Below are 72089 nucleotides of genomic sequence, written 5' to 3'. Positions count from 1 at the left end.
ATAGATAATAGATTAAAACTATCCATACTGTGAATTTAAAAATATTTATTTTAAAAGATAATATGACACATTTATCCACCATATAAATTCAATTATATATGTCTCTAATGTAGTCCTCTGACACATTCTTGACATTCCAGATTTTTTTAATTCTTCCTTTCTACAAACTAAACTATTAAATTTCAAAATAACAAAAACAAGGACAAGTCTACAATTACAACTGCATATAATACTAATAAAACATAACCTACTGTGGTTGCCAAAGTTCCAAGCCTGTATACTGAATAGTCAAACAATTAAACTATTGCTTTATCTAACAACACCTATAAATTCATCCAAAAAACTAGCTAAAAGCTACAGTGACTTACAAATCATTAATATAATATTGTATATAGGTCAAGATAATAAGAGACTATTAATTTAATTAAACATTTTGCCATTTAAAACTATCCCCCATTTCTACATATAAGTTTAATAATCCTCTGTTATCAATCATGGACATTAAATGATCTAATAAATAGTATACTGCATACCTATTTATATAATAGCAGTATAAATTACCCATTTATTAGTCCTAAATTATTCACTCATTCAAAATTGTTATAACTGTATCTGTAAATTAAGAAGTATAACACAGTGGGACCTGAAGAGACAAAAATATCTGTAAACTTACAGGTCACAGGTAATCTTATCATACTAAACTATTATACAAAAGAGAGATCAATGTACATATATATTTATCATGCCAAAAGACACACATATATTTTATAGCTCTAACAAAAAGCTCTGAATTAGTTTTTAAAATGAAAGTGTCTATATTTCAAATTTCTGTAATACTCTTGCATCACATATCAAAATATTTTTAAAAAGTTAGCTTATTAAACTACTTCATAAAAATAAGCACATCACTGACGTTGAAGAGAATGTCTTACTATTTCTATGGAGTAAAAAAGAAGAATTGCAGTCTATATTGCATTCAGAAGTTATAAAGTGTTCAATTTAAATCCCAATTCTCCTTTCACGGATTCAAACATATTGAAAAATCTGATTTACTTTCTATCAAACTGAATGGACAAATTCAGCAATAAAACACTTACATTTCAACTTTGACTTATGAAATGAATTATTTCAGGTAGTCTTAGTGACTCTAATAACATTCAACATGTAAAAAGCTTCAAGGTTCATATGACCAAGCTTCAAATTCCAGCTTTCATATTCTTTTGAAATATTGTATATGATTTTAATGTAAAGTATATGAGATCTTGTACATTCACATTTCTGTCATATGTAGGTATATGCAATAGACATGTTTCTTAAAAGCAGTTTGTTACGTAATACATTTTTGACTTATTTTCCCACTAGTATTCTACCTTATTCTACATATCTTGTATTTCTATTATCTCCAATCAAAGAGCTATTTAATCATCAGTTCTCTATTAAATATTATATTATGTGTACATATTTCTTAACTTACTGATACTACTCTTGTATTAATTTTACAGAGCAGATATTACATTCATTGTGTATATCATATGTTATAACATTACTATAGCTTTTGTCTTACCAATTCTTCATTTCTAAGAAAAGAAAAGAGGTGTTATTTTAAGTAGATTTCTCACATATATACTTGAGAAAAGAAAAAAAAGAAACTTTTTTTTCTTCTTTCACAGACATCAGTGATTAACTTTGACCTAGATTTTCTTCATCACAGTTCAAGGGGGAAATTTTAGCATTATGAAAAGAAGGAACATTCTTTTGTTCTCAAGCTTTCTCAATGTGTTTGTTGTTTCATAAATGACATGTGAAATGAATGTGTTACACACACTTTAACACTTCCAGTCAGCATATAACTTAGAGCTGATATTCATTGAACTTAGCAATGCACATAAGTGATGAATAAAAAAAATAAAAAATCTTAACTTGTGTAACTTTAAAGTTACCAATTCTATTGCTTATAATATAATCACATTTTCTTACAGAAAGGGTTTGTTTAACATTTAGAAATATGCCTATAGGCTTAGTTAAACAAAATATATTAAGTGTTTCACTGCAAATTAAGTAAAACAGTAAAACCTTAGATTCCTCATCATGAAAAATACTTTAGCTTAAAACACAAATACATACTTACATATGTTTTGAGGCTTAATGTCCAGTTCAAACCTTTTACTTAAAAGGCAAATCTATTGTTTCAGAAAATAATAATCCAGCAATCAGTGAATAAGAGTCATTTGCTTTTAGGTTTTTTAGTTTTAGAAACAGTTTTCCAAGAATTCAGCTCACTTTGTCTCTTCATATACATACTGTTCCACTCCATTTGTTTAGTATTAAGGATTTTATTGCTTTTAACAAAAGTGGATGCCTCTACCAGCGTGTTAAATATTTTGTTTTTTTTTCAGAAAGGAATGATTTAATCTTTGCAGGAAGTACCAATGTGGCTTTAATATTGTTCTTTTTAAGTTCCTTGATCAGTGGTGAACAGTATTTTCTTTTACTTGTTACTTTACTGGAATAGTCATTGTCAAATCTGACTACATCTTCATCTATTTTAATAGGTGTGCTGGACCATGCTGTTTTTAATATTTGCTCTTTTTCTAAGCTAGACATGAACTTAACTATAACTGAGTGTGGTGGTGAGTTTTCCTTCTTAGAAGGTCCTCTCAGGGATCTATGTTCTCTTTCAATTCCAAAAGATAAAGTTTCAGGTAGATTTAATGTTTTATGTAGCCAGGTAGTTAAGAAGTTTATTATATTGTCTCACTCAAACTTTTCAGGTATACCATAAATTCTAATGTTATTTTGTCTCAGTCTATTTTCTAAATCAGTGAGTTTTTCTATGAGCCAGGTTATTTTGTCTGACACTTACCTTGAGTTATTCTGCTTTCATGGTCATTCAAAGTGTCTTCTATACTGCTGATTTGTGCCCCTTCTTTTTTCATAATATCTTCAAAATGTTCCATCCTCTTTCCGGTCTATTCTTTGAAACATTGTAGTTTTGTATCCAGTTTGTCTATTTTAAGTAGTTTATCCTGTATACTAGATAATACTGACTGAATGTCTTCTTTAACACAAGAATCCTGAGTACCATTTCTTGAGTGACTCATGTTGAAGTCTCTTCTCTCTTAACCAAACAGCTTTAATTGTGACAGAAAATATATTGCTTTTTAAGAACTTGAAGCTATAAATCTTTTCAATGACTATTAATGAATAAAATCAGCTAGCAAGTATCTTTAAATTGTAATTTTTTGATTAAATTTTTTGTCAGAGAAAAGTTTTCAGTCACAGAGCCTTCACCAGTTACTGCTGCCAGGTAGTCACTCCCCCTTGTCTGGTAATCTGTTGTCTGCTGTATTTAGGTAACTATCATCAGTATTCTTCTTCCCCTAGTCACAGATATAATTAGGTGATGACTGCCTTTGGTGAATACTTCTAAAATGGCACAAGTGATAATTCAATAAAGGTGTTTGAAAAAAAAGACTGAATTACCATCTGCATATCTTCTTCTTCTTCGCCATCTATTCATTTACTTGAAAATTCCCCTTACATTTAAGCCCTTCCCCTTAGCCTCATTCTATGCTACATTTATACCAGGAAGAATATACAGGTAGATTGTCACCAAAAGAACTGGCTATCCCTCCATGTAAATGTCAAAGCTGGCTCCTAGCAGACAAACTTGACCAGTTCTGTTTATTCCATCATGCTTCTGCTCTACAAGTAAGTATATTCATTTTTACTTCTTGTTTTAATTTAACTTGGATATGCTTCTGATTTGCCTTTTGCAATCCCACTGTCAGTCTATATTGTATGATACATAGTATTTGGTTGCTTAATGCTTGTGTCTTGTTTGTGTCTTTCGGCTTTTCCTGGTTAGGGGTCGCCACAGCGGAACTCCGGTCCACTAATGATTGGCAGTAGAGTTTTACGTACTGGCTTGCCGGGCCTAACGCACAACCTTCAACGAAGGAACGCCCGTTCACATATGTCACCACACAGAAGATGCTCTAACTGAGAATCGAACAGGCAATGTCTAACTGTGATAATATGCTGTAATATTCTTAGCTACAATGTCTCATACAGACATCTCAGGTCTGCCTTTCTCTTGTATGTACCCTTGTTTATTTCAGGAAACTTTAAGGCACTATTGTTTTCCATGTTTTGGTGACATTTTCCTCCTGCTGTGTTGTTTTGTTATCAGGGCATTATGGAATTATCTGATGCTGGCGAATTTCTGCAACTGTATGAATGTATGTGACCGTTAATGGTCTGTGATGAAATGCCTATAAGCTGCAGTGTATGTCAATTATGTCACCTGCTGTTTGGACCATTTTGGGACAATCAAGACTTGGTAACTGTGGGCTTCTCATTTTGAGTTATGACAAATAATTTTACTAATAATCTTACTACTTAATATAAACAATTTAAATTCTATACTTGTCTGGAGTCCACCAGTCTGAATTAATTATGTTATACTGAGGATTTTAGCATCGTATATGTGGTTTGAACAGCCTTATCTAAATGTAAGAGGCTTGAATTTGGACTATTACTTATTCCTCATATCTACACATCAGATAGTGTTTAGCAGCTGTGGGGTTTGGGTTTGGGTTTGTGCTATTTATGAATTTGCCATTGATTACAGCTCATTGAGCAGGATTTTGATGAAGTTTTGCAGAGTACAGTTACACTGTGCTTCATACTGTGAAATAATAAATGAATTCATCTTCTTGCATTCATTCATTCATTCCTTCATCATTACTACACTTTATCCATTTCAGCACTAAATGGGGGTTGGAGCCTTTCCTGATAGTGAGTGGACTTCAAAAAAAAGATCAAAAGTAGTGAACCACAAACCAAGAATCCAAAAAAAAACATGCTGCAACATAATTCCACGAATGCACAACCCCAGGTCTTTATCAACAAAACTCAAGTTAAGCCCTTTTGCCTCTGTCAATGACAAACTTCCTCAGGACCACATATTCAGTGAGTAGGTGCACTTACATACCAAACAGTCACATGACTTAATAAAAACAATTAAGAATTTAAAAAACACATATACCATAGTTAAATACAGAAAATAAGTATCTGTGCATACATTTAAGCAAATGCAAATTACAGCTTAGCTGCATGCAGTTTAAATAAATTAATAAACAAAACACTTTCATTTAGTCCTGTTTTAACAGTAGCATCAGTTTTTAACAGCCGTAACAACTCAGCATACTCAAGCTTCTCACCCCAATGGCGACACTGAGGGTGTCTACAAACATTTCTAAAACCATAAATAACAATTCCTTAAAACCAGCACATGGCAATTGAATATTTGTGCAATATAATTTTTAAAACTGCTCTTTTAATACCATACAAATGTTCTGTAATATACTCTTGAAGGGTCCTTTTGATCTTTCATATATAAAAGCTCACGTATGTCTAAATCCTTTGTAGAATAATTAAAATAACCTTTATCTCTAAATCTGTAATCACCTAGTGTACGGACATCACTGTTTAATCTATGCTTACATATATTACAGGATTGGCATTTAAATGTACCTATTTCATTATGTGGGGCAAACACTTTTTTCTTATACAAGATTTTTTTTTAAATTAGGCCCCAGTTTACAAGTAAAAGATGGAGAACATACCACCATATGTTTTATAGACGGATCTGCCTGTAATAAAGATTAGATCTTCCTAGTAATGCCATTAATAATTCAGTAGTCATTGCTAATCGCTAATACCATATTCCTTTAAAAGTAACGTCTATTAGAATCAGTACTAGCAATATAATTTACTACTACTTACTGAACTGTGATAATAATATAGAGGGTTACTATCAGGTTTCCGATCATAACCATATTATTATGTGTTCAAGGCATGGATGCCAAGAAATCACCTCAGGAGCTTATTGCCGAATCTTGGCATCCATGTAGCGAGCACATAGTAACTTAGAACTGAATCTTGGCATCCATGTAGCGAGCACATAATAAATGGAAAGGATCAGTGAGCTCTGATCATAACTCTTTACAATACATGGGGTTTGTATTACTCTGTGTAATACCAGTTACAAAAGAAAAAGGCACAAAGTGTTTTACTAGCTTTGAAAGCCAGTAAAGCACTTACCAAGTGCTATTGCACAGACAGTGTGTACATATAATTGGAGGAAAGGGACAGTTTTTAAATACTGCCCTAATTAAATTACCTGTAGACTGATGTCTAAAAGGTTCCAAGGGTACAATATTAGGAAAGATATTCAAGGGTAGTTCAGAGAGAAGGAACATCCCTTGGGTGAGACCTTTTTGTAACAGTACTTAGTTGGTGTGTAACAATTGTTACATATCTCAGAAAATGCTGTTACAGTCAGGTCTTGCACAATAGATGAACTTTACAAGTTTATTTCTTTTTCTTCTTTTGGAGCATTATCATGACACTCCATGCATCACAACATTATTATATTTTAAATTAGTTTAATTATGTATTTCATTGAGCATAGAACTGGGATAAGCTCTTTCTAAAAACATCTTTTCAACTTTAAGTAATTAATTTAAAAATACATTTTCATTAGTAACCATATGAGTCAGTCTTACCTTGTGGTCCTTAACAAGCCATCTTTTCTGGTGGTAAGGATGACAGCTATTGTAATATAAGACGGAACTGGAATAAGTTGGTTTAAGATAAATATTAGATTGTAAAAGTTTATTATCATTATATAAAGTGATATCCAAATAATTTACACTTAAATAGTTAACATGAAAAGTATGTTTTTTTAAACAGTCATTGAATTAATATATGTAATAAACTCATCTATTAATTCACTAAGTCCCTTCCAAAAATACTGTGTCATCCAAAATATGTATGCAGTGTTTCCAGTACCTAGCATATACATTAAAATAAATTAAAGATATATGCTTTCTCTCAAAACCAAAGAACTCTACTGGAAAAAAATGGGGGCATATAATGCCCCCATGGCAACACCTGAATTTTGGTGATAGTTTTCGCCTTCAAAATAAATAAGTAAAATTGGTCTCAGAATATTTACAAGTGTAAACAGTTTTAATTTGCAATTCATTTGTTTTTTACATGGAAGAATGACCACTCTTGTAACAGCATTTTTATTAAAGTCCATGTCAGTCAAATCAAGTAATTGCTTGTTTCACTATTTTATCTTTTTTTCAATAGCATCATTGACAGACTATTAGTTGGATACACATATGATAAAGGGACACCACTTGTCATGCAAATCTCCTAGCAACTGCTTATAAGTTCAGTATTTGCCTGCAGTATTGAGTGGTTAGCTATTATTATTATTTTAGCCAAAGTTAATGCAATTTTACTGCTAGTGCCAAATCTGTAGCATTTAATTGTTAACAGTCTACATTTTCTAATTAAAATTATTCATTTTGCACCCAATCATGTCTGTTATGCTATTCTTTAAGAATGCTGACAACTGCAAGTCTGTTACTAGCTATTACATTTAAAGTCACAAAACATTGTCAGTTTCATTTGATGAAATGTTTGGTTAGTCTAATCACCGTTGCTAAGATCTATTAATTTTTCAGCATCAACAGTGCTGAAATCATTGGAAGGTTATGATAAGCAGTTAGTAGATAAGCAGAAACAGTCATGTTTGTTGTATCTGCACACATTTGTATTGTTTTCATGTACATGTTAAGTTTTAGGTGTTGAATATTTGCATGTATTGAAGCAAGGAATTACTCAGAGTAACATTAGGATTCTTCTCATATAGCTTTTGTGTCTCATCTGTCACATTTTTGGGATGTATGGTGTAGGTAGATGGTGGTTCTTTAGTCTCTATAGTCATCTCTCAACGGACCTTAGCCAGTGGTTATGTATTCAGGCAAGTAGCTGAGCACAAGGTGCATTAGTTTGGATGGTAAGCAGAATTTACTAGACTCTATTTTAGCAGGAGCTTTTCCTGGAATAACTTATTATGTTTTCATTCATCAGGCTTCAGGTCATGGCAAAAGAAATGAGATAGCTTGGTAAAAACTGCTTTGTTTAATTATAAATGTCTGTAAAACAGAAGCAAGTCTTAGGCAAAAAATAATGTATTACCAATCAAAGTGAGTTTCATGTTTGAGCTGGGTGGGGTTCATAGCTTTTTCACAAGTCTTTCCATGAATTTTTTATGTGGGCTCTGCTTTTTGGTAAAATTTAAAATCCCATGGCAAAGCAATCAACAACTTTAAATTATTTTACTGCACAGGTTTATCAACCCATTCTTTAATAAATTGTTCATTATATTTGTCCCTCAAGAAAGACCAAAGATTAGGGTTGATTGGCGCATTATAACTGAAGTTTTATATTTAATAAACTGTAAATTTCTGTTTAACATTTACAGGTCGATAAAATAAGTGCACTTATTTGAATACTTATAGTAGTATCATTTGTTGTAAAATGTATGGACATTTAACACTAACTGAACTTGCAAACAACAAATGTAATTAAACTTTTAAACTTTTGGTAATATCCACAAACATTTACAAAAAGCTCATATGGCAGTACATATTTTACAATTGTTGACAAACAATTCTGTATATGCTGAAGTACCACTGGAAGGAACAAAACATGCAAATCAATTATACTGTAATAAAGAATTTTTACACAGCAGGTGTTTTACCAAATAAGGAAGTAACTTTATCATTACACATTTTTTCTGCTGACTCTTCTTACTTGCTTAAGTAGGGTTTAAGCTTGTAACTTGACCTGCTCAAAATTACAAAGTAGCTAGAAATAATGGAGATGCGAGGAAACACTCTGAAGTATAGGAAGTAATTTGTTAGTATTTCAGGAGCTTCATTTCTTAGGCTACCTACTAGTACAACCTTTTGCTTACATTTTCTTCGATGATTTTAATTGCTAATGATATATTACCAAACTCATACAGAAAAGGTCAAGTATACTTGTATACTGTCTTGCATCCAAAAACATATCTCTCAACCTCTTAGCACAAGAAATCTAGAGAAAGCCTAAAATAATGGGGGGACAAATGCCCACAAATTGGGACAAATTTTTAAAGTTGCTCTTATAAACTTAGAACGTTGCTAGAATAACAGGATTTGTGTTAGCATGCATTTTCTGAAGGATTTAAAGTCTGAAACTCAACTATATGTCATTATTTAGTGACTTCAATCCAAAGTGATTTGCCAGGATATCACAAATTTTATGAGGAACAGACTAAAAACATGAGGCAAAAATCTGGGCATTTTGCAAAACTCTGAACAGTTGGGAGGTATGCCAAAAAATATTGTTCTTGTGAAAATGTACACACATGGATATGTATAAAACAACTAACGTATAATCACAGTTTAAAATTTCCCAGTAACAATTCCCCTAACTCATTTGAAAAGTACTGTGATTCACTAATGCATATTATTTACCACCCTATCCAAGAATATGTCCTCATACAGTTGTCCACAAAGTATTCAGCATTGAACTTCTCTGTTAAATTTGTGTTAACGCATTTTTGTTAGCTACCAAACAAACATGTTGAACATTTTTTATAATGTCTTTAATATGTTCACTTTTAAATAAGGTGCCACTGGTATTCTTGAACTTATACTCTCTGTCATTCATCAGTTCATATATTAGTAGTAGGCTAATTGCCTTTGTGTGCTATTTTAAGTCAAGCCAATTATGCAAGCCATATGAGAATCAAACCCTGCAGCTTATGCTTATAAAGTAAGTACTTTAACCATTATTCCAAACTCCCATCTGAGTTCATAGCCCTACTAATCAAGCAAGAAAAATCATTTGCTACTTTTCTCAAACAACATAACATATAATTCTTTATAAAGAAAACCATTTAGTTTAATAACTGACAGAAAAAAATAAATGCATACAAAACTGTATTCACATCTTTTTCCTCTCTGCAAAATATATAAATCAGTTAAAAATGTGTTCCCACAATCTACATAAAATTAATGAAATCTATTACAAAAGCTTATCAAGTGAAATGTATTAATACAGCACTGTACTAGAAACTTTAGAAGTATTATTCAATAGACAGCCAAGTCATTATGCATACTGAACAACTTAATTTTATTATGCCACATATTTGCAGTGTATTAAATCTTTACTAATGCATATAAAGGGTTTTATATGGTGTCATTTGCAGTGCCACTGGCTCAGCAGTTGTTTATTGCCTTTGGTGCTAGAAAATAAGAAAAAGTGGGTTCTGTTCCCACTCCATGAGACTAAATTACCCTTTTAAATTGCTGACACTGCATTGCACTGTTTAAGGGTACCACTGCCCTCCAGATGAGACATTTAACCAAAATTTAACCAAGATCCCATATGTTTGAGTTGGTGGTAACTCATGCAGATGTAAAAAATTCCATGGCACTTATTGAAAATTTTAGGGACTTTGTATTTATATACACCAAATATACAAAGCATTTTTGCATGTTCACACTTTTTTGCCATCTTTAAAGTTTAAAGTCACAAATTTAAAAAAGGAAAAAAATCTGCTAATTCCTCCAACCTTTTTACCACAACCAGAATCTTATTTTTTTCAAAACATCTGCCACTGTCCATTCTTTATTGAATAATACCTCACTTACTCTTTCATTCCATATTTCCCATACTGTTCAAAATATTCTATCTTTTCATTCTTTTCAGCATACCTTCCCCCATAGTTCTCATGAAAAGTAATATTCATATTAATGTCCTCTACCCTCCTTAAACCCATTAATATTTTCCTTAGCGGCAGCTTTTCTCACTTTACTTTCATGTTGACATATTAAAAACACATTACGCTATTTACTGCTCATATCTGTCCACAAAAAAATATAACCATTCTTTCATAGTTTTATAAATCATATGTCCCTTCACCAGTAACTTATTAACAGAGATGGTGCTGGTCCCTGAAGTAGCACCCATATACACTCAGGTCTTCAGCTAAACAGCAAAAAAATTCTTCAGTTTTGTAGAAATTTGTTTGATATTTTTCACCTTCTTAAAATCTACCCCATCCTCAGTTCTTCAAGTGAAGAGCAAACACACCATGCATATTAATAAGGAGTGCTGCCCGAGCTCCTAGGCTTACATGGAGAGTGTACAAGTGCAGGGGGTGTGTCTGAGAGCAGATGGTATTGGTAACATGTCATGCAGTAGGAAATGCAAAATGTGGAAGCTATCAACATCCCCAGGATACATATACACAGACACATATATGCAGATACAGATATATATATATATATATATATATATATATATATATATATATATATATATATATATACATATATATATATATGGACACTGTATGTGCCACCCATACAAATTACAATCATTGCCGGCAACGTATACCCACAGAGAGGTCATAGAAAAAACACCACGCACACAGGTTTGCAGAGATGAAAAACCTTTATTTGTGTACTATTACAGTTCTATTTGCCATGTCATATAGCTGTTCAGACACTGACATCCATATAAACAGAGTAATGCAACTGTGAAACAGTTATACTAATATAGTAGTCTGGAAAGGTTCACAACTTTTAATAAATTCCACACAACAAGTAACTTAAAGCGCTTTTCGTCTGCCAACAAAGCAGACTTCTTCTGAAGAAGTCTGCTTTGTTGGCAGATGAAAAGCACTTTAAGTTACTTGTTGTGTGGATTTTATTAAAAGTAGTGTGCGGACTCTACTGCGTTTGGGACTTGTCTTTTTGTTATTATCAGTTTTCTGTGCCTTGTTGTCATTTTTAACAAGGTTCACAACTGTTGCTGTCCAGGCCAAGGCCTTCAAATTGTACAATAGTAAAGACAGACTGGGTCACAGGATACCAAACAATCAACAATATGTAATGCAGGTGTATAGTTCAGAAGCCTCTGTCTACACTCTGTACAAAATCACTAGGTAGTAAAAACATAACAAGGCATAACTGACACCATCACAAGCACACTGACAAACAAAACAGTCTGTATGACAGGAGACAGTAGGCCTACATTAACCCAGTTTATGTGAGTAATGTAAATACAGGTGAAGTATATGGTACTGTACATCCAGATACCTTAAGGCAGTTCACCCCTGATATCTGCACATTTTGTAACAGCCTATATCATTTATGGTGCATTCCCCCCCAGACTCAATAATACAGGGCCATATACCACTGTTACATACACTGGCCTCTGGAGTGCATAAGGGCACACATGTATTGTGTAGGTGAAGCTCACACATATATGCCCCAGCCCTACCATATGTGTGGGGTATACAACAGCAGTGGACTGATGGCAGCAATGGCAGTGTGATATACACACAGCCCACTACAGAACAACTCCTGACAGCATGTCATATGTGCAAAGCTTGGTATGTAGGTGGAGGACAGAGGCTGGAAAACAGGCCCATATGGGGAAAACTGTTGCCATACACTAAGCAAGTTGCTGGTATCACAGGATAGTCTGCAACATACCCTTAGCCAGGGAATTGAGGTTAGAAACATAAATGGATGTAGCCATGTGCTGATAGCACTCAACACACACACTGCCAGTGAAATATCTGACACAGGACCTATGTGGTGGACAGACAAAACATGATAGGCACACTTTTGGCCACCAAGAGAATAGGCCCACAGTTGAGAGCTATGCAGACAGACTGCATTCCAAGGTAAACTAGTATGTACGCACACACCCTGTAACACCAATACTATACAAAGCATAACACAACTCTACTTACACTCTGTCTGTAGTTCTGGAACCTCCTACAAATATGTAGCTGGCTTGAGTGTGCCGGTTCCCCTGGAAGAGGTATTGCTACCGGCTGTCTGTAACACTAATGCCCACACACAGGAAGGATGTCCATCACACAGGAAAGGTAAAGGGACCATGCCCACATGATGTAGTGATTTATAGTAGGTGGTTGCCATGACAGTGGTAATTGGAAGTACTACACAGCAAGCTGCATGCAGTTAGCAAGTGTAGGACACTGATTGGTGCAGAGGCCATTACCTGATCAAGTGCATCACCTACTAAAGCCAGGCTGCAGTCTACCCCAAGCAGCTCAATCCATTCACTGGAGAGAGAGAGAGAGAGAGAAAGAGAGAGAGAGAGAGAGAGAGACAGAGACAGAGAAAGAGAGAGAAAGAAAGCAAGCAAGCAAGCAAAAGCAAAAGCAGAAAAAAAAACATACAGCTCAGCAAACTAACACCTAAAAACACAGGCATTTAGGCAGCTGTCATTCATAAATACATCATTCCCACAACAGGTATGTGAAGTATATGTACATGTATTAGAATGTAGTACCTGTTCCATCGTAATGTGATAGATGATGTGGAATGCGTTATATGTGCCATCAAGTGCTGTTGTGATGATGTTCAACTGAACAGCTGCTATGGACAATAGTGTTTGTCCCTGTGGGTTGTGGGCTATAGCTGTTAACTGTGCAGGTCAGCACTGACAGACAAGATGGTCTGTTGATGTTGACAGCTGTAAATCAGGCATCAGGCATTCACCAATGACAACAGTCCACATATCATCCCAGGTATGTGCTGCTGAAACACATAGGGGCTGTGAGAGGTACAGCTAACATAACTGGCACAGTACTACACATTCCACAATGGCTTGTACACCTGTGAGTTGTGGTGCACAGTACATGGCAGGGTGCAGAACAGGTGTACAGCAATACTGTGTACATTGGTGCAGTGGTATCCAAGGGAAGGGGCTTCACCTAGTCACAGCACATGCATCATACACATGTATACCACTGCTAACATGGATTGACTATAGCTGAACTGCATGCTGTTCTGTACCATATGTTCTCCATGTTGACAGATGGGTAATAGGAGGACTGTGTGTACGATCATTGTGCAACCTCAACTGTGCGTGTGTGTGTGTGTGTGTGTGTGTGTGTGTGTGTGTGTGTGTGTGTGTGTGTGTGTGTGTGTGTGTGTGTGTGTGTGTGTGTGCATCCTGGTGGTTAGTTAGTTTGCCTGCAGGGTCCCTCTGGTGAAGTGGTGGGAGGTTAAATGCATGTATGATGTGTGTGTGTGTATGTGTGTGTTCATGTGTGTGGCCATGTATGCACATGTGTGATTGCGGGGTGTTCATATGGCTGTACCCCCCCTTTGGGACAATGCAGCACATGAACAAGGAGTGCCACATTACACACCAGGAATACCTGTCATGTACTCACAGGAGAGCAAATAGTATAATATGGTCTGTAGCATGGAACAGGCATCCAAAGGGAAGGTAGACTCCAGGTACACACTTAATATTGCAGTCAGCAGAGAGGTCACTTACAACCCATGTTTGCAGCTCTACAGATGCAATGGGGAAGTGATAGTTAACACCAGGTAGTGTATCCAAATATTACAGCTGACACATGATGAGCTGACAGAGCAGCATATCTGGCATGTACTGAACATTACATACACATGACATACCAGTGGGAGCTATTATGGGGTACAACATAGTAGACCACTTACATATAGGGGCCATGTACATCATTATGGTCATACAGAGGGTGCATACCGAATGACAGCACTGAGGTCATGTAAATCCACTACACACAGGTCAGGCAGGCAATGTAGCAACAGGCCTTGTGTTGTGGCCAATTGTGTGGGCATTTAGAGGACTGTGATGTTAATGAGTGGTATCAATGTGTGTATGTTAACGAGCGTGATGCAGGATGGGGTAACACATGGACATATATGTGGGACTGTCTGTAAAGCCACGGACAGGTAGGTATTACGGAGATGTGTGTGTGTGTGTGTATGTGTGTGTGTGTGTGTGTGTGTGTGTGTGTGTGTGTGTGTGTGTGTGTGTGTGTGTGTGTGTGTGTGTGTGTGTGCTGTTAGGCAATGCTGTACAGGTTTTAAAGTGCGTTTATTGTTTTCCCCCACAGGTGGCGAGGTGGGTCCAGGTCCCTCCTGCATCCAATCTGATGTAGGTGTCCATACAGACACTGATGATGATGATGATGATGATGATAATGATGATAATGTTGAGGCACAGGTGGGATTGTCAGGGGCTGACACTGCACAAACATTTGACATCCCCCTATTAGCCACCTCACCCCCGCACACAGTTACAGTGCCTATACACATCCCATCACCAGTGACCATAGCAGAGGGACAGCTGACGTTCAGTGGCAGTGCACAGGAAAGTGTGGTAACCATGCCTACTGTGTCCAGTTGCAGTGGGTATAGCCGAATGTCCAGCAGGCTGCCACATAGGCGGATGTCCCAGGGTGCTCGAGGTAGGGCCACTGGACATCATGCCCCTGGCATAGGCGACATAGCTGCAACCAGCAGAAGCATGTTTCAGGCTGTAATGGTGGTGCAGGCATGTATTAAGCATTATACCAGACAGGGCCTTAGGCTGCAGAGGGCTGCTCTTGCATCTGTAAGTGACAAACTCCGTGAACTGTCGGGTGCCATCTGTGCTTCTAGCGAGTAAGCAGACAGACGACATGATGAGATGATGGCCCTCATCAGCCGTGGTGTGTCCATGCTTCAATGTGTGGTGGGGATGCAGCTTCTCCCGCATGGAGGTGGGCCAGCAACACCAACAGCTGGCAGTCAACGTGGGCATGCTAGGACACCAAGGGGCTCCCATAGTGGCAGTAGCAGCTCCGGCAGTGCAGGGGTTGTACTGTCCACACCATACCACAGCAGGCCAAGTGCACATGGGCCTGGCTAGTCCCAGGAGGAACGTGGTACCAGTGGACAAATGTCATCAGCAGGTGAGAGTAGCACTTCAATGCCTGCACCTATATGTGCCTGCAGAACCCCTGGCAGGCACAGTCCACGTGTCCATGGCTGGAGGCAGTGAACTGCACACCCTGCCAGGTATGGTCTGCAGCTGTGCATAAACACCTGTGTAGGACAGCCACAAGACAGAACTGTATGCATGCACACTATGTAAACACACCTAGGGCAACCTCAAACCTACACACACCACATCACCTCAGCCAGCTCCCCAGAGTACACCCCTCACCCACACACATTGTGTCAAATGTATGGCTCACCCTCGGCCTCTGGCAGACCATCACCCCACCCTGTGCATATGATGATACCTGTTCCCCATACCTGTCATCCATACCATCGATGCAGGCACAGGCTGATATGGTTCTGATGCACACAGTGACTGTACACCAGTGTACCACAGTCCTGCAGTGTAACATGTTGTAGGGAGTAGAGTGCGAGGTATATTTGGCAGGTAGTGTAGCCATCCAGTAATGATGCCTTCTAGCTGTTAGTAACACTGCTTGGTTGGGGTCTCTAAAATGATATGCAATTGTGTTGTAGGTGTACATGTGTCAGCATGAGGATGTCCTGTGCATATGATGATACCTGTCCCCCATCCCTATCATCCATACCATCGATGCAGGGACAGGCTGATATGGTTCTGATGCACATGGTGACTGTACACCAGTGCACCACAGTCCTGCAGTGTAACATGTTGTAGGGAGTAGTGTGAGGCATATTTGGCAGGTAGTGTAGCCATCCAGCAATTATGCCTTCTAGCTGTTAGTAACACTGCTTGGTTGAGGGTCTCTAAAGTGATATGCAATTGTGTTGTAGATGTACATGTGTCAGCACGAGGATGGTCTGCAGTCATATTGCACAATGGGGTATGTCACTGTGCTGACACCACAGCAGTGACATATCTGGGGTACAGTCAAACATATTTCACAGGTTGCCTGTGCCACATGGACAGGTGGCCCACTGAGGCGTGTATACCCGGCAACCTGATGTAGACCCATCCATATACATGCACATTGTTACTTGCCAACACTGGGACTAGACCCCTACCTAGCAATGTCGTGATACTGACTTGTGTGGCTTACATTGCACAAACACTGCCTTAACCACTCTGTATCCAACAGACCATGTTCTGCCCAGCAACAAAATGAACTGCTCTTGCAGGTCTTGAACTCAGGACCCTTTACACTGAATTCACAGCACTTAACCACTGCACCATGACCACTGTAGCGACAGCTGTTGTTTTACCAATATAGCTGCCATTACACATATTGAGTAGTATTGAACAATTGCCTTTACTTCCTAGATTGTGTAGTCCTTGTTATTAATATAACTATTGCATCACATATGTTGTTTTATCATAATGTACACATAGCAGATACATACGGTGGGATACATGATGGAGGGTATACACAACACATATCATAGGTATATAGATGTCTACATGTACATACACAGGTATGCACATACATATGTCTGTATACACATCTGTATAGTGCTACATATATATGGCCATGTGTACATCTCTTCGTATGTACGTATGTATACATATCTATACATATATGTATATGTATATGTACATATAGATATATGTGTATATAGCTATATATGTATGCACATCCTATGTGTACAGATATGCCTAGTTATGTTGGTATATATAGATATATATAACTATATGTGCATACATATCTATTCTGATATACCTACTACTGTCAATGTATCTATAGATATCCATACATATATGTGCATATGTATCACTATATGTATATGTGTAGACATATATTTCTCTGTATATGTATAAATATGGGTGTATATGTATATCTATGTACATTTACATACCCATCTATAAATGTTGATATGTATATGTGTAATCATATATATAGATATCTGGATAATTATATGTACAGATATTTTCGCCATATGTCCTGGACATGGAGTATAGCCCTACCCCAGCCCCTATAGCCCCAACTTCGTAGTGCAAGGGGATGTCAGGTATGTATAGCAGGTATATTAGTAGACTATTGCTACTGTAATTGGGATTGTCTTCACAGACATGGTGTGTGTGGGAGGTCACATCTGCTTTCCACATGTGTTCTATTGGCTACTAACAGACATACTAAGGACATCATAGTAAAGTACAACTGCTAGCACATAATGCCCCTGTGGACTGCAGCAGAGATATTGGCCAATATATGTGGACATTCTGAAACAGTCTATACAGTCCAGAGGTATACACAGAACCCCTTAGTGCAAAACATGTGTACCATGCATGACAATATGGATGTTAACAGCCATGTAGATGGGTATAACACATAAAGACTGCTATACATATGCCACCATAGGTTATGCATTTACACACCCCTGAATGGCCTGACACATAATAACTGTTGGTACAAGGGTGCCATGGTCACATACTACCCACTAGATATCGACATACATCTGTACAGCATTTCACTGCTCTGTCTGGCATACATGACTGTTAAGGGAGGCCCGGCAGCAGTATATCCAGCAAGTATCTGCACATGACATCTCATTGGGTAAGAACACTAAGCTGCTAGACATGTAACAATGCACTGTGCAGGCTACAGGCAGACTGGCTAAACACTGGCCTACATCTCCTATGGGGGAATGCACATGTACCTGCATATATAGCAGGCTTTCCAGGCATGTCACAGCATAGGTTAAGATACACCTGTGTGAAAGTGCATAACCACAACCAATGTGAACACAGCCACAGCCACATATGGTAAGCTAGCATAATATTACAGTATATGGACTCTCTGTACAACACCATCCTCATATGTGCCACTCACAGACTAACCCTACATATACTGGGCTGCTACACGGTTTGGTCTGCTGGCTGTCTGTGGTATGAAACATTTGTATGTATGGCCCTACAAACATGTAAGCCAATATGGTAACATACAGTGGAGCAGCATGTAACATCAGATAGTATGGGACCTATAACAATGACATCTACCACAGTCTGTACACATGATAAAGAACATATTAACAATACACACACTGTCGACATTCACCATAGGTACACAGACCTCAGTACTGTACAAACAACCACAGAATGTCCAGGTTATGTCATCAAATATAACCCCCTACTGTACATAACATGTGTAGCATTCTATCTCACTGGCTTGTTATCAGATATGATGACACTAATGATGGTGTACAGCACATATGCACCTCTTAATGCACGACATATGCACAAAGGTTGACAGAGTTGTGGCTGGAAGCACATACACAAGGCCAATATTGACATGTTGCTGTGATAACCTCATACATTTACTGTTGTAACAGGGTTTGTTGCAACATACGTCCTATGAGGGATATGAAGTCAGTAACTGTCACAGCTTTCACCATCTACAGACTGCAATCCTCACACTACCTTCTGCAGTTCACAGATACATGCTCTGTGGGTAACACATGAAACTAAGGGCACAACACACTGCCCAGTCTGCAGTTGACCCTACAGATGGGAATTCCTCATAAACATAGAACTGACATGGCAGGTATTAAAACATGTACGACAGCCATATCCACAGACACACTAATAAACCAACATTACTCCACATGCAGTATAGCAACACTTACAGTCTGTAGTCAGGTCAGGCACATCCCCCTCCTGTGTGTTGCCCTGTTTCCACAGTGTATGTTGTTAGAGTTAAATCCCCAATCCATCTGAGATGCTGTTTGCCAAACAACAGATTTAGTTCCTGCTCACAGTGAATGAAAAAAGCCAACACTAACATGATGTTCCTAGATATTGTATGTGTTTCCATGCAATTGGCTATGGGAATGATACCACAGTGGTTCCACATGCAATCAGCTAGGGGAGGGCTGCAATTCATGCAGAGTCCATCAGCTGATCATGTGCATCACTGAAAATACACATGCTGCTGCCTAAGCAAATCAGGTGTAGGTCCCCAAATCCACCAGAGAGGGAGTTAGAGAGGCAGATGGAGGCAAAGACACATCAGGAAGGGGAGGGAGTGTAAAACCTAAGCATGTTTGTGTCACACACCTACCAGCACAGAGCATCAAACCCCTGACAACTATGATGTGCGATCACATTTCTATGCAGTTATTGGATGTGCCACATAGGTTACATGTTGTGGAGCTCTCAGAACATATATGTGATGGTGAGTGACATCTGCAACAGGGACATGGTAGCTATATGGTAGGTGTAGTACATGTGCCTGTCCGTATGTACAATTGCCAGCAACAACACAGCCACATTCTCACAGAGACACACACACATTGACACACTTGGCAGGGCCAGGAATACAACCCATGACTAGTGAGATTGCCACAACACAATACTGTGCAAGTATCACATGCACCACAGGGGTCATAAAGAGGTGATATGGGCAAAGGGTATGGGGAGGTGTCTGACATCAGACAGCATGCTTCAGTATGCCAATGGGGGTTGTAGTGAGTGTGGATGTGATTATATGCATCATACAACACACACACAAACACACAGGGTGCCAGTACTGACATGCATGGGTGCATTTCTGCACGGGTGTTCAACTGTGCCAGATGGCTATACAAGGCTAGGTGATGGGTATACCTAGGCATCAGGCCACATGATGATGATCAGCATTGTGGCTCAGGGCCGTAGTTTCTGCAGTTGCCCACACAGGTGGGTATTGTATCCCCCATCCAGTCACCTGGGTGACTATTGTCTGTGGCCAATGCTGTGCATCACTTGCCATGTATGTGTTCCTTAGTCCATGATATAGACTGTGCTTGGGATATGCACACCTCCCACATGCATGTACAGTGACATGTGGAACTGTACCTGGGGTGTCTGGCCCATGTTGTGTACACAGATTATCAGCAGATGTGCCAGTCTTGGTGGCAGGATGACTGCAGGTTTACCCTGCACCTACATTGATAGCATGATAACGGCATTCCCTGGTGTCAGTGGCATCTGTCCATACATGGTATGTCTTTTGTGGGTCACATGTGATGATGGCACCACAGGTGTTGCAAGTGTCCAGTGGGGAACATGGGGAAGGTGCACTGTCTGCATGTACGTGCCTAATGGACAGAGTGCCATGCCCTCTGTAGCCCAACGCAATCACTCCATAGTTACTATCAGTGGCCAATATGCAATGTACTACCCACATATTGGCTGTTGCCTAGGCGTGTGTGTGTGTGTGTGTGTGTGTGTGTGTGTGTGTGTGTGTGTGTGTGTGCGTATGGGACATGGGTTGAGAGTGTGCTCTGGGTAATACTGGGGTTGCTAACTGTGATTGCCTTGTTGTCATATATGGGTATGGATTTGCACCTATTTCACATCTGTTATCCCTATATGGTGGACATTGTGATATATACTAGGACCACCATATAAGAAATTTGCAAACCCACTCCTTATTGGGCCCAGGTATTTCACACTCACACCCACCTCCATACAGGATACAAGTTACACATGCACACACACCTGTCACGTCTAGGAGTAGAACCCCTACCTGACAAGTTTATTACACTGCAGCACTACACAGCTATTGTACATGCCACAGAGATTATTGGAGTACCTCTTCCCCAAAGGTGTATATCACATTGTATGACATCAGCAGGATTGGCAAAGTAGGACATTCAACTTGTAGTGAGTGCAGCTAGGCTAAAATGTATTGCTTCCTACACAGACAGTGACACACACACAAAACATCCACAACTGACATGTGTGGGTATAGAACCCCCTAACAGAGGTCTACATCACACTAAAGCATTGAGCTGTTGTAGGATGCACCACATGGATTACTAGCAAGTGCCTTCCCCAAAGGTGTATTTCACAATGAATGACATCAGCAGGATTGCCAAAGTAGGGAGTGTGACTGTCCTAAAAAGCATCGCTCTCTATACAGACAGAGTCAGACAAACACACACTTGCCATGTCTGGGATTAGAACAGCTATTTCATTAATTTATCACACTACAGCAGCATGCAGTTACAGGACAAGCTACAGAAATTAATGGGCTACATCCTTCCCAGAGGTGTATTTCTAGGTGGATGACATCAGCAGCCTTGCCAAAGATGAGTATTTGAATTGTAGGGAGTATGACTACCCTAAAAAGCATTGTTCTCTACCCAGACAGACACACACACAAACACACTTGCCATGTCTGGGATTAGAACAGCTACCTAATTAATTTATCACACTACAGCAATATGCAGTTACAGGATGCACTATAGAGATTACTGGTCTACATTTTTCCTAGAGGTGTATTTCTAGGTGGATGACATCAGCAGCCTTGCCAAAGATGAGTATTTGAATTGTAGGGAGTGTGACTACCCTTAAAAGCATTGCTCTCTACCCGGACAGACAGACACACACAAACACAGTTGCAATGGTTGGGAAATGAACTCCTACCTAACTATTTTATCACACTACAGCAGCACAATGTTATGGCATGCGCCACGGAGATGAATGGGCTCCAGTTCTCCCAAGGGTGTATTTCACAGTGGATGACCTCAGCAAGTAGGGCTATGGGGAGGGCAGTGTGTGTGCATGAGCCATAACCCATTCATCTAGAGGTTGACACGCCACATGTGGGCACACACAGGGTCATATTTTACAGGTGCTTGTATACAGCTGCTAGAGGGCTACTTCCTTGTACAGTCATGTTTCACAGCTGGCACGTACACCAATAGTCTGTAATGCTGACAGATACTGGTGGCTAGTATCTGCAGTGAGTGACATCTAAACCTCATATGTTTGGGGCCCTTTGGCTGTGTGCTGGGTGGGACAGGCCTGGATGACTCCTTGTCACAGTCACCCTCTTCCACACATTTATATACGTCTACCTTTGGCTTATTATAGTGTGTTGTCCTCACATATATGTCTGTATTCCTATCTGCTGTGTGTGCAAGGCATGCGTGGTGCATACTGACGAGTGTCTGCACTAACTGCAACTGCCAGATATGTCTGGTCCACTGCTGTTTGCAGACATGGCCTTCATGTGTTGAAGTGTGTGTGCATGCCCAGTATGGCCTTCTGTATTTAATGTGTGGATCGAGTCCAGATAGTTTGTACTGCAGTGCTGACCTTTGTGTTGTACACCGACAGGTGGCATGCTGTTTCTGCAGGGTATCCATCAAGCATTTGGCATTGACTGTTCCTACATTTCTGCATAGGATGGGGGGGGGTGCTCAGCCAACTATTTCTACATTTCTACACAGGATGGGGGGCATACCTGACTGTTATTACATTACTACATGGGGGGCACATGTGTCTATTTCTACATTTCTACACAGGGTTGGAGGGGCACACCTGACTGTTATTATATTCCTACTAGGGTGGGGGGCTCACCTGACTATTTCAATGTTTCTACAAGGGTTGGGGGGCACACCTGACTGCTATTACATTACTACATAAGGTGGGGGGCTCACCTAACTATTTCTACATTTCTACACAGGATGGGGGGCACACCTGACTGTTATTACATTACTACATGGGGGGCACACCTGACTGTTATTACATTACTATGTAGGATGTCGGGGGGGGGCACATGTGACACTTGTACACATTTGCTATGACTGTACTGGTATGTCAGATACTCCATTTCATTCTGTATTGTTAACTATCATGCTGACTAGAGGCATACCAGTGTACTACAAATCATGGCTTTGGTTGCCCTACATATTATTTTCTGACTTCCTACCTTTCAGAACTAACATCCCACTGCCTGCCCTGCTGTAGTCTGTCTGTGTAGGCCTGAGGGGTAGGTTACCCATAGACATCATTCAGGAGCCATGGCACAGGCTCTGTTTGGGTTTGTCTACACCTGTCCTGCTGGCTGAGACTGTTGTTGGGTATGTGAATCACCCTGACTGGCATGTGTGGGTCATATGGACACACATGTCACTCAGCACATTTCCTGCAGTGGGTTTTGTCACCCTGTGTAGTACTGGCTACTATGGTGACTCCAATATGTGTTACAGATGTCATGGAGCCACTATGGGTGTCTACTGTCTGCTGCCATAACATTCAGCCACCCAATTCCCATGCATGCTCACATCCATACCATAGATACAGGTAATGACACATTCTATTCCATTCGGCAATTGGTAGGTTGATTATCTTACCTTGAGGGTGTGCCAGACTTGCAGATGGTGCTGGAGGGCTGCCTATGTCGGATGCACATAGTACAGTCCCTATACATGATTGAGCCCAGGTAGTGTCATGTTTGGCATTCCCTTTTACTGAATGTGCGAGTCAGAGAGAGGTGTCATTCCCTGGGTCCCTACTGTGTCAGTGTATGTGCTATGTGTTGTCTCTGTGCCGCAGCCTCGGCATACTGGGCATGCCTCCATCTGCCTACTGGGGCAGGCTCAGGTTGTTCCTCCTCTGAGTCACTCTGAGCCTGTGCAGGCCTTGGCATTGGTGGGGGGCTGTTTGGCCTTGCCCCATGCTGTTCCTGCTGCAGCTGTTTCCACAGGATCATATTGTGTAGCATAGCACATACCATAACATTTTGGGTACATGTAGCTGGTGAGTACTGCAAGGCTCCACCAGATGTGTCCAGACACCGGAACCATGACCTGAGCATCCCAAACACATGCTTTATTATAAGTCTGGTCTGTTAATGTGCCTCATTATGGCGTTCTTGTTCAGGTGTGTGTGCATTTCTGATGGGTGTCATCAGCCATGGCTTCAGTGTGTAACCAGCATCCCCCACTAGGTGACCGTAGGGGATATCCCCAATGGCAAATCTCTGGTACAGCTGCGTTAGATGCCATATGTGGGAATCGTCATAGCTTCCAGGGCAGCCAGCACACAGATTCATTATAATGCCCTGGGCATCACATACGACCTGGTAGTCAGTTGATAGAGGGGATGCTCCTGTGATTGATGTAGGCCCTACCCTGATCACCGGGTGGTGCTTTGATGCATATGTGCGTGCAGTCTATAGCACTCACTACCTCAGGGTAATCTGCTATTTGGTGGAAGAGATGCATATTGCTGGTCAACACCTCACAGGGTGTTGAGGAAATATATGTGCTCACTGGCATGTGCTGACATGGCATCCAGAAACTGGTGAAATACTCTGGATGCTGATGCCTGTGAGATCCTCATGATATCCCCAGTTGAGCTTTGGGAGGTACCTGTGGCTAGTATTTCTAGGCCTACACATTTCTTGGTATCCACTGGGATGGGTTCCCCTCGGTCAGTTTGGTGTGTCAGGTGTGGCCAGCACAACTCAACAATTTGCTGTAGGAGGTCTCTGTCCACTCTATAGAGCTCCACTATCTCCAGCTCATGTAGCCCCTGGTAGGTTACCCTGGGTCTGTACACTCTTCTCCGTCTCCTCACTGTGGGTTGATCAGCAGCATTCACATCCTCACCACCCTCATCCTCTTGCACACGTTGTTCTATGTTGCCTGCTGCAGCCCTTCTCATTTTGTAGGTTTGTTTGTCAAAATTTCCCCGCTTGTATACGCCGGTGGTGTAGAGTGTGGGAAAAACCAGAGGGGAAGATGTTTGTTTAGTTTATAATAGTGTTCTGGGTTGGGCTGGTCTGCTGCCTGTGTAATTGGCTGTTTCTGATACATTTCACCTGCCAGCTAAACTAGTTTTCCTTGATTACCTTCCTACTGCTGTTTTCCCTTCCCCTTGCCTTCCTGTTTAAGTCCAGAGGCACATCGCGCAGAGTGCTCAAATGTGCACACTGCTGCTATTTCCTGGTTTAACCTCTTTTTTCATCCTGTAAAACCTGGTGTGCACACCCGCTTAGGCTTTGTAAAGAGTGCTAAGCAAGTTTAGACACACCCCCTAGCATAGCTGTACTAAGCTAGGAGCAAACCCGAGCCACAGGGCTCCGATCCGCTTACAGTATGCCTGACACACACACCCATGATGTCACCTACCTCCTAGGCTTGCACCAATCTATTCCTACTCTTACACTGTTGGGACCTGACTCACATGCTGGGGAAATCTGGGATTCACTATCCTTCCCCTCATTTTCATTAGGATTGCCTGCTAATGCATAGTTACATGTCTCACACTGAGCCTCCCCCCTTAGCAACCACTACTCACTGGCCAGGTTGTCTTCTGCCTACCATTGACTTGCATGGCAGATTAGTGATTTTAGTTAGACTGTTTATTTTAGGTTTATTTTATTACCCCCCCCCCCCGATCCCATTTGGATGCCGCTGCCCTACACTTAAACAGCTGAGATCGGCTAAAATAAAATAACGTTGATTTTTGTATTTTTTATGTTTGCAATGTCAATGGCCTTATACTTGGCCATTGGTATGCTTACTACATGATATACAGCCTTTATTTGGAGCTGTCATAGCTCCGTTTTGGATTTTGCAGAAATGTACTCAGTTGCTAACCGAGTACATTTCTGCAGATAGCACTACCGATAGCACAGACTGTTGCAAGCTTCCTGAATTGCAAAATCACCTCATTTGCATAGATTTATCCTGCAAATGGGGTGATTTGCATTCCAGGGCTTAGTCCATGCAGGATTAGTGCAGAAGTGTTCGTGCACGCCCCTGCAGGCTGTTCCTGGGTCACAAGGTAGACATATTGCCTGCTTGAGCTCCTGCACCGATCTTGCACTCCGTGCAAGCTTTTGAGAATCCAGGGGTGTATCTTTGTAGAAAGCTGACTTGTACTTTTGTATAAATCTGCTTCATACAAATCTACCCCCCAACACACACACACACACACACACACACACACACACACACACACACACACACACACACACACTCATCAAGTGGCAAGCAAAGAAAAAAAGGACTTCAGCTTTTAATGTAGAAAGCTGTTTGTCACTTTTGTACCAACTGGCTTCCTACAGCAGCCAAATCTACATCCTGTCAGCTCTTCATGTGAAGAAAAAAAAATAATTTGGCTTTTACTGTATCAAGCCAGTTGGTGCTTTACTTGTGTATTTGATAACATGTACATTACAGGGTCACTGGGGTGCACTGCACAAGAAGAACAACAGGAAGAAATGAATTGGTAGGAAAGTGTAAACATCCTGAACTCTATCCATGGATGATGTCACTGAGTGGGCTTTCAGTGACCCTCTTCACATCAAAAAAATCAAACTCACACACCATTAAAATCAGAGAAATATTTAAAGAACAGCATAATTTTTTTTTTTTTTTTTTTTTTTTGCAGGAGGCAAGCCGTCTGTACCTCTCATATCCTCATCTCTAAATATACTAACTCAGAGCTCACACAACATTGGGGACCCCAGCACTATTTGACTGAACACAAGAACCAGCAATATAAACTCTGCTGATTACCATTTTGGCAGCACAAGATGCTGGTTCTCTATGCCCTGCCAGGGCAGAAGCAGTAGAACTAATAGCCCAGGAAAAGATTGGTGGCACAAGGAATGTGTAACAGGCTTATGACAGAGAAAGGTGCAAGTTAGGAAACCACAGAAGAAATAAACAAAAAAAAAGCTCATTAACCATTTTTGAGATCAGAGGGGAGAGTCTTGTATACAGTCTGGACCATAAAAGAGCCCTGTACTCTAAAGGAAGGTCTTCGTGTCAGGTATTTCAAAGCACAACTTAATTTCCTTGACCCTGTTTTGTCACAATTTATTTTTGATATGTCAGATCTTTTTTGAACGCCAGCCTTCATCTGTTAATGTGATAGTTTTTGTTGCTGGCATGAGATGTTTGTTATCTTATTGTGTGCAGTGATATCCTCTTCTGAAGATGGTGGGTACTATAGCCAATGGATTCAGTATACAATGAGTAGATGAAGTGCTTGAACACAGTCTGACATCTCTCAGTGTTATGTTTAGATGTGCCATGGCAGACAGCTTTAACTGAGCTGTTGTTGAAGGGAATTGGTATTTAATGTCCTGTGTTTTCATTCAGACCTTTTTCCATGTATCTAATTATGCCACTCAGTCGTGACAGACTATTGTGTTATACCCTGCAATTACTAAATCCTTGTAGGATCCACATGATATGGGCATCTTTTTGATCATAAGCTCTAAGCACGCTGTAACCAAAGAGTTTCCAGTGCTTCTGCTGTGGGTTTTCCAAACTCTGTTTTTCTATATGGAGATTAACTGCTTCTTTTTCCTAAAATGTACTGGGGTTTTCCTTAAGGGCTTACATGTCATGATAACATGCTTTTAAGTAGAGACTAGACCATTTATCCTACGTCTTCATTTAACTTTATCACTGCCTATGACGACCAGGCCATGATCGGCATACTTAGTCTACAGTAGAAGTAGTAGGGTACCTGTGGAGTTTATCTTGCCTAATCGCCCCCCCCCCCCATAACATTGAAGAGCTTGAATCACAGCAGATTACTTTGCTTTCTTTTGAGGTGTTAACAATGTTTTGAAAAGGCTATAGGAGAACTGTACTGTGACATATTCATCCGTATTAAATGTCAGTGCACTTGATATAATAATGATGCCATGACTCACCATAACCCAAGGGTCATGAGCCATGTGTTGATACCACTATAGAGCACTGTAATTACTTGCTCCCAATGGCAAGGATGACACCATAGTAAGCATCTGTTTCTAGAAGACAGTGAAGCCTCTACTCTACTCTCAAATAATCTTCATCTGGTCATCTTGTCTTAGTAAGGCCACTAGTGCCAGCACTGTATCATTCAGGTCTTCTGGCAAGTTCAGCATCTCATCTCAGTCATTCATTATGCTGGTCATCCATTACACTGTAAATGGGAAAAGTCCAGTGGCATAATTCTCTTCCAGTCTGGAAAAGGTAAGACAGTATGGGTCTAGGATGCCTTTATATACATTTTCCTTCTTAGAGTAAACAGAGAAGATGTCCTACAGGATTGTTTATCACAATGGCAGCTGCCAAACTGCATCTTTGTCATTCAGGGGCCAAGTGCTCATACAGTTATTACTACCTGCATGCAGATGCATGGCTGTCAGATTCACTGGTCCTTCCATAATTGCCATTAATCCATCTTTGCTGGGCTTGGAAGATTATTGGGAATGATGCTTTCATGGTCAATGTTTCCAAGTAATTTCTTTTTGTGAAAGAAAGATGTTGCATCCAATCAAAGTTGCCTGACAAAGTCCAACAAGACTACAAACCCCACAGCTTCCTGCAGTGTTAATGTGCCTTTAATGCCTTTGAGAGCCTTACAACTTGTATTGAATTTTCAGTTACAGACACTGAAGATAATGTCACTTCTGGTCTGGAACCTCCTATCAGACCTTTTCATTGCTGATAAGCCAGGCAGGAGTACCAGATTCTAGGTGACATGGTCCTGAAGCTCAGTGGGGCAAATAGGCTTCTTAGTTCAAGGAAAGATAGCAGAAATGGATGGACATCCTAGCTAAGTCAGGTGGGAATTTTAAAAGCAATATCAGAAAGGAGAGTATACTGAGGAAGAGGCTGGTGAAGAAGAAGTGGGATTGTCAAAGAGGTGAAGAAAGTAGACATGAGTATAAGGAGATGAGACGCATGGTGAAGAAAGAGGTGGCGAAGGCTAAGGATAAGGCATATGGAGAGTTGTATGAGAGATTGGACACTAAAGAGGGAGAAAAGGACCTGTACCGATTAGCTAGACAGAGGGACAGAGCTGGGAAAGATGTGCAGCAGGTAAGGGTGATAAAGGATAGTGAGGGAAATGTACTCACAAGTGAGGAGAGTGTGTTGAGGAGATGGAAAGAGTACTTTGAAGGGCTGATGAATGAAGAGAATGAGAGCGAGAGAAGGTTGGATGATGTGGGGATAGTGAATCAGGAAGTGAAACAGATTACCAAGGAGGAAGTAAGGACAGCTATGAAGAGGATGAAGAATGGAAAGGCTGTTAGCCCAGATGACATACCAGTGGAAGCATGGAGGTGCTTAGGTGAAATGGCAGTGGAATTTTTTAACCAGATTGTTTAATGAAATTTTGGAAAGTCAGAGGATGCCTGAGGAGTGGAGAAAAAGTGTTTTGATACCTATCTTTAAGAATAAGGGTGATGTACAGAGCTGCAGTAACTACAGAGGGATAAAATTGATCAGTCACAGCTTGAAGTTATGGGAAAGAGTAGTGGAAGCTAGGTTAAGAAAGGAGGTGATGATTAGTGATCAGCCGTACGGTTTCATGCCAGGAAAGAGCACTACAGATGCAATATTTGCTCTGAGAGTGTTGTTGGAGAAATACAGAGAAGGTCAGAAGGAGTTGCATTGTGTCTTTGTGGACTTAGAGAAAGCATATGACAGGGTGCCTAGAGAGGAGTTGTGGTATAGTATGAGGAAGTCGGGAGTGGCAGAGAAGTATGTAAGAGTGGTACAGGATATGTACGTAAGTAGTGTGACATTGGTGAGGACTACGGTGGGAGTGACAGATACGTTTAAAGTGGAGGTGGGATTACATCAAGGATCAGCTCTGAGCCCTTTCTTATTTGCAGTGGTGATGGACAGGTTGACAGATGAGATCAGACAGGAGGCCCCGTGGACTATGATGTTTGCAGATGACATTGTGATATGTAGTGAGGGTAGGGACCAGATTGAGGAGATCCTGGAGAGGTGGAGATATGCTTTAGAAAGGAGAGGAATAAAGGTCAGCAGGATTAAAACAGAATATATGTCTGTAAATGTGAGGGTGGGTAGAGGAATGGTGAGGATGCAGGGAGTAGAGGTGGTGAAGGTGAATGAGTTTAAGTACTTGGGATCAACAGTTCAGAGTAATGGTGAGTGTGGAAGAGAGGTGAAGAAGAGAGCACAGGCAGGGTGGAATGGGTGGAGAAGAGTGTCAGGAGTGATTTGTAACAGACGAGTACCAGTAAGAGTGAAAGGGAAGGTCTACAAGAGGGTAGTGAGACCAGCTATGTTATATGGGTTGGAGACAGTGGCATTGACGAAAAGGCAGGAGTCAGAGCTGGATGTGGCAGAGTTAAAGATGTTAAGATTTGCACTGGGCGTGACTAGGATGGACAGGATTAGGAATAAGTATATTAGAGGGTCAGCTCAGGTTGGACAGCTTGGAGACAAAGCAAGAGAGGCAAGATTGCGTTGGTTTGGACATGTGCTGAGGAGGGATGCTGGGTATATTGGGAAAAGGATGCTAAGGATGGAGCTGCCAGGTAAGAGGAAAAGAGGAAGGCCTAAGATAAGGCTTATGGATGTGGTGAGAGAGGACATGCAGGCAGTTGGTGTGAAAGAGCATGATGCAGAGGACAGGAAGAAATGAAAACAGATGATCTGCTGTGAAGACCCCTAACGGGAACAGCCGAAAGAAGAAGAAGAAGATCAGGAAGTTGATTTCAGAAGCTGAATTTGTCTGCAGTGTTACCGGTTGCTCAGTTTTATTTTATGCATAGCATAGATTTGAATGCTACAAGAACTACACACATTTGGAGAACAGATATAATAAGCTTGTTACTATTCACACTATTTCCAGTCGTACATTATATAGTATTTACTATTTATTACCATGTTACTATATACACTATTTCCATTCATACATTATGTAATAATTATTACTAATTTCAGAATTTTGGATTTTATACACAGCCTTTAACCTTTTATGTCAGCCCTATTTTTGCCAGCTTGGCTGCTTTTATCTCCCAAGTGGTTACTTGACTCACATACTACCTACACTTTTATGTAAGGAGGCTTATAATGTATATCTGTATGCATTGCTACAGAAGTCAGTATGTGCCCCTGTATGTTACTTGTGGATAATTTCCTATATGTGTACATACTGTTCATTTGTGAAAATGTAAGTAAGTGTATGCATTTATTGTCATTGCCTTATGTTGTGGGTCATGGCTGAAAAGGGTCCATGGACCAGACAACCAACCTGGTTAACAAACAAAAAATAGATAAATCACTGCTATTTTTTTCTGTTCTGATTCTTCTTTTCTAAAATGTACTGGGACCTTCTTAAGGCTTTACATGCTATTATAGCATGCTTTTAAGCAGAGATTAGACCTTTTATCCTATGTGTTGATTTAACTTTATCACTACCAGGTTTTCTAATGTCTTTACCACGAGGAACAATCAATATTGTGCTACTGATAGCTTAAGAGGCACTATTTTCTGCATCACTGACATGCAAGAGAAGAATGGATTTAGAGTAAACATGCAGGCAATTGGAAATGCTACTCATCATTCATGCCTCTGGAGCTCTACTTTGTTAATCTGAAATACCCATAAATGGTATCTGGACCACAGTCAATGCCATCAACCACAAGAAAAAGACTCTGGGGAAGGATAAGAGAGAAGTCTGTCACCCCATTAACCTTCTACTACTCCTGAAGGTTCACTTACACACCCACCAAGCTATAATAGTTTCAGAAACCTACTGCCCTCATCCTTTATTCTCCCATTACTGTGTGTGTGTGTGTGTGTGTGTGTGTGTGTGTGTGTGTGTGTGTGTGTGTATGTAACACAGAGCTAAATCATTTTTGCATAGGTTTGAAGCAATTTTGCTCATGCTTAAAAATGCCCAAGAAATTTAACTTTAACATCATATATTTGTCTATACCTGATGGTAATATTTGTGTTTCAAATGTTCACTATTAAACATTGTAAATTTCTTCATGCAGTTATATGCAAATTTGTTAGCAATCGCACCTAGCTTAATTACTACCTTCCTCTCCTCCCCAAGGCACAAAAAGCTGTCAAAAGGAAAACATATAAACTGCATAAACATTAACTAAATAAATAACCTAGCCCTTTTCCTGCAATCACTTGAATGATTACACATGCAAATAAACCAAATTATATAATAAAAAGGTAATGAATGCACTCATCTCCATATTCATACTGACAGACTGCATACCAGTAAGTCATTCCATGAATATCTAGCTGAATAAATAAATATTAATATCCCTTAAAGCAGAAATCTTTACACCTACTGAAACATAAGTCTCAGAACTTGCTCACCTCTTCAAATTCCTGCTTTGACTTAGATTCTGGGAATTAAGAGGAAAATCTTCAATTTTTCTGAATGTGAGCCATAGGACTTCCCTAAGAATTACAATTTTGTTCTGTTTCTGAAGATGGGACCCAAGAACATTTTATTAAATTCCTAAGCAGTAAGATTGGGGAAGTGCATCTAAATATATTACATTAATATTCCCTTATGTATCTGCTTAACATCTGCATTTTAACGCTAACATTCTAGCTAGATTTTAAAAATGGTTTACATAGTTTGTTCGGCATTGCAATAGTTTTGTCTGTAGCACTATGGCCTTGGAATGCAAATAATCTACATATCAAGCAAAAAGTACAAAACTAGAATAACAATAATTAGTTCATTTTATAATGCCATCACAGGCATAAACAAATATAAAAACAAATACAGAATAATCCCATCACAGGCATAAACATTAAAAAAAACAGAATCTTGCCATCACAAACATAAGCAAACATAGAAAAGAAATATGCCACCCGAGACATAAACAAACATAAAACAAATGTAGAATAATGCGACCACAGGTGTAAATAAACATAAAAAATCAAATACAGAAATGTATTGGCATAAGAGTAGCAGTACCCTGTAAGTTAGTCCTCAAATGAGTGACTGATTAAATAAATCTTAGAATCTCCAAAATATCAAAAAATAAGTCCAGATCTTGATTTCTAATCCCTAAAGGTCCAGTGTGCTAAACTGTAGTGTTGTATGTGCTTATGGACACTAACAAAGGTAATAAACTTGCTAGGAACAAGCAACAGAGTGCCGTATTTCTTCTCAATGCTTCCTTACTGGTATAGCTTCATGTTCATCTTCAGAGAGCCAAGTACAAGGCATTACACATTAAAGCAAGAGCATGTCAACCTCAGTTTGATGTTTGCAATTGATCACAGATTAAGCATGCAGACTATCATTGCTATTTCACCACTCCTTCTACCTGAGATGTAAAGTACTTACTTCATTTATGTCATTATCAATATATACTATTAGATACCCCCAAATAAAAGAAGACAACTAGCTGAGCAGTCTCAGTTAGTCAACGTGAAAAATGCATGTTAAAGAACACCTTTCCTCTCCTGCCACCTTCTCCAGGTTTACGGCTTTGCCACTGGACTCTTGGGAGTAGGTAGGAGGTGATATATATGAACTAGGCACATCAGTTTCTCTTTGTAACATTAACAGTTCTGGCTGAGTAACGGCAAAACTAACAACCATTGAGGTGAGTTGTTCCTCAGCTCTGCTCAGTACAGATTTTCTCAATTGCTCACCATGATGCCACCAAATGATGCCAGGGGCTACCTTGAGTTATTAGGACACAGGTTTCCACTGTGTTTTGACTGTAGCTGGTATCTATAACCTTCTCTGTAACTCAAGCTGAGGAATATCTGTGCAGTTAGAGAGAATGTACAACTGTAACAGCAAAAACTTGGCTGAGTAAAACAAGAGGTAGACGCTTTTATTTAAAAAAAAAATCACATAAAGTGCTTCTTCAGATAATACAGCAATACAACACACAGATATCTTATATATAAAAAGAAAGACAGATGAACAATAACATTTTAAGCTGTTAACAATAAAACTGGTTTAATGCTATAACCACCTTTTAATTCTGGTGGCTATCAACACTAAAAGTATTTATCCAGAAGTGCTCAATCTCTCAGTAAAAGTTAACAGTATCACTATTGCTTATATCTTTATATTTTCAATGATTACCTCCAATGTCCAAAAGCAGAATTCATAGCTAAAACCATAATCAGAGTATGTTTAATTAGTTAGTACCTTCCGTCAGATTTATGAAACATGTTCATGAATGTTTTCTTTAAACTTTTGATTACTTTTACTGATATAAAAGCAGAGCAATGCATACTAGTAGCAAGATAAGCAACACTGTGTGAATTACAGTTGACATACACTTTGGCTGGTGTTCATAGTCAGTTATGCAAATGCATTCAGGGTTTCCAAAACGTTCATGAATGAGCACAACTCAGCTGTGATTCATAGAGGCTATTTACGCCAATGCACAATGACCTTGAATGTGCTTATGCAAATGTTGAAATAATGAGATGGAGTGATGTAATGTTTGTATGCTAATGAAGTATGTTTTTCACCATTTGTGATTCATAGTCAGATTTTCCTGCTTCTCCATGCTGGTCGCAGATGCACTATATAAAGAGAAGCTTTGCCAAATCTATCAGAATGGCAGCTGGTGAAAATGCTACCACTTGCTGTGAACTTTGCTATTTCTAAATCTGAGTTGCTTGTCTTGGCTGGGCCAAAACTGCTTGCATTCAGTGGATCTTGTCAGCCAAGAAGGCAAAAATATAAGCAAAGGATTACTCATTATAACTTTGATACTCAAGAAATCCTTGATAGGTTCAGAGTGGACAGGCATATTATAAAGGTCTTCATTGGTAGGAGGAATACAAGGACTTCCTATCCCTGTGGACACCAAAATATGTATAGCTCTCACTGTACTTGATACAGGGACCTTTCAGAGACAGACTGGGGATACAATGAAGATCTCGAGGCTTCTGCCCTGAGGATACTGCTGCAGTTCCTGCATGTACATCTTGACACATGTGGATCAGTGCATCTATTTCCCAGTATCACGTCAGGACCAAGCCAGGACTATTAGTGCCTTTTATGGGCTGGCACATTTCCCTGAGGTACGCAGTTTGATAGATTACATCTATGTTGCAATTAGGGCTCCTCTTAGTTCACAGAGGGAGTGGTACCACAATAGAAAAGGGCTACCATTTCACCAATTTCCAGTTTGTGTGTGATGCATGGGGATGCAACAGCAATGTCTCTGCCCAGCAATCCTGGCAGTTCACATTATTCCCATATCTGGCACACTAGCTCACTCTACCACCTCTTGCTACATAGTGGGATGCCCAGTGGTCATCTAGTTGGTAAGTGGAAAAATATATTTTTTTGTTATGTTATATTTATGTAGTTATTCATGTTAAAATGTTTGCTAAATACTCATTTTTTTCTGTTTTGTCTCCCATACCCCCTTTTCTCTGTCTCTTTTTTTTAATTTTGTCAGGTGGTGTTGGATATTCACTGAAGCCATGGCTCATGACTCCAGTGAGAAATCCAAGTGGAGCTGTGGAGGAGACAAATAGTACATCCCTATTCCAGGCCTGTATTGTCATTCAGAGTGTCTTTGGCCTCCTGAAGAGCAATTTCATGTGCCTGGATGAGTCAAGGGGTGCCCTTCAGTATGACCTAGCTACTGCATGCAGGACGTTTACTGCTTGCTAAATTCTGCATAACATGATCATGTGCCAGTCTGGTGATGACATGACCCATGTTGTCACTGCAGCTCCCAGTTCTAGTCCCACTATGACTAATGATGACCAGCTAGCAGCAGGAATAAGGTATCTCATGCAGCAAGCTCATGTCCATTCTGCTGTGCAGATAAAGAGGTAGTAGTTCCCAGTAAAATTCAGGTTAGTGTTTCTTTTATTTTAAAAAATACATCAAGTAGAATTGATGCATTCAGTAATATCTGTATGCTCTGCTGTGTGGTGCATGGTCTGCTGTCACTGTTCATCTGATATTCTCTTTCATCTTAATTTTTTTTTATCTTTTAGAATAACAGTCATGTTGTTGCCATACCTGAATATTCACTGATTCCTGTGATGTCGAAAGGCATCAAAATAATTCACATTTTTGTCTGCTTTAATGAATAACTTCTTTAATGATTACTTAATTATACAAAAATAAGGAATATTGACTACTGTGAAATACTTCAAGAGGAAACGTATTGCAAATGTGTATAATGCTTCTTTATATATGCCATTTCTTTTCGGGTTATGCTGTTGTACGGCACATAGAATTAACTTTATGGTGCCATACACAATAAATTCTGACTTCAGAAACTATCATCATGTGCAGTAGGGTGGGTGAAGTGGCAGCAGTATAAGTTTACGTGGCAGGATACTCATTTTAATGTCATTTGCTTATGATATATTTCTCCTGAAAATGTTTGCTCATTACTAATTTGATGTTTTAGGTATCTGACATGTAGCATTGCTTTTTTGTTAAATGTTCATTGATAGTGTACTTACTAATTTTACAGGGATGAAATGCATACATTTGCAATCTTTTCACACCCCCATAACCAAACCCCCATTTCAACTAAACAGAAAGCTGTGTCAATGAAGCTGATTCACAGTAGTTCATAATCAAGTGAGTCATACATATTTCCTATTGATATGCTATGTGATAGTGCAACTGATTTGGGGGAGGGTCCACCATGAGAACGGTAAGGTGAGTTAGCCTGATGTCATGGCCTACTTGATGCAAGTGATCCTGCTGTCAGTGACCTGATACTGCTGTGTGACCATGATTGTGACCTCGAATGTGAGGTTCTGCTAGGTATAGATGAACATTGACATGGCCTGTTTGAAATGTGTTGTTTGCTCACTTTGACTACTGACATTACTGTCTTGAGAAGCAATCACGTGATCTCCCCATGTGTCTTGACAGTACCACATCCTCTGACACTTGCAAGACTGAGTGCAGCTTGACTCTGGTATGTCCTAACTAGTGTATGAATGGAGGAGGCCACTGATGCTTGATATACCACCATACCATGCATCAGTGTGACCATGGTATTATCCCTGCTCTCTTCTATTTTAAATTAGTGCTGGAAATCATCATGCATACCCTGGAGGACTCTGACCATTTCAAGCTGACTCTGTGTGACAGTGCTCTGAGCCCTAACAATTTCACAGCATATTTCCTGTTGGGCAACCAGTGCTTTACATGTTCTTGGGGTAGCTGTAAGAAATTTCTGCACCTGGCTCACCTTTATAAAGGTGTCACTGTGGACACGGTTGCCTCTGAATGCCTGCTGTCATCCTCAAAGTGTTCCTCTGAGTTTGGAGACACTACTGTAGAGCTACAGGTGTGTTCCTCCAGTACAGCTGTGAATTGTATGTCAAGTTCTGTTTGACTTTCAGTTGCACTGTCACTTTTTGCAGAGTCACTAATGTTGTGAGGTGAGAGAACCTGCCATTAAACCTGGGGACTGTTTGCCACTTCCCTCAAGCTGCCTCATAAATATAACTGAGTTATCCTCTGCAGTAGCAACACCCATTCTGCTACTGACATCATCCATATTTACTAGTATAGCTGAACTGTCTGTTTCTGATGCTGACTTTGTAAAAAATTATATTAGAAAAAATTTGTAATAATGCAACAGCATACAGTAAAGAATGTTTACAAGGAGGTGAGTGAGACACTTACCATGCACACTGCCTTTACTTCCATTATATTTTGATGTACAAGGTAATTAATTGTAATGTGTTTAATTACAGCATTCCTTGTTGTCAGCATTCAATTCTCTCTACATACCTGTGTGTTACAGATTTTAAGCCAATCTTTATGAGCAGAGGAGTGTTGCTGCTGCTTCTGCAGACATTAACATACATTACATGTCTGTTTTCTTTCTTTATACAACTGTCATCCACCCCAGCATTATTTATTTATTTATTTTGAATTTGTTAACCAGAGTAGAGCACTGATTCCATTGGACCCATTTTAGTCTCACCCTGGGGAAATATAAATATAAGTAAATATAAATATATTAGTTATAAATATAAATATATGTATATTTATTATATGAATATATTTATATTTATTATATAAATAGCTCAGTTCATACCTTCTCTTAAACCTCACTACTACTCCTCCTCCTGAACATTAGTCTGCATGTGTTGTTCCCACAAATTCTATTTATTTCTATGTAACTTGCTCCTTCCCTTTTCCAAAGATCCCATTTCTTGTTCTTATATCTCCTTAACAATATTCATAACTTCAATTACAGTTAGTTTAGATTTTGATTTCCATTTTCTAGTAACTGATTTTTGGCAGCCGATAGCATTAAACTTAATAAGACCTTATTATGTCTAGGCAATTCATAGCCTATGCCCCCAAATCATTTCCTTAGTTAAAGCCATTTGCTCCCCTAATATTTCTGACAGAGTATTCAGCAGTGGGTCTATATTAGATGAACGAAAGTTCATCTTAGCGAACGCTCACATGAGCGAATATCCAGGTACTCTAAACTGCAATGATGGGGGGCTGCACCCCCCACACCCCCCTAAATATATATTCCAACTCCAAGATCACAGTACAGTGAGAAAAGGGCAAATATTCCCATCCTCACTGTACCACAATCTCACAATTACAGTTTCGAGTTCCACAATATTCGATCATGTCAGAATTCGCTAAGATGAACTTTCGTTCATCCAATATAGATCCCTCAGCAGTAAAGTTTTAAAACCTGCCAACATATTATACTCCCAGAAACATGTTCCCAGTTACACAACCTCCAGCATTTATCTACCTGAGGGAAGATTCTTTGATGTCTGCTTGGAGTATAAAAATACATATACAAACACTTCCAAGAAAAAAATGCCAAACTTTCTGGACTTTGTTGCATAATTTGGAGCCATACATATGTCCCTCCATTGTTACTTTATAAATTGCTTTTCCAGTTTCTCTTCTCAACTTTTATAACATTCTCTGATTGATTCTTATAGTTATCATGCAATTTAGTATGCCCTACTAATTTTCCCTTTTCAGCAGCAGCCCCTCTATGCTAGTCTTGACTAAAACTGCACCAAAGTTGGTCCTTCGCTTACAAATCCCCTATCCCTTTCTCTTTGCCTATCTCTGATATCAATCCCTGTTGGGAAAGGCATTCTCTAATATGCAGACCAATGTCTGCTTGGCCTCAACCCACTCTATTACCTTTTCCTCTCTAGTTATTTGCTCCCAGTGCATTGATTCTGTTGCCAGTTTCTTCACAAATTCCAGACCTCTCTTGCTTATTTTCTGTATCCCTACTTGCAGTCATCAATGTTGGCAAAAATCTTTCTCCACTTCTATACTTAGTTCTTAGAATACTGCAACTATATGAATATAATACTCTGTATGGTTATTTTATTCTCGTTAAGGATCTGCATCAAAAATCCTACTCTCTCCTCATTTCTTGACCTCCCCTCTGCTTCATCATCACCCCCTCCACTGTGATTTATAACCTTCTGCTTATGTTATGTTTATGATCTTTAACTGCTTAAAAATATCCCAACAAATCAGGTAATCCTAAACCACTTTGTTCTATGGGGAGAATCAACTTATCCCAAATAACTCTCACCCTATTCCCTTCCCAAATAAATTCAATCATCTCTTTAGTAATTATTCTCAACAAATTCTCCTCTGGTTGATAAAAATATGCCTGACCTGTATATAAAACTAAAGGGACCAAAAACATTTTACTGCTTGTATCTTAGTATTCATATTCATAAAAAGAGCTTCAGTTTCTCAGTTATTGTATTATGTTTTGTTTAATCTCTTCCCACATATCCTTAGCTGAAAATACTTCTTCTTATTCTGTATCCATACGTATACATATTGCTGAATCAATTCATGTGTGGGTACATAACTTATAGCCATAGCTATTACTTTATACTTATTCATTTTATATCCTAAAATAAGTGAAACTGTCTCAGACGGTTCTACAACATTGAAATGTCCTTTCCAGTATTTATCAAGTACAACATAATACCACCCTGCAAATAAGGACAAGTTTTCTTTATTACCATACCAGTTATATTCTTGAATTTCTGAACTCTATATTTTCTTTACCAATGGCTCACAATATAAGACAAATAGCAAATGAGAGGATACCTCTGCCTATTTCCTCTGTTGACACACTATTTACCAGACAGGAACCTTCCCACCTTAATTATTGCCTGCAATTCTACAGATATCTTTCTAATTAATCATATTATTGTATAAGGGAATGCAAATGCTTCCAAATGCTTCCATCACCCTGCTGATAAAATCCAAGGCTACTCTATTGAATGCTTTATCTGCATCAAAAACCCAACAATAACTGTGGTATTTTCTCACATTATACTGCCTCAGGATCATCATTTTTATTAATAATGTCAACTATTTGCTTCCTCTTCACAAAACCACATTGATCCATAACTCCATTGTTTTATTAATGTTGTCCAATATTTGTCTCCCCTCCACAAAACCACATTGATCCATATCCATCAATTTTGGCAACATCTTTGCCATTCTGTTTGCTAGTATAGACACCAACACTTCATAATAATGGTTTAAAATTTTAATGGGGCTGACATTTCTTTACCCTTTTATTAATACAGCCACCACAGCTTTCTTCCAAGATGGTGGTACTTCCTTTTAAAATACTATTAAACAAAACTTTCCAAATCTTTCTTACTTCCTAACTTCCAGACTTCCACGGGAATACTGTCTGATCCTGGAGACTTCCCTATAGACTGATTATATATCATCGTTTTTATTTCATCTCCTCATATCTTAACTCTTAGTTGTTGAACCTCGTCTTCCTCTAACCTAAATCTTTCCATTTGTGCTTTTTCTTGGTTTCTACATTCCTTTACTTTATACAAATTTTCTTAATATTTCTGAAATATTTAATACCTCTACAGAATCTGTTCTTATTTTTTCTTGTCATAGACTCCTCAAGTTTGGCAATGACCCTTTCTTTGGCAATGACCCTTTCTACTTTCTGTTTCCTAAGTCATTGTGCTAAAAGCTTTTGTGCTCTGGAATTGTTATCAAAAAATAATTGCTTGACAGCATTCTTTCTAAACTTATGCATGTTATCCAGATGCACCTTTATTTTCATTTTTAGCACTCTGCAGTCACTCCTCTTCTTGCTTTGTGGGATTCTCCTTATTCTATGCTGCTTTATCCTCTGACAGCCCCTCTAAATAATTCATATTACTTCTTAACGATATCTCTTTCCTTTATTTCCACCCTATTTTTAAACTCAGTTTTCATTTTATCCCACTCATTACCTGTCTCTTCTGAAGAAATTTCTATCTTCCCAAATAACTGTTGAGTAATTTCCACTATCTTTTTAACAGGTAAGTAGAAAAATGCCAATGTATCACTTTTACTTCAGTACCCTGTATTATATCTTAGTTTATATTGGTGTGTGATCTGAAATAGTTATCAGATGTGCTTCAAAGCTTAAAATTAAATGTATATGCTCCTGTGAAATACAATTTCTATCCAGTCTAGCCCAGTTATTTTGCCATATGGAATAATATGTAAATATTGTCTTGGCTCTCACTACTGAAGTCACATCTTCTGTGTCAAATATTTGCATAAAGTTCTGCAGAAATCTGCCTTCTTTTGTGTATTTTCCATAACCTGCCCTCCTGATACATCCTCACTATTATAAATCAAGTTCCAGTCCCCAACTATAAATAATATTCCCTACTGGAAGCTGATTATTTCTCCCAGACTTTTCTTAAGTTATGCAAAGGTATGAGGTTTGGCATAATGGCTAAGCTCTTTACCTCACAGATACAAGGTGCATGGACTGATTCTGACCTCTAGTTTTGGGGGTCGGGTTGGCATAATGGTTAAGGTCTTCACCTCATAGATGATTCTGACCTCACCTTATTAGCTAGGATTAAAGTGGCTATTCAGGGCAGTTAGCCTAGTATTCACCTGCGAGCCTATAATAACAGTCTTTGGTGGAATATAAATACATGCCAGTATAATTTTCCTCCTTTGCCAATAGCCCTTACTGCCACAAATCTACCATTATTGTCTTTTTTCTTTTTCTGTCACTGTTGGAGACTCACTACCAGTCAGCATTTTTACTCCTTTATTCCCCGGTCCCTGAAATTCTGCTGAATAACATTCCTGAAATGCTTTCTTTGTCAAATTTATATGCTCATTTCTGTCTAAATGTGTCTCCTGCAACACTGATGTTTGTACCCTACATTTCTTAATATAATTCAATATTCTTTCCTTTTTGTCTATACCTGTAAGGCCATTTGTGTTCCAAAATAAAATGGACAGAGTAGCCATTCTGATAGAAAGATATTGCTCATAGATTCATAGGTGAGTACTAGGCTAATGGCCCTGGAGCCAACACAAGCCTAGCCCAAGAACATAGCCAGACGTCCTGTTTCTGGACATTAGTTCCTTGTACCCCTATCAAGAAAGGCTCTTGAAATGATCCCCGGGGTGAATTTCCTGTTACCCATCCACTCATTAAGATTTTTCTTAAAGAGGCCAGTGAGGTGCTCTGCTTGACATGAATGGGGAGTTTATTCCAGAGTATGGGTAGTCTCTGGGTTAGGAACCGGTCCCTCCAGCAGGTTCTGTTTATTGTGGTGATGAGGCTGAAGTCCTTGGATCATGTAGTGTGGAGGGACTGAGTCTTTTTCAGATGAAGCATGTCTATTAACACTGGGTCTGACATGGCTTTGTATGCCAAGCAGAGATCACCTCTGAGTAGGCGATATGAGATGGAGTATAGCTGTTGTTTTTTTGAGTCTGTCTGTGTAGGGCAAGTGTTTGAGTCCTAGGATCCTCTTTGTGAGGAATATATGTGGCCTCTCCAGTTGTTGCAGATGTCTAGTGAGGTACATGCCAAATAGGGCATTGTACTCTATAATGGGTCTAATGAGGGATGAGTAGAGAGGGATTATGACCTCCTCCTTCCTGGATGAGAAACCCTTTGTAATGAGGTGTGCCACATAAGTTCATAGGTTCAGAGGTGTGTACTAGGCTAACGGCCCCAAAGCCTATATAAGCCTAGCCCTAGAAGATTCCCTGGCATCATGCCACCCAAAGTTAGTTCCCAGTGCCCTTGTCAAGCAAGGTCACTGAAGTGATCCTCAGGATGAACTTCCTATTGCCCATCCACTCATCAAGATTTCTCTTAAAGAGGGCCAGTGAAGTGCTCTGCTTGACGTGAATGGGAAGTTTGTTCCAGAGTATAGGAAGTCTGGGTTAGGAACCTGTCCCTCCAGTATGTTCTGTTTATTGTGGTAATGAGGTTTAGGTCCCTGGAGTGTGTGGCATGGAGGGATTGGGATTTCTTTAGGTGTAGCATATCTAGCAGCTCTGGGTCAGACATGGCTTTGTAGGTCAAGCAGAGATCGCCTCTAAGTAGGTGATAAGAGACAGAGTATAGCTGGAGTTTTTTGAGTCTGTCCATATAGGGCATGTGTCTAAGGCCTAAGATCCTTTAATGAGGTATTTTTGGGGCCTTTCTAGTTGTTGTAGGTGTGCAGTGAGGTACATACCAAATGAGGCATTGTATTCTATAATAGGTCGAATGAGGGACGAATAGAGTGGGATTATGACCTCTTTCTTCCTGGATGAGAAACCTTTTGTAATGAGATGTGCCACATAGAAGGGCTTTCTGACTACAGTGGCAATGTTGTTATCAAAGGAGAGGTTGTTGTCAATCTGTGTCCCCAGGTCTCTTATCACACCTTCGGTGTTTAGTGGACTGCCACCTATGTGGTAGTTCATAGGCTCTGAATTTTTCCCAAAGGGAATGACAATGCAATTTTTGGTATTGAGTTTAAGGCCATGTTTCTGGCACCAGTCACTGGTGTCAGTGAGGCCTTTTTGTATAATGTCTACTTCTTTTGGAGAATCAATAATGGCTCCCAGTTTGCAATCATCTGCGAAATTGGTCAACCAGAGTCTCTTTATGTTGGCTTGAACTTCAGAGAAGTGGATGCCAAACAGGAGAAGACCTAGTACCGATCCCTGTGGGACACCACTTGTAACTGGTCGGTAGTCAAATTTAGAGTCCGCTACTTTCACAGTGTGGGCTCTATCAGTGAGCCAGTTGGCAACCAATCTTATGACATAGGGGTTTATGCCTAGTTTAGTGAGTCTATCTATGATTCCTGAGTGAGGGATTGTGTTGAAGGCCTTGGCAAGATCTAGGTAGGCTGTGTGAACTACCTTGTCCTCATCCACAGCTCTGGTGACAGACTCGAAGAAGTCTGTCAGGTTAAGCAGGCATGATCTACCTTTCACAAACCCAAACTGCGTGGGGTCCAGAATTTGGAGATTCCATATGTCCTTATTTATAAAGTCCATGATGATGCGCTCCATAGCCTTACATATCAGACTTTTCAGGCTAATGGGGTGGTAGTTCCCAGGGTCTGTAGTCACTCCCCCTTTGTGGAGTGGGATGACCATAGCAGTGCACCATTCGGTAGGAACAAAGCCTGAAATGAGGCTGTGATTGAACAGGGTACTCAGGTGTGGTGCCAGTTCGCATTGTAATTCATGTAGAACACAGCCAGGGATATTATCAGGTCCCATGGAAGCTGTTTTCTTGGCTTTGGACGGTGCCTTTTTTACCTGTGTAGCCATGATAATATGGACTTGGCATTCCTCAGGTATTGTTATAGGCCCTTTAGGGGGTGAAAGGGGGGTAAAGTTCGCACTGAACCTGTCAGCCAATATGTTTGCAATATCAGTTGGTTCTGTATATGTATTGCTATTGTGCTGTAACTCAGAGCAGATCTGAGTAGTGCCATGTAGATTCTTGATATAACTATAGAATGCCTTGTGGTTGTCTTTAGAATCTGCAGCAATTTTGTTTTCATAGCTAGCTTTAGAGGATTTGATGATGGATCTCAGTCTTTTGCTGAGGCTGACAAGGAAGTTTTTCCAGTCTTGGGACCCTTTTCTGCAACAGTTTTTTTTCCTTCTGTTGTAGTTTGTTTATGGTGGGGGACCACCAGATCGGCTTCCTTTTTTTGGAGGAGAGCATCTTGGTTCTGTTTGGTATGGCCCGTTCTATGCACTTTCCATTTGCATGGGTGTCATGAAGTTAGCCACGTCTGTTTTTAGAAGTCCAAAATTGGCTTTAGAGAAGTTTTTTTGCAGTGGTTTCCTTTCGGGGGGAGGGAGTGGGATGTGGATATCCATGGTGATTAGCTTGTGGTCAGATCATGACCAGGGAGGAGTTGATTATTGGTGTAGAGCAACAGTTGCCCATGTTAGTAATAACCAGGTCAAGGATGTTTCTACCTCTGCTGGGAGAAAGAATGAGTTGGTCCAGGGCTTTGGAATTAATGAATTCCAGAAAACGTTGAGCAAGTGTGTTGGTACATGAGTAATTTTCCCAGTTAATGGAGGGGTAGTTAAAGTCTCCCAATATAAGGGTATTGGGTTGGACGCTAATATTTTCCAGTGTGTTTAGGAATGTAGAGTGGGAGTCTTGGGACATGGTGGAGGATCTATAGCAGACTACAACCTGGACTGCAGTTTTACCGAGTGTTAGTTGTACCTGAAGTATCTCTGATGTGTTATGTTGGGCTACTAGTCTGGAGGTGTGCATATCCTTTATGAATATGGAGACACCACCACCTTTAGTGATTCGGTGCAGGCTTAGAGGCCGAAAGGCGTGGTATGAACTATAGCCTCATACTGCTGGGGTGCTCTCCAGAGCCTTGAACCAGGTTTCTGTTACTGCACAGATGTCAATGTTCTCCATTTTAAGGAGTGATTCAAGCAAGTGCATTTTGAGATTTAGACGTCTAGCACTGAGTAGCATTACCCTCAAATTTTGTTTGCTTGTAGCTATTATGGTGGTAATTCTGTCTTCAGGACATTGCCTAAAAAAGGCACTATTGGGGTGGCAAGAGCCTTGGCCAGTATCTGGAATCCCTGGGGTGAGAGGTGCAGGCCATCTCTGGTGAAGCATCAAGGACTGTCGATCATGTCATCCCAGGCAGACAGATACTGGATCCCCTTAGAATGACACCAGAAACTTAGCCAATTGTTTAAGTCAATTATTTTCTGCTTATAATGTGGTATCATTCTGGGTGACAGTAGGATGCTACTTAGAGCTAGGGTCATACCTGCCTGGCCTACAAGATCCAAGAGCTCCTCTATGTCTTTTTTCATGTAGTCCAGAGAAGTACGTCTCAGGTCATTCACACCAACATGGACAATGACAGAGTCATATTTGTACCTGTTGTGGAGTGACCTAAGTGCGTGCATTATGTGGTGGATCCTGGCACCTGACAGGCAGCTGACCATAACTTTCTCATTATTCAACCTAGTGAGTGGAACATCAGTGTGCCTTACTATTGAGTCACCTATGACTAGTGTATTGGGTAAGTTGTTTTGCCTTATGAGCTTTGGTTAAGTGGCACACTGTTTATGTCATATTAAGTTGTCTAGTCCAGATACAGATTTGCTGTATCCAGGGCTGTTTGTAAGCTTCTGAACCCCCAAGCCTTTCTGTGTTGGAAGGAAGCCTTCTAGCTTAATTTTTGTTTCTTAGCCAGTTTTCTAGTTTTAGCACTCAATCTGTTTCTTTGAGCTCAGCACTTGTTCAGAACACATTGTAAACACTAAATAAGCTACAAATTACTACAGCACTCAGCTTTCTTCACTTGTCTAGAGGAAAACATTTTTAGTACTTAATAAATAAGCACCTATCCAGGCATGTCTAAGGGTCAACTCCCGGTGTTTTCTCCTGTCTACCTGATGAATCTGGGTATCTTGGGGCAATGCAGCAATTGCCTCATGTACACAGACAACCCTCTCCTCCTACCACCCAACACTACAACCTGAGAAAGATGCACTTATATAGCCAAACTGGAAGCAAAGCTCTCTTCACCCAAGACTGAACTAGACAGTCAAGAGGAGAAGGTAAACACTTGCACCACACCACACTCATCACATAGTCCCTCAAAACCTACACCACCAAAACACACACACATAGAAACACAAAACACACACCTACATTTGCAGAGGCTCTCAGTAAAAATCTACCCAAGCAACAGGGACCTCCAAAGCAGAAATGCAAGCAACCTCCACCCCCCAACACAACACAAATGACACATAACCCACAAACTCAGTGTGCCACTCAACTACAGCCCATAAGGCATAACAACGTAACCAACACTCTAGTCATATGTGACTCTATAGTCAGGCACACTGATGTTCTACTCACCAGGCTAAACTAGGAGAAAGTTACTGTCAGCTGCCTGTCAGGTGCCAGGATCTGCCACATAACGCACGCACTAAGGTCGCTCCACAACAAGTACAAATATGACTCTGTCATTGTCCATGCTGGTGTGAATGACCTGAGACGTACCTCCCTGGACTACATGAAAAGAGACATGGAGGAGCTGTCTGATCTTGTAGCCTAGGCAGGTATGACCCTAGCTCTGAGTAGCATCCTGCCATCACCCAGAATGATACCACAGTACAAGGACAAAATGATTGACTTCAACAATTGGCTAAGCTTCTGGTGTCATTCTAAGGGGATCCAGTATCTCTCTGCCTGGGATGACATGATTGACAAACCATGATGCTTTGCCAGAGATGGCCTGCACCTGTCGCCCTTGGGATTCCAGATACTGGCTAAGGCTCTTGCCACCCCTATAGTGCCTTTTTTAGGTAAGGTTCAAATGACAAATTCACCACTGTAACAGGTACAAGCAAGCAAAATCTGAGGATAATGCCTCTTAATGCTAGAAGTCTAAACCTCAAAAGGCACTCACTCGAGGCACTCCTTAAAATGGAGAACATCGACATCTGTGCAGTGACAGAGACCTGGTTGAAGGCTTCAGAAAGCACCCCTGCATTACCAGGTTATAATTCATACCACACCTTTCGGACACCTAACCTGAACCAAAACACTAAAGGTGGAGGTGTGTCCATATTCATTAAGGATATCCACCCCTCCAGGCTAGTTGCTCAGCATAATGCATCCGAGATTATCCAAGTGCAACTAACTCTGGGCAAGACCGCAATCCAAATTGTAGCTTGCTACAGATTCCCCACCATGTCCCAGGATTCCCACTCTTCATTTCTTGATACACTGGAAAATATTAGGGTACAACCTAACACCCTAATAATGGGCGATTTCAACTACCCCACCATTAACTGGGAAAACTACTCATCTACCAACTCTTGTGCACCACGTTTTCTGGAATTCATAAATTCAAACACCTTGGATCAACTTATCCACACCCCCACAAGGGGCAGCAATATCCTAGACCTGGTCATTACCAACATGGACAACTGGTATTCCACACCAGAGGTCAATTCCTCGTTGGTCAGATCCAACCACAAGCTAATCATCCTAGACATCCACATACCACCCCCACCCCCCATTAGGGAAACCACCGTAAAAAATTTCTCCAAAGCCAACTTCACGCTTCTTAAGACAGAAGTGGCAAACTTCACGACACCCATGCTGATGGACAATAGGGGTATGACTGCTGAATCCTATACAAATGCACTTTATAAACACATACATGAGTGCATGGATCGTGCAATCCCTAACAGAACCAAGATGCTATCCTCCAAAAAAAGGTAGCCAATCTGGTGGTCCCCCGCCATAAACAAATTCTACAACAGAAGAAAGAAACTGTTGCTGCAAAAAAGAGTAAAATCCCATGATTGGAGGAACTCCATGGTCAGCCTCAGTAAGAAGCTGAGATCCCTCATAAAATCCTCCAAAGCTAGTTACAAAAACAAAATCACCACTGATTCTAATGACAACCACAAAGCATTCTATAGCTATGTCAAGAATCTCAATGGCAACACTCAGATCTGCTCTGAGTTACAGCACAGTGGCACTAAATATACAGAACCAACTGATATTGCCAACATCCTGGCAGATAGGTTCAGTGCTAACTTTACCCCTTTCTCACCCCCTAAAGGGCCCATCTCTATACTGGAGGAATGCAAAGTTTGTGTAATCATGGCTGCACAGGTAAAAAAACACACTCTCCAAAGCCAAGAACACAGCATCCATGGGACCTGACAACATCCCAGATTGTGTTCTGCATGAACTACAGAATGAACTGGCACCCCACCTAAGTACCATGTTCAGTCATAGCCTCACCTCAGGCTTTGTGCCCACTGAATGGTGCACAGCACCGATTATTCCACTCTACAAAGGGGGAGCCACCATAGACCCCGGAAACTACTGCCCCATTAGCCTGACGAGCCTGGTCTGCAAGGCAATGGAACGTATCATCATGGAACTTATAAACAATTACATTGGTAATCTCCAAACTCTGGACCCTACCCAGTTCAGGTTTGTAAAAGGCAGATCATGTCTCCTAAACCTGATAGACTTCTTTGAAGTGGTCACCAAAGCCGTAGATGAGGGTAAGGTGGTTCACACAGCCTATCTAGATCTCGCCAAGGCTTTTGACACCATCCCCCACTCTGGAATTATAGATAAACTCACTAAACTTGGTATAAATCCTTATGTCACAAGATGGGTTGCCAACTGGTTCACTGACAGAATCCACACTGTGAAAGTAGCAGACTTTAAATCCAACTTCAGACCAGTGACAAGTGGAGTACCACAGAGTTCAGTCCTGGGTCCTCTCCTGTTTGGTATCTACTTCTCTGAAGTACAGGCTAACACAGAAGGTCTTTGGCTAACAAAGTTTGCAGATGACTGCAAACTAGGAGCCATAATCAAAACTCCTAATGATGTGGACATCCTACAAAAGGACCTCACTGAGATAGATGCCTGGTGTCAAAGCCATGGCCTCAAGCTCAATGCCAAAAAGTGCATTGTCATCCCTTTTGATAAAAACTCTGTACCCATGAACTACTACATAATTGGTAGTCTACTTAACACCAACAGTGTGATAAGAAACCTTGGGACACAGGTGGACAGTAGTCTCTCCTTTGATAATCACATTGCCACAGCAGTCAGGAAATCCTTCTATGTGGCACACCTCATCACAAAAGGGTTCTCATCCAGGAAAAAGACGTCATTGTTCCCCTCTACTCATCATTCATTAGGGCCATTATAGAGTACAATGCCCCTTTTGGTATGTACCTCACAAGACATCTACAACAACTGGAAAGGCCGCAGAAATACCTCACATAGTGGATTACTGGCCTCAAACAGATGCTCTACGCAGACTGTCTCAAAAAATTCCAGCTTTACTCTGTCGCATATCGCCTACTCAGAGGTGATCTCTGCCTAACATACAAAGCTTTGTCAAACCCAGAGCTGTTGGACATGCTCCACTTAAAGAAACCCCAGTCCCTCCAAGCTACATGCTCTAGGGACCTAAACCTTATCACTACAATAAGCAGAACATGCTGAAGGGATAGATTCCTGTCCCAGAGACTTCCCATTCTCTGGAACAAACTACCTATCTATATCAAACAAAGCTCCTCATTAGCACTCTTCAAGAAAAATCTTAATGACTGGATGGGAGATAGGAATTTCACCCCGGGGATCACTTCTGTGGCTCTGCTTGACAGGGGCACAGGAAAATAATTTTCTTGGGTGGCAAAAGCCAGGGTACCGTTTGGCTAGGCTTACATAGGCCCTATGGTCAATAGCCTAGTACCTACCTATGAACCTATGTGAGCTATGTGTCTCATGGTTTGTGCTGGGATGTGGTGGTTGTTTGCTTTTCTGCCTCAGAAGTCGCTGTTGCTTGGTCTAATTTTTACTGACAGCCTCCACAAAAGTAGGTGTGTGTTTTGTGTTACTATGTGAGGGTTGTGGTGGTGTAGGTTCTGGAGGGCTATGTGTTGAAATGTGGTGTGGTGCAGGTGTTAACCTTCTCCTCTTGACTGGCTAATCCAGTCTTGGCTGGAGAGTGATTGACTTCCAGTGAGGCTATATATGTACATCTCTCACAAGTCATGGTGTTGGGAGGTAATAGGAGAGGGTTGTCTGTGTACATGAGGCAGTTGTTACATTGTCTCAGGATGCCCAAGTTCACCAGGTTGACAGGAGAAAGCACAGGGAACTGACCTTTAGACATGCCTGGATATGAGCTCAATATATTAACTACTGAAGCCTTTTACAGGAAAAATGTCACTCGAAGTGTCTGAGTCTGTACAGAGCACTGCCAAACACTTGAGGGGAAACTAATAAGTAGACCCTGAAAATTTAAAGATGAAGTATTTAGGTAGATATTCTAAAGTAAGGAAGAAATCAAGCAGTAGTTACTGAAAATAAAGAATTAGCTTGTCAAAAATAATAAAAAGAGGGGAGTCGCATGAGTGGCTACTGCCTGGCTACTACTAATGCTGGTCTCTTCACTCTGTTGGGATACAATACTCCTTTGCTTCTTCTCTCACCAGAAGCAAAGTGATAGCACCAATCCCAAGAAGAGAAGCAGGCCACGGCCTGTTTGGTGATTCACAGTCTTGTCCCAGATGATACAAGAGTCTGCAGGCTTGTAGTCTTTTTTTGCTAGATGCCTCGAATAGCAACCAGACCAGTCAGGCACTTTACACACAGACACTCACTTTCCAACCAGAAAGAGTCAGGAATCAATGCACTCTGCTGCTACTCTCACCAGGATCAGAATATAAGCACAGATTCCAAGCTGTCACCTATAAAGCAGTTATTAAGCCTTCTGGTGATCAGCAGTCTCCAGGAAATAATGTTACTGTACTCCTTCTCTCACCAGGAGAAAACAGAAGCACTAATCCCAACATAGAAGGACTTTCTACCTACAGTGGCCACATGGCTGTCAAAGGAGAGGTTGCTATCCACTTGTTTCCCTAGATCTCTTATCACATCTTGGGAGTTGAGAGGGTTACTGTCAATGGGGTAGTTCATGGGTATCATGTTTTTCCCAAAGGGGATGACAATGCACTTTTTGGCGTTAAGCTTAAGACCATGGTTCTGGCATCAGTTATTGGTGTCACTGAGGCCTTTTTTAGGATGTCGATGTCAGCCTGAGAGTGAATAACGACTTTTAATTTCCAGTCATCTGCGAACTTGGTTAACTAGAGTCCTTTGGTTTTGGCCTGAATTTCAGAGAAGTATATGCCAAACAGGATAGGACCCAGAACTGATCCTTGTGGGACGTCACTTGTGACTGCCCGGTAGTTTGGTTTGGAGTCCGCTACTTTCACTGTGTGGGTTCTGTCCATGAGCCAGTTGGCTACCCATCTTATGATGTAGGGTATGATGCTTAGGTTGGTTAGTATGTCAGTGATCCCTGAGTGAGGGATAGTGTTGAAGGCCTTGGCCAGATCGAGGTAGGCTGTATGGACTGCCTTGCCTTCATCAACTGCTCTGGTGACAGATTCGAAGAAGTCTATCAGGTTAAGCAGACATGATCTGCCTTTTACAAACTCAAACTGTGAGGGATCCAGGGTTTGAAGGTTTCCTATATCCTTATTTATGAGGTCTATAATGATGCGCTCCATGGCCTTACAGATCAGGCTTGTCAGGCTGATGAGGCGGTAGTTTCCTGGGTCAGTAGTCACTCCCCCTTTGTGGAGAGGAATGACTGTAGTGGTGAGCCATTCAGTGGGGACAAAACCTGAAGTGAGGCCATGGTTGAACAGGGCACTCAGGTGAGGTGCTATTTCCTTTTGTAATTCATGTACCACACAGCCAGGTATGTTATCAGGTCCCATGGAGGCTGTGTTTTTGGCTTTGTATAGTGCAGCTTCTACCTGAGCAGCTGTGATATTAGGGATTTGGCATTCCACGGGTATTGAGATGTGCCCTTTTGGGGGTGAGGGGAGGGTAAAGATTGCACGAAACCTGTCTGCCAAGATGTTGGCAATATCTGTTGGTTCAGTATAAGTGGTGCTTTTGTGCAGTAGCTCAGATCACCCCTGCTTATTGTTATGCAGGTTCTTCACGTAACTAAAGAATGCCTTGTGGTTATCTTTAGCATCTTTTGCAATTTTGTTTTTATAACTAGCTTTGGAGGCTTTAATAAGGGATCTCAGTTTTTTTATGAGACTTACAAGGGAATTTTTCCAGTCTTGGGACTTAGCCCTTTTCTGCAACAGTTTTTTTTCTTCTGTTGTAGAGTTTGTTAATGGCAGGGGACCATCAGATAAGCTTCCTCTTTTTGGAGGACATGACCTTGATTCCCATCTATTATGCATGACAGCTGTTTTGAATGTTTATTTCCAACTTTTGTCTTCCATGCACACACTGTTTTACAGGCTATTTTATACAGTTGTGTCTTCTTATCTCTGTTTAAACCTATGTCACATTTTCAAGACTTTTTGCTTTAGTGAAATTCCTCAAAAAACTGAATACATTTTCAGAGCTCCCATCCACTAGAAACTTAGAACAAATGCAAATTTTCAATGAATGAAGTTCAGCCCTCCAGATAGGAACAATTGCCCTAAATTAATGAATGCACCCACAAGCATTACCTAATCTAATAACAAGGTTACCCATGCTAACATGCATGTTACAACCTGTGTTCTCATTTACACTGATTACTGTCCGTACTTTTCTTATCCCTGTTCCCTTCCCAGATGTGAGAAACAGGTAGCTTGCTTTCACAAAAAAAATTTTTTTTAGCCGTAGGAAATGTTGCACTGACTGCTTTTAAATGAAACTAAATTGTGTTCTATTCTATTAAATACATTAAGGTATTAAGACTGATGGAGAGGCTACAATTTTTTTCACTTCTTCCAATTTCAGACATTTATTTTTCATTGAACAGCTTGCCACTGTACCTTAAAATTTTGCATTTCTTTAAGTAAAGAGTATTCAGACCTCTCAAGACTAATTGCTTGCACCTGCAGAATGCTTTTCTCCAAATAAAAGTAGTTAGCAACGGGGAAAAAAGCAGACTTCATGTCTACCACTAGATCATTTGCTTATTAAAAACAAGCAAATAACTTTGCAGATTCAAGAAAATTAGCATTGTCTTATTTTTAAAGCCTTATTTGCTTGAAAAAAAAACTTTCCACAATTCAGTAGAATGACATCAATCCAGAGTTCCACCCTTGTGAATACAAGGAAAACTCATTATCTTAATTCTATACAATCAGGGCACATTTACAGCCACCCCCACCCTAGCCATCCAAAAATCACATCATTTGCTTTTGCCCAGTCTTCCTTATCTTGTTGCAGTGCAAAGCCTATATATCTTAACTAAGACAAAAGTACTTGTTTACTTTAATGTCTTTTAACGTAAACAACAGTCACTGAAAAGACCCCCCCCCCCCACACACACACACACACACACACACACACACGCACACACACATTTAAAATACCCTGACTGCTCACTATACAAAACTGCTTTACCACACATTATGCAATGTACATCATGAAATGTTTTATATAAATGCTGATAAGAAAAATGTTTTATTTACTGTGTTCCCTTTAATGCCCTTCAAAACATTAATGATATAAAACAGGGTATATCATTCATAGTCCACACATGCATTTAAAAAAAAGTCAACAAATCACAGCTGTTTTTTTTTTTTTTTTTTACAAAGCCATATTTCATAAATGTGATTTATGTTTTATACTCCCTCATTCATTCACTAAGTTCAGTGTTGTTTTTCTTCCTGATCCTCTCCATCTCCCATCACCAGCCCCTGGTTCAAGTCCAAGGTATCCCTGATTCTTCTAGTCCACTCCTGTGCTTTTTTCTGTCTCTCAAGCATAATCCTTTGGAACACTGGAAAATATTTCACTGGCAAAGTCACTCTATGAACTTTGTATAAACATTTTTATTTCCTCCTTCATTGGGTCTGCATCAAAAAAACTTCCTTGCTCCTACAAGAAAAATATTCTGAAGACAGCTGGATATAGCAACTTGAATCTCACACCTGCCTCTCAGCATTTCCTGATTGCTTGGATAACAGCGCTTCTCTTCTGCCTGCTGTACTGTGAATAATCATTTTCCGCAAAAGCTCTGTTATCTCCAGTTTTTAATATTTTCCCTTTCTGCCACAATTTTGTCAGGACTGACTCTTTATGCCGGTATGATTTCATCTTTACTAACATAGGTCTCAGTTGCTTTCCCGTGACCAGGTTTGGAGCATGCACATACTTTGCTCTCTCGATTAACAAATCTTACTGTTGAACATCAGTCCCATTGCTTATTTGTACTTTCATAAAAATAATTTAGTCTATTCCTTCCAGTTTCCTTGATACAGTAGAAAATCTCAGGTTTTCTCTGCACACTCTGTCTTCTAACTTTACTATTTTTTGAAACTGCTTTTCTTGAGAAGCCTCATACTCAGCCAACCTTTTTTCATTTCAGCTTCTGATTTCTGCAGTTTTAACAGCTCAGCCAAACAGCTAGTTAAAGCTTCTATTTTTTCCACCCTTTTATTTTAGTTGATATATTCCTTTGGTATTTCATTTATTTTAAGCACATCTGAGTGGATTTGATTTATTTATAACTCTAAATTACTGGAAGCCATTTCCTGTAACAAAGCTGAAACTTGAACTGGTTTTTGTTGAGCAGCTGCAGGATTTTCCACAGTCAGAGGTTTCCCTTCTCCTTTTCTGCTGATTTCATCTCTGGTTCTTAAAATGTCTTCTTTGCAGGCAGTTTAATTAATATCCAGTGACTGAATTTTACCCAGACAGTTACACTGGCACTTTTTTTAACTGTTTCTGTTTTCACACTGGGAAAGCCCAAATCAACAGGCTGATCAGTGTGCAGATATTTTGGAACTTCCATAAAATATTTTGCTGTGGATTAGGACTTAGATTTGATGTTTCTTCTAGACTGTGTCTCATCTGAAAAAGAAAAAAAATATTTTTAAGATATATAGTTACTGTAAGTTACTGTAGAAATAAAATGAAGAGGTTTTATAAAGGGGGAATATATGCAGAGTGGCAATTAATGAGTTTCTGTATAAGGATGCTGTAAAAGAAGGAAGTATAGTTACTTCAGTTTTGTAGTTCTTCAGATGAATATTGAAAAAAAAAGAAACAAATTGAGTGGACCATGTAGTAGCAGATTGTAGAGATTTTCAGTCTATGACAGAATTAGGATTTTGTAAAGATTAAGAAAAATCATATGAGTAGGCAAGATAAGGATAAATATAATAGTTAATGCTGAGGATGAAATGGTGATGTACAGAACAAAACATAAGTACAAATAGTTAAATGCTGTAAATTGGTATGAGCCCTGCCTTTATTAAGTGAAAAGCATGTTGGATTAGATTAGACATAAAGCAGCAGTCAAGACTGGAGGTCTGTCTGTGACTATTGGTTATGGATGTTCATTCTGTTGTACTGTCTCACAAAATTCTAGGACTGAAGATTCTGATGCTTTGTTCTAATAGAAAGTGCTGCTGCACAATCAGTATGTGTTCTGAACTGCTATTTTCATGCCAAATAGATATTTTACAGCACATAATTTGTGTAAACAGCTGTTATTTGAAGACTATATTGTTTAAAGTGCAAGCTGAAATGTTACTTGTACTGTATAATCTATGAACAATGGCTGTCCACAGGATTCCTAGCTTAAAGGGTAGCATATATTGTTATTTTGTACTGTATCATTCATTTGCACAGTATTCTGTTTGTAGGATGCTATAGTTAAAGTGCAAGCTGAATGTTATTTGTGCTGCAGTTTTGTTAGGGTTATGTTTAAATTGTCATGCTAGCTAGGAACATTTTAAGGTGAGGTGATTTATTTTGTGTATTCAACAATAATTACAGTGCCATCTAAGATGTTAAAGTTGTATGGCAGTGATAAAATGGGACTTAAATTGTTATGAAGTTGCATTTCTCATGATCTGCTCTTGGTAAAGTATTAGATTATTGGATTTGTGAAGTTATGTTTCAATTAAAGCTTAAATTTAGAAATGCTCTGTGCTACCATCTGTGATGTTACATTTAAGGGGGCAGTGTATTATGCTATTCATTATATGTGAATTGCAATTTAATTTTCATTAAACATGTTTAGCAAAATAAAGTGATTTCTGGAAGCTAGCACCATGTAACATTTAAAGAACAGTGTTGAGTATTTCACTGGAGGTGCTTATAATGTAAAGCCCCCAAACCTAATTCTTGAATTTCACTGTCAAGCAGGTGATATTATGGTAGCTTGGTCTGCCTGCTCATTAACATACTAAGATGTGCTTCTCTAGTTTGAAAATGCGTATTCTAATTTGCTTGCTGGTTCTAAAACATGCTGGCAATTAATTAAGCTCGTGAATACCCTAACATCAAAGCATCTGCAATTTATCTAACCAGACCGAAGCTTATTTGGCAAATGGAAACTCACCTGGCTGAGGGTTTAGAGGCTTCCTTTACTTTTCTTAAAATGCATAGAATTAAATATATAGCAAAATCTATGGACCACAAGCTATCCAAAAGGTGGAGCCTGTCTAATGTGTGCATGGTCGAGAAAAATAATGGAAATTTATGAAATCCAAGACAAATGATGGACTAAACCTTTTAGTCATTGATATACTCAACTTGAAGTTCCTGAGGACAAGAAGCAGCTGCTCTTACATTTTGATCATTATTAAAGTCACAGAATAGTCTGCAGAGCTTTCATCATTCATAAATAAAGACACTGCATGGAAATGTTAAAGCCCCAGTACAATATACTATCTCTGTCTAAGAAGAGATGTATAAAAGTTAGCATTATAACTATATTTTTCCTATTTTTATCTGTTTAAAATGATTGCATAATTCCCCTATCAGTACTGTTAGTAAGCAAACAAGCTATGTTTAATGGCCAGAGCACTATTTAAATCATGTGCACTTCCAGACAGAGTTGAGTGCTTAGAGGGTTGATAGTGAAACTTAGGAAAATCTTGTGCCAGAAATTAACTAACTGTATTTACTTGCCAGTTCAATTTGTATGTGCCTCAACCAATACTTTATACTTTATACATTTCTGTTGTTTTAATTTCACATACAAATTGAGATAATTATCAGAGGTGGCGAAAAAGTAACTCTGCTATAGAATTGCAATAATAGCATAGGAAAGATCAAGTGCAATTGGATTATCTACCTTTTTTAAATACTGAAATTACACCTTCATCTTTTCCCTTAGGTTTTCCAAATGCCCAAAGATGTGCTGCTTATAGAAAATGAACATGTAGTGGTCCAAAACATAATCTTTGAATAATCGCCATTGTCCTACTCAATCAGCTCAAGCATGAGTAGCTCTTTCCGGGTCAAATGTCATGCCCTAATGACACTGTATGAGTGGAACACTTTTTAGGTACAGAACAGGAAGAGAAACCTAACTTCAGCAGTGGAAGATGTAAGAACACCATGAAGAACTAAAATTTCATGTTAACAGAAAAAAAAAATACTCCCGTGCTCACAAGGAAGTAACACTCCACGATGCATGCCTTATCCCACAGAAGGTCAGACGTTTTAAAATTACACCCACACCTCTCAATTTCTTTGCTGAAGAATTCTGTAAATTGTATAGTAATTGGACTACAAAGGACAGATCAGGGATATTTTTAGAATATTACTCTCGTTCACTTAAAAAAATTAACCGAGCAATAGCTTGTGCATCAACAAGTATTTTCAAAACAATAAGCATGAAATTCTAATGCCTGGCATTACTGACTATAATCATTAGTGGTTTGACTGGAAAATATGCAGTGTTCCACTCATGATGTCAGCGCATTGCGCACAGCATTTACCTCTGGCTATGTGGCGTACAACAACCCAGATACAACAGTGCTGCAGTATTACTATTTAAAACTTATTTTTTTTTACTGAACATCAAACTGCATCATATCTGGACCACATTGGTTGAACGTTTACCAAAGTAAGAATGTGTAATGACCAATATGGAAGTATTTCAACTTCATAGTGATCCATTGTTTCTATTTGATCCTTAAACTATTTGATAGACAAACCTATAGCAAAGCAGCTACAATAATACCATTAGCTATGAAGTACTAGTCACCACCCACATAACCATAAGAGATAACACAATGATTAGTTAGAGACATGTTATCACAGTATAGATGTAACAGTTTTTCTTCGTTGGCTGACATTTCAAGAAATAAAACAGAATGATAAGTGTAATGTTGACAGTGTTTCTTAGTCATTTAGTCAAATATGACTCTTTGTGACCTCAAGGCCTTTTAACACATCAGACTTGTCTGTCAAGAACTGCTTCTTTACGTTCTTGCAAACTCGTACCCATTACTTAGTGCTGTCCATCCAACTTAACCTCTGCCACCCCTTATTTTTGCCTTTGGTCATTGCTAGCATCAGTGCCTGCTCTAGGAAATCCTGTTTTCACATTAAATGGCCAATGTATCTAAGCTTTAGTTTTACTATCAGGTCTTCCTATGATCACTCTTGGATTTATATTCTTAAATACTGTTTGGTTCGCTCCTCTTGCAATTCATGGAATTTTCAAAAGTTTTCTTGAACACAGAGTTCAAAAACATTAATTTCCTGTTGAACAGCCTTTCTTATCAACCAGCTCTTACAATCAATCATATGTACTACTGGGAAATCCACAGCTTTGACTATATGGACCTTTGTTGACAACGTGCTGTCTTTGCTCTTTAAAATATTATCTAAATTTGCCAAAGTTTTTCATCCAAAAAGCAAGCATATTTTAATGTCTTGCCTACAGTTACCATCTGCAGAAATCTCTGAGTCCAAGGAAATCATTGCTCACATTCTTCCCCATCTGATTGCAAATAATTGGTAGGACTAGATGACATTACTTTAGTTTTATTTTTTTATGTTATGCAATAAAAAGCTTTTGCACTTCCTATTTTGTCTTTCATCAACAAGTTCTTCAATTCTTCCTCAATTAACAACCATTAAAGTGGTATTTATATACTTGAGGTTGTTAACATTTTTGTCATAAGTACAATTCCAGCATCTGAGGCAACTAAAATTTCACAGGATATTTATACAACTTTGTTTTAGTCATTTCCCAATCTTGAACCAGTCAGTTTTTTCACATTTGGTTCCAGCGGTTGCTTTTTAATCTGCATACAGACTCTTCAGATGGAAAATTAGGTAGTCCCACTTCTCTAAGTACTTGCCAAAGTTTGCTATGGTCCACACAGTCAAATGCTTTAGAGTCTTCAATAAAGCAGAAAAAAAGTATTATTTTGGAACTCCCTTGCTTTTTCCATTATCCAGTGAATGTTGGCAATTTGATCTGTTCTCCCTCTGTCCCTTCTAAAAACAGTTTGTACTCCTGGCAGTTTTCAGTCCATTTACTGCTGGAGTCTAGCTTACATGGTCTTGAGCTTTACCTTGCTAGCATGCAAAACAAGTGCAGTTGTCCATAATATGGAAACTTTAGCATTGCCCCTTTTGGAACTAAAATATAAACTAAAAATTTCCAATCTATTGGCCACTGTTGTATTTTCCACATTTGTTGGCAAATGCCATGTAGCACTGCAACAGCACCATTTTGCAGTATTTTAAGCATTTCATCTTGACTTCTATCACTTCCTGCAGCCTTGTTGTTATCAAGGCTTTCTATGTCCAGTTTAACTTCCCTCTATAGGAAGCCTGGCTCTACATGGAGGAATGCACCACACCTGTGTCAGTGATATTAGGATCCTTCTTACATAGTTCTTCTGTATATTCCTATCACTTCTTCCTAGTATCTTCTGCTTCTGTTTACCTTCTCCCATCTTTGCTTATATCACACCCGCACTTCCCTGGACGTTTCTCTTAATATAAACCATCTTCTTGAAGAGATATCTTGTCCTTCCCTGTCTATTGTCATCTTCCATTTCTCTGCACTGCCAGTTTAAATATGCTTCCATATCTTGCTGTTCTCTGAAACTTTGCATTCAGCTTGGATATGTTTTTTCCTGTCTCCATTGCCTTTTGTATTCCTTTTTTCCTCCACCACTTGTAAAGCTTTTTCCTGTTTTGAATATTTTTTTTCATGCCACCTCCTGGAAAATATCACAAACTTCTGTTCTTCAGATACTCTATCCTCCAGGTCTAATCCCGCAAAACTATTTATTACCTCCACTACATATTGCTTTGAAATATCATTAAACTTATACATCACTGGCTAAGATGCTTTTCTTGTTTTTATTAATTTATTTCTAAACATTGCAATAAGGAGTTGACAGTCTGAGCCACAGTCAGTGACAGGTCTTGTTTTCCCTGACTCTCTAGAACTCTTCCATCTCTACTTACAAAATGCAGAGTCAGCCTAATTTTAGTATTGATTTTCTAGTGATAACCATGTGTAAAGCCCTTGATGTTACAGTCATGGAAATCAAAGTATTCATAAGTGTACAGCAGTGGAAACAGTGAACCACTCAAATAATGGATTATTAAATAAAACTTGGGAGAAATTCATTCACAGCACCTAACCATCATGCATGTTGTTTTAATAACTTTAATTGCCTTCCCATCCTCTGACTGAAGTGATAACCTAGGGGTCATAATGACTTATTTTGTTATAATGCCATGAGCAGTTGAGAAAGCTGGCTTAATTTTTAAATATATATATTTTTTCTAAATACGCATAGTTCACAAGTGAACAGAATGTTTTAAATGTATGCAGTTGTTTATAGGTTATTTAGGTATATTGCCGCACCAGTGTATGTTACATTCAGAAAGGATGTAGAATTTTGAGTAAGCAGAACATATTCTTGTTGAAGGTAGGCATTTCACTTGTTTATAAGTAGAGTGCATTTGTACTATTTTAGAGTTGCAAGAATCATGATTACAGGGTATAATGTGACAAATATCTTAGTATGAGGATAAAATCTTCTCAGTTTAATGGTCTTACACATCCTGTAAAAAGAAACAGATTTTTCAGCACATTGTGTTATTGATTTGCCCACAGGAAACAGTCTTAATTAAAGTTGACCCTAAGAAATTTTAAAAAGGTGACCTATATATTAGCAATAACACCAGCCAGTCACTAAGGTACAAGAATGGAGTATGTTATCTTGGTGAGGAGCTCATTGGGTCATTTAGAAATAGTGAGCAGGTTCAAGAACAGTGAAAGAAAAGTGGCAGGGAAACAGTGCAGCTTTATTTGCTGACCCAGTGTACCTCATTAGGCCAAACCCTTCCCTTATTAACATTTCTGTCCAATCTCTTGGATACAGTCCCAACTGCCAATCTTTTTTTCCACATAATTTTGACCTTCCTTACTACTCTTACTTCCTTTTTTCTTGCTTCAAATTGAACTTCTGCCTCATCATCTTTTTAGAGGCGTTTCCTAGCTTCAAATATCTCACGCACCTCCTTGGGAGTATTGTGTCTCTGTCATTCTCCTTTTTTTTCTGCTTATGCGCAACACCACTGCCGTCTTTACTGTTTCATTCACTTTCAGCCTATAATTTCTCCAGCAGCCCAGCCTCCTGCTCCCATCCCATCATGTTCTGTTCTACCTCTGTGAATCAACTATTGAATGTGTCTTCAGCTGCAATTTCACTACACAGTCTCTTACTGACTAGCTTGTGAATGTATCACACAGTACTGTAGTTTTTCTAAGTTGATATTCTGTGCTTATATACTCTGGTTTGCAATCACCTGCCTAATCTCAAAGATACTTTGTCTTCTGGTGGGAGTTTTTCACTCTCTGTATAAGCCTCCATGTCTGGAAACACATTCAGAATGAGATTACCTAAAAGTGATCTGCATATTTTAGGAAATAGAGCAGTGATTTACACAGCTTAGTTACTTCTATAAGCTGAAGGGAAGTTAGTTAGTTAACAGCATTACTATAAAATACACGGATAAAGCAGAACTAGTAAAATGAGACTTGTAACAGGAAGTTTACAGTGATGTGAGTAAAAAGAGTATTTCTCTCATGTATCAAATTCAGCATAAGAATATTTACTGTTCATTATTGTGAAATAAACAGTACAGCTGCAGCTGTAAAAATTCCATGCTTAGAAGCTTCTTTAAAACAAAAAAAAAATATTTTGGGAAACTGCAATGTCATCTTGAATATTCTCACATTCTGTTTGAACTACCTATAAAGGAGAGGGAAATGAGGCACAGATTTAAGATCATGGCTCAAAGAACATGAAATAATTCATATGGCCATATGTGTGATCACCAGTGCTAACATTTTGTCAGATAAACTTATCATCCCTAGTAGTAGACACACTGAAAAGACACACATTTTCAAATAATGAACTTAAGAGCACTAACAACGGTGTACACAAAAGGTACAAAGTGCAAATAATACATGTATTTCTTTTTAGTATAGTATTTAGTATGTACTACAGTTAAAGCAAGGAAACATACATTTTGTGCCATTGTGCAATTGCAGTTATTAGGTTCTAGACTTGCCAAGGGCAGCTGTAATAATGTTATGGTGTGACAGTCAATCTTTTGCTTTTAAATTCAAAATAAAACATTTTCTAAATTTTTTACAATGTCTGGCAACAGCATTCATTCTTGGTAGTCCTGAATTAAAACAACATGACCATTTTATTTTAAAATCTCCCATAACTATGATGATGTGCCTTTTTACATACCCCCTTAGGTTTTTCATCACCAACTTGTCTTCATTAGCTCCTTTCTCTAGTGACATATGTTTTACCCCACAGAACATGTTCACTTGCACCTCTTCCAGTTTGGCCACAGCCAATTCTATTACAAATTTCCCATCCTATCTTCTTTTATCTTTTATCATAGAGAGAGTAAGTACCCTACTTTAAATACTGTACAATCCCTCCTCACTTTCTGACAGTCTTGCCATTTTTTGGATATCCAATATGGTAGCACTTCTATATCACTGTCCCTGTTTTCCTGTTCCACATTTTTTGTGATCTCTACTATGTCTACATCCCCTAAATGCTAATTGAAACAAATCCATTTACTTCACTTGACTCCTAGAATATACCAAAATGCTCTCTGATCTCTCCCCTTCCTCTTCCTCTTATGTTGCATTTTCATCTTTGCAGATCTATCTTCAAACTCACGCTTGAGGAGGTATGGACCTCATCAGCTCAACTTCTCATTAAATCCATGTTAAATCAACTTCACTGTAATGTATTCCTCTGTCAGTTTCCCTTCCAGTGCTCTGAAAATGAACCTTTGCAAATCATAAATTTTTCATTCAATCTGTACCAGAGACCCCAATCAACTCAAAGTCACTGTGCGGGCATTGTATTGCCTAACCCTCTTCTGCCTCATTCTACTCATAAAAGGTTCAACATACTTCAAAAGAGACAGCACGTTGACATTGCTACTGCAGTTATACCTCTCCAGTCCTAACAACCTGGTCATTTGACTTGCCAGGTCATTTATTTCAAAACTAAGCACCACATGAGGTTTGCCCATAACCTTTCTGGACAAAATATTCATAAACTCTCACGTGTCAGAACTAATACAGTTTACAGTTAGTCTGATGATATAGCCAAAACAGCATAATGAATTGAGGATACAGAAGGAATCAAGCATGGAAAAGTTTGGAAAAAACACTAATTTATTTCATTCATTCATTCATTACGTATGTATGTATGTATTTATTTATTTTTTGTTTGTTTGTTTATCAGGCTAGCGCAGTGATCACAACTGACCACTTTCAGGCACAGCCCATGTGACTAAATCACAATGGAAGAGAACAACAATGTACAAGTAAAAGTCATTCAAAATAATAATATAGCTGAAAAAGTAACACAAGAATTACACAGGTTAGAATACACATTTTTATGTATATTATTTACAAGCATAGTCTATCATGTAACAATTAAGCTAGAAATACATTTCTACAGACAGCAGAACTATTTCTTCTTGAATTTAGTTTTTCTATCAAAGTTATGTTCTGTGTGTAGTAGTATAAAATAACAAAACTAACAGCAGTGTTTTCAATAATTCAATAACAAAAAAAAATCCTCTGAAATAAATGTATTATTCCTTCATATTTTCCAGGTAGAACTATGTCTAAATAAACCTCAAGTAATGCAAAGATTCTTGAACTAATTTATTACTACAAAATTGTGCAGCTTGTGTCTAAAAATACCACAAAAATGCAAAACCCCCAAAAATCATTTATGAATAGAAAACATAAGGGAAACTGTCTCATCTGGCATATAAAAAACAATTTCCCACTGTCCTCTAGTGAATTGATTACTCACCAGCTGTCACCAGCTCTGTATTATGCAAAGTTCTCAGTAGTGTGCACAGCTAGCTCAAAAACAATTGTAAAACTGAGGTTATGTTCTTTCTTTTTTAGTAGGATCAGAAAGATTGCCTACCTCAGCACCAGTGAGATGGAAACCATGATCCGTTTAACTGCCTCATCCATTGACTAGCTATAAATCTCATTTTGTCAGTTCACGTAAGTAGGATTCAAGAAAAGTTCACATTTATCCTAAACTCTACATCTCTCACCTGTTCTTAAAGGAAACAGAATTAACTTGGGGTACAGATATTTTTAATCTCCATTAGTTTATTACAACATTTGTTGCGCAGTTGTATTTCACTGGCTCAAAGATCCAGGGAAGGCAGGGAGTTTCGTAAGCAAAAGATGATAGTCCCAGTGGTGATACTTGGGTATGCATCCCAAGCTTACAAATACTAGAATATGCAGTGGCAGAACTTCATGACCTTAGTGACCTTACATTGCTGCAAGGCAGGCATTGGGAGCAGAGAATGGTGCCAGAATAAACCCTCCCTGCTAACTCATGCTTTCATCCTTAATGCATAGACACTACAGACTAATGTATAATAGAAATTGTCTTTTGGCTTTTCCCAGTTAGGGGTCACCACTGCGAAACTTCGGTCCGCTAATGATTGGCAGTGGATTTTTAAGGTGCCGAGTTGCCAGCCCGACGCCCAACCTTCAGAGAAGGCACTCCCATTCACGCATGCACCTACCTACAGACTAATATATATAATAAAATGTGTACATTTATTTTGAAGCCCTGAAGGAAAGAACATTGTTACATATTCCCAGAGTGATATAATGACCCATTGGTGATCATCTGGTTGTTCTAACCAGTACAATTTCTTTTACAAGTTACACATCTGATACCAGTATGCCCCCCCCCCCCGCATGCACTGTGACCAGTGCCCACGCTTTGCATGCCCAGTGCAATGGAAACTGATCTTGCAGCTCCTCCCACTTCTCTTTTCATAGACCTAAACTGCACAGGGGCTCCACAGAATTTTCAGTGAATGACTCAAGATGCTGGAATACCCTTCCCAAAATTATAAAGTCACTGACAGCACCTACATTATTCACCTGTGTCCTGACATAAAGCATTTTATGCAAATCCAGTTGCAAATGTTCTGATGAAGTGACATAGATTAATGTGTTACCTTACTGGCCTTACTATAGCATTATTGTACTATCTGTAAATAGCTTCACATTTCAACAATGTGCACATGTGAATCTGTTCTGGATTTTTTTTTCTAATGCCTGCAAAATGGCAGACAACTGGATAGCAAGACTTTATGATACACTTTGTACTGTTTTCATCCTAAGACTCAGTTTTACTTCAGGCCTTTTATTGTCATCACCCGCTACCCCAAATTATAGCAAGCAGTGGACAGCAAGCTAAAAACCTACATACCTAAAAGTAAACCTCACTGCTGCCAATTTCCATTTACACCAGCATGAAGAAGGCATTCTCTAACCTTTTGATATGGGAAACAAGATTGTAATGAAAGTATGAAAGCAAAGAAAAAGAAGGCTTCTTACACAATAAAACTTCACTTAATACTGCAATGCAAAGCACTTTGGGAAATATGTGCAGTACTACACAGTAACAGTGGATCTCTCATGCAGTCTGCAAAAGGCTTATACATAAAAAAACAAATCAATTATCAATGTGAGCTTCCATGTATTACTTTTTTTCTCTCAGGGCTACAAATTGAAGCTGGCATAGCTAAATCAAACTAGTCTGACTAAAACATATCCGTGTAAAGAAAATGCAAAAATGTAGGCCTTTTCCACCAATAAGGAATAACGATATAAAATGATAACTACCTGCAAAGAGTGATTCGACAATTTCATCTGCCATCACAGTTTTATATTTCATAAACATACTACTTTTGTGAGGGTTTCATTACCCTTTACTTAAAGCTGAACCTCAGTTCTGAGTAATTTACTATGCATTTGTAAATGATTAACTCCAGTCCCAGAAACTGGATGTTTTAGGGGAGGGTTTGAATTACATACATACAGGGTGCAATACGCAGTTATTCTGGTTTCTCAACTTTAATCTGAATTTTAGTAATATATGAGCTCTTTCCCAATCTTGTAACTTTGCCTACTTTTATGCATACTATAAACTGTGGATATCTTGTTAATTTTAGTTTGGTGTGGTGCCAAAAGCAGTGGTAGGTGCAGCAATAACTCCCCCAGGTGGCTTGATGAAAAACTACTATTATTATTATACGGACATTTTAGCTATGCTTGCATGTCTTCAGCTTTGGTGATATAAAGAAACCATCAAGCTGTACTCACTGGGAACAGAAGAAAGTCTGACAGCCTAAGAGGATTTTGATCTATTAAACGCTTATCTGAAGTGCTCATGATTATTGATTTATGCAGCAAATTTCAAGTCGGCAGAGTCCAGTGACAAATGTCTCATAACCCTATATGCTATCATTAGAGGCATTTTCAGAGTACAATAAACAGTATGTTTGAATATAACTGTCCATACAGGCCTGCACTTATTAAGCAATCAGATGCATGCCTTGTTCTTTCCATCCGTAAAGTATTATTGTGAGTGCAATGTTGCTGTAAATGCAATGGAAAGAAATGTACAAAAAAGAAAAGGGGGCAAAATCAGGCCAATAAAATTTAAAGGATTTAGAAAAAGGTATGATTCTACACTTGTAATTTAAACTGAATCTGAAATTATGAATCCTTTAGTACTGCTCCTACTAACAAATAACTCCGTCATGGGGTCTCAAAACTGCCATATCTACCAAGGCAGTTAAAATTTATATATATATTTTTTTAATGTGAATTTATGCATATTTACTCTGTGTTGTTTTCTTAATGCTAAAGGTGGCAACAATTAATTAAATGTAGTGGCTATTTAAAGTAAAGAAAAAATGTTATATTTCCCTAATTATGCTCAAATTTCGGTCAAGAATGGGAATCATTTATAGCATAGTACAGCTACTGCACTCCACTAAAATTCTGCTCAAAGTTATTTTAACACTTTCAGATAGTACAACAGTTAGTTGTTTTCCAGTTTGATTTGCAGATGGAGTGCTTTCAGTGCAGTCTGCATATCCTCCTGCATTACCTTGGGTTTTAGGAAGGGTGTAGCATTTTCTCCCACATTACAAAGGCATGCCAATTCCATGCCAATATTTGAATTTGTGATCCTCTTAATTACACATAGGTTCATGTGTGTGTCTGTGTGTGTGTGTGTGTGTGTGTGTGTGTGTGTGTGTGTGTGTGTGTGTGTGTGTGTGTGTGTGTGTGTGTGTGTGTGTGTGAGTGCTTGCATACAAATCCTTTAATGGGCTCTATTCCAAGCATGGACTGGTAATCACCCTTGTACCTACTACTTGTCAGGGCAGGCTTAGATTCCTCCATGATCCTTAAGAGAATAATGAAGGTATTGGAAAATGAATGTCATCACTTAATGTCATAAATAGCAGTGACACACCCTGACAAATAATTTGTATAAATGTTGAGCACATGCATTAATCTTTGTATGCTTTTGTGTAAGGAAATCTTTCAGAAACTGCTGCATTATTTGTAGTTTGTACTTGTCAATGACAGTGAAAACGATGAAATCTTGATCCATATAAGTGCAGAATGAGACTATACAAAAGACACTGACTCACAGTAAATAAAATGAATTAAGTTAACCATAAACCTGCGTATAGGTGACACTACAGTGAGTATACAGGACTGCTGTTATCTATGGTTCTGCACTCAGCATGTGATGCAGAATGATGTCAGTACAGTCTGCATGTATTGTTTTATCACACTTGTCTCCCTGTAACAAACATTAAGCAATACTATCCTTAGTTTCTGACCATGATCTAAATGCTAGGTTATACTCTTTCATTGATCCAGTTGCAAATACATTGAAAGTGGTTAATAATCTTTCTGTATTACAGACCTGCAACTTGCTTATTTATCTGTATTCATTCATCACGGCCCCAATCACCTCTAAAATCCACTATTTCTCCTTACTTCTTTGTTTTGTTCAACCTGTCTGCTCAATTTTACTCACCTCATCCCTGTTTAAGCTCCTCTTCTACAAGTTCATACCCTGTCTTTATATCCTTAATTATGTAAAATAATGTTCTATCAAACAATTCTGCTATATATACTGTGTTATTGCCATGAGAAAAGGGCTCAGTAACTGTTCAATACATTTTATTTACACTTGTGCCGCAGTGAAGCATTAACAGAAACAGAAATAGGATGCTGGAAAGTGGCACTGGCCAGGTAGAGGCCTGACTCTCCACAGGATCACAAGCCTCATTTAAGGCAGTCTTATGCAAATAGATTTGGTGGATACCCTTGTACTGCCTGAGAAGCTACAGCTCCATTCATTTACATTAAATTGCACTGCAGCTTCTTGACTGGTTCCTTGTTATAAGTATAGGCTTGTACAGGGTTCATACAGTGATTACCCTAAAGACTAGCATCCCTAACCCCATTCACAAATTCGGGCTGTTCAGGTTACAGTATGCCATAAGAGGTGTTAGCTGACTCTTGGTTGTCCAGATGTTTCATGTACAGCAGACTGTTAATCAGTTACAGTCAAAAGGAACTGACATTCAGTGGACAGTTTATGAAGAAAACTCAGAAACATTTGAAATTGATATGCTAGGCTAGGAAATGAACAAGGCAAATTCATCTTACAAGTTTGTTCTGTTTCCCCAAGTATAGAAAGTGGGATAAAGAGCAAAATCAGCAATTAACAAGGATAAGTAATAATAATAATAATAATAATAATAATAATAACAATAATCATTATTATTATTATAATATTCATAATAATAATAATAACAATAATAACAATAATAATTATAATATTAATAAGTATAATATTGTTAATAATAATTATTATTATATTAATAATAATAATACCAATAATAATTATAATGTTAATTATAATGATATTAATAATAATAATAATAATACCAGGGTCAATGCAACATGCAATAATGATTAAAATATTATATGTAATTACTGGAACATGATTCTGACCAATAAAACAGTAGCTGATAATGTAGATAAAAACCAAGGTTCACATACAGCTGGAGTAACAGTATCACACAGCTGTTGAGTAAACACTAAATAGTTAGCAGGAATACTGTGGTAGTTATAAAAGGCACTTTAAATTATCACATCTTCCATGTATGAGCATCATACTTCCCAACTGTTGATGTTTTTGCAAACTGTCCAGAATTTTGCAAAGTATTTTTGGTCTGTTCCTCAGAAAATGTGTAGTTTTCTGGTAAATTACTGAGGATTGAAGTCACTAAGTAATGACAGTCATTTGAGTTTGAGACTTTATATCCTTCAGAAAATACATGCTAATTCAAAACCTGTTGCTGTAGCAACTTTCTAAGTTTATGAGTAATATTTGAAATCTGTCCATATTTTTTGGCCTTTGCTCCTCCATTATTTTTGCCTTTGTTCAGATTTCTCGTGCTAAGTGGTTGGGAGGTATGATGAGTGTATAAATTACACTAATGCGTTTATACACCCAGATATGACTGGAGATGGAATTTTGGCCAAATTAACACTCCACCTTGGTTTAATTATGCAGCATTTTGTTCAGAGTGCTACCGTTATCCAATGCTTAATACATGTCTGATTAAGTTGTGTGGCTCTTCCCACACTGACACCCTTGAAAACTAGCACTGCACAAGCACACTACACTTGTTAATGAATCCCAGCCAAAGTAAGAAACACAGAAATGCTCCTCCGCCCCAAAAAAAAGTAAATCAACACACTACACAGCTCAAAACACTTTAGTAATCTACATAAAATGCAACAAAATGAGTCAGAACAAAATAGATTCAGGGCAGTGACAAATTAAACACACTCCATGGAAATGAAAGCACTAAAAACTTAAATTTAAACTTGATCAAGAACAGGAACAGCAAAAGACATCCAACAGAGAAAAAAAATAACATTTGATGAAAGTGAAAACAAACAGGAAATGCATTAGTGTAGGTAAGAAGAGAAGTGAATAAATCGTGCATGCGGAAAAGAACAGCAATCTGCACAGCAACATAAAACAGGTAAACTTAAGGATACAGTACATAAAAGTAAAAACACTGCATAAACACAAATGCCTATTCAAATAATAGCAAGGCAAATACAAACTGCCATAGAAAGCCAATTAAATAAAGGTAACAAGCATTCCTACAGCTAAACCAACTTAATAAAAATGATGAGAGGACGTTACTGTTTGCATATGTGCCTTTCATTTCTTAGAGCTTCCACTAAAATGATTCTTCCTGTGAACATTTTAAAGTTGTGTTACCTGGAAAATACTATACATGTTTGTGAAGCATTATTCTACTGATATTCAAGTTTTCTCAACTGGAGTCATTCATCTCGCTGTCCTCAGTTACTGAGGGGTCAAACTCCTTTTTGCTGGCAGACTAGACAACAATTGCGTGTAACTCTGGATCACAGTAAATTTAAATGTGAGGAAAAATAATTTAAATTGAACAAGTAAAGGAGCATTTTGCCTTACCTGTTCAATAAAAATGTTTTTTTTTTTCAAATTAAAAACAAGAAAAAGCACATAAAAGGCAAGAAAATAAACAAACGCAAATAAATTTATTTATTTATTTATTTATTGACATTTGTTTACCAGGTTAGTCCAGCTGAGCCAGGGGCCCATTTTCAGTGGAGACCCAATGAGTAAAGCTCCAGAAAATGAACAATTATTACAAAAGTTATAAAGATATAATCAATAAATAACACAACATAAGTGTACCAACAAATAATAGCATGACATAACATAACTCT

This window comes from Protopterus annectens, chromosome 1.part0 (genome assembly GCF_019279795.1).
Source record: "Protopterus annectens isolate FY-2018-M chromosome 1.part0, PAN1.0, whole genome shotgun sequence".
NCBI classification, from domain to species: domain Eukaryota; kingdom Metazoa; phylum Chordata; order Ceratodontiformes; family Protopteridae; genus Protopterus; species Protopterus annectens.
This window is presented reverse-complemented; position numbering follows the sequence as displayed.